General features: G+C 29.0%; 5 protein-coding genes, 1 long non-coding RNA gene and 2 pseudogenes across 6 annotated transcripts; 7 read left to right on the forward strand and 1 right to left on the reverse strand.

The window, feature by feature from the left end:
• Window positions 1-413: 413 nt before the first annotated feature.
• On the forward strand, window positions 414-2,387 carry LOC149062095 (E3 SUMO-protein ligase KIAA1586-like). The gene has a single exon (XM_089215205.1). The coding sequence runs from the start codon at window positions 414-416 to the stop codon at window positions 2,385-2,387; it is 1,974 nt and encodes a 657-aa protein (XP_089071331.1).
• Window positions 2,388-18,100: 15,713 nt separating this feature from the next.
• Window positions 18,101-19,278, forward strand: LOC149062096 (uncharacterized). Its single transcript, XM_089215206.1, has 2 exons — window positions 18,101-18,231; window positions 18,727-19,278. Exon 2 carries the CDS (start codon window positions 18,790-18,792, stop codon window positions 19,276-19,278), a length of 489 nt encoding a protein of 162 aa, XP_089071332.1. The 5' UTR covers window positions 18,101-18,231; window positions 18,727-18,789.
• A 2,960-nt stretch (window positions 19,279-22,238) lies between these two features.
• On the forward strand, window positions 22,239-22,850 carry LOC149062097 (uncharacterized). Its single transcript, XM_089215207.1, has one exon. The coding sequence runs from the start codon at window positions 22,239-22,241 to the stop codon at window positions 22,848-22,850; it is 612 nt and encodes a 203-aa protein (XP_089071333.1).
• A 19,600-nt stretch (window positions 22,851-42,450) lies between these two features.
• LOC107167376 (E3 SUMO-protein ligase ZBED1-like) lies at window positions 42,451-43,785 on the forward strand. Its single transcript, XM_015516398.2, has 4 exons — window positions 42,451-42,545; window positions 42,616-42,964; window positions 43,044-43,369; window positions 43,446-43,785. The coding sequence occupies exons 1-4, from the start codon at window positions 42,451-42,453 to the stop codon at window positions 43,783-43,785; spliced, it is 1,110 nt and encodes a 369-aa protein (XP_015371884.2).
• Window positions 43,786-50,112: 6,327 nt separating this feature from the next.
• On the forward strand, window positions 50,113-51,095 carry LOC149062098 (uncharacterized; annotated as a pseudogene).
• A 357-nt stretch (window positions 51,096-51,452) lies between these two features.
• On the forward strand, window positions 51,453-54,887 carry LOC107167374 (uncharacterized). Its single transcript, XM_089215208.1, is given in 7 exon segments — window positions 51,453-51,493; window positions 52,346-52,626; window positions 52,703-52,860; window positions 52,958-53,113; window positions 53,115-54,156; window positions 54,237-54,374; window positions 54,607-54,887. Coding segments are annotated over 7 exon segments (2,097 nt in total).
• A 6,608-nt stretch (window positions 54,888-61,495) lies between these two features.
• Window positions 61,496-63,296, reverse strand: LOC149062099 (uncharacterized; annotated as a pseudogene).
• Window positions 63,297-69,402: 6,106 nt separating this feature from the next.
• Window positions 69,403-70,209, forward strand: LOC149062100 (uncharacterized). Its single transcript, XR_016189954.1, has 3 exons — window positions 69,403-69,626; window positions 69,705-69,920; window positions 70,021-70,209. It is a non-coding gene; the product is annotated as an uncharacterized LOC149062100 (long non-coding RNA).
• The last annotated feature ends 1,880 nt before the right edge of the window (window positions 70,210-72,089 follow it).

Here is a 72,089-nt window from a genome sequence, read left to right on the forward strand (position 1 = left end):
TTTCCTTGTTTTCCCAATGAATCCCCGGATTTCCTTAAAAAAATTTTCCAATGCACTTAACCTAAATAAATACAATTTATACACTACAGTAATACTGTATTACAGTGTACAATGTGAATTACAGAGTGTACATGCGTAATGAGTACAGCCTGCAGCTGCACTACTGCATTGCGTCACTGTCACTTTAATATTATTATTATCACAGAATAATGAATGAATAGAATAATAGTTATCAATTTTGTTATCAAACATCAAACATCAAGCAACTCGGACTCAGAAAGTTATAACTAGTCACACTCGCAGACCGCAGTTTTCTTTTTTTCAAATCTTGACTTGACATAAAAGTCAAATCAAAATAGAAATATTTAGAATAAACATTTTAATTTCATTTAAATATTGTGTATAATACTATAATGTCGTCAAGTGATGAATCTCCTGGAACACGTTATAAGAAACACTGGCCAAAGAAAAAACATTACACACAACGGTACCGGAAAAGTTGGGAGCAAAATAAAGAATTTTCGGCATGGCTTACAAGTGGCAAAAAAGGTAATTTGTATTTCCATTGTAAGGTGTGTGGTGATGAATACCTTGGTGGTATTTCTGCTGTGCGAAAACATTCAGGGTCAGAAAAACATAAAAAAAATTCACAGGCAGTTTCCAATATTCCACCGGTCGATAAAATAATTGCGCATCATAATTCACTTGAATTTAGAAAGAAAGAAGCTGAAATTCGACTAGCTATGTTCATAACTGAACACAATATTTCACTACGGACATCTGACCACCTTGTTCAAATGTTTAAATCTATATCTCCAGAATCGGAAGTAGTAAAAACCATGACATGTAACCGTACAAAAGCGACCGCTTTAGTTAGTCAAGTAATTGGAAAAGATGCATTTGAAAACCTAATTTTTAGAATGAAGAATCAATACTTTTCCATACTTATTGACGAATCCACTGATAAAAGTTCTATTAAGCATTTAGCGTTAGTTGTTCGCATTATTGATTTACACAAATTTGTTGTAAAAGATGAATTTTGTTATTTAAAAGAGATGGCTCATGCAACTGCTAATGATATTTATAGCGAAATTATCAATTTCTTTAATAATAACTCCATTCCCTATAAAGATAATTTGATTGGTTTCGCTTCTGATGGCGCTTCAACGATGTTTGGTGTCAGACATTCTGTAAAAACATTATTAGATAATGAAATTCCACACATTTTTGTCATGAAATGTATGTGCCACTCATTGGCACTATGTGCCTCATATGCTGCAGAAAAACTACCTAATTATGTTGAAGATTTTATAAGAGAAGTATACACATACATGCATCAAAGTATTAAGAGGCAATCCGAATTTAAAAATTTTCAATCTTTTGTAGAAAGTAAGCCACATAAATTACTACAACCAAGCCAAACACGTTGGCTGTCTCTTCATTCGTGTGTAAAAAGAGTTCTTGAACAGTTAAATGCTTTGAAACTATATTTTCAAGGTGAATTACTAATTGACCAAAAAGCCAATAATATATTTGAAAAAATATCAAATCCATGTACTGACCTGTACTTACAGTTTTTAGACTTTGTTTTACCTATATTAACCACCTTAAACATTCTATTTCAGTCACAAAGTCCTCAGATACATCTCGCTTATGATAGAATGGCAGCTTCATATAAATCCATCTTGGAATGCTACTTAAAACCTGAATATATTCAAAATGTAGATATTTCGTTAGTACAGTACAGAAATCCATCACATTTTTTAACACACAATGAAATATATTTAGGAGGATCGTGTACTTTGGCATTATCTGATGGTAACAAGTTTCCAACATCGGCAAAAAATGAATTCATTACCAACTGTTTGCATTTCTATGTTGAATGCACTTCACAAATTTACAAAAGATTCCCATTCAATTCTGCACATATGCAATTATTGAAGACACTCTCTTTTATTGAACCAAAGAACATAAAAACCATTGTAAGCATTACTTTAGCGGCAAAACATTTTCCTAAATTAAATATAAATATGAACGACATAGATAGAGAATGGAGACTTCTTAGAAATTCTAATATTGATTTCACTTTGGATTTAATGGACTTTTGGAAAATCATCAAGACTGAAAAATATGGTAATGATAAAGAAAAGTATCCACTTATGAACAGATTGGTTGGATACGTTTTAACATTACCGCATAGTAGCGCGTGTGTTGAAAGAGTATTCAGCACAATAAATATTAATAAAACTAAGCTCCGAAATAAACTTTCTACTGATACTATTACTGGTATATTGCATTCAAAAAATGTATTAAACAACCAACAGAAATCTTGCTTCAACTTTGATATATCTTCCGATATGATTGGCAAGCATACCAATAATATGTAATATGTATAATATATGTACCTACCTAAAATGTATTAGATAGTTAAATATTTATTTTATTTTAACTACTGTTTAATATAATATTTCAGTTATGTTTTGTTATCAATTTTAAATGTATACCTACTTATTTGTTGTTAAGTTATTTTGATGATTACTTATATTATAATAATTTTCAGTTTTATGTATTTTTTATAAAAGGTTTATAAATTTATTTTTTCTCAAAGACTGACTAAAAATAGTTATCTTATTTTAACTACTGTTTAATATAATATTTCAGTTATGTTTTGTTATCAATTTTAAATGTATACCTACTTATTTGTTGTTAAGTTATTTTGATGATTACTTATATTATAATAATTTTCAGTTTTATGTATTCTTTATAAAAGGTTTATAAATTTATTTTTTCTCAAAGACTGACTAAAAATAGTTATTTTATTTAAACTACCTCCTATACAGTTTTAATATAATTTACTGTAATGATGATATTATTAAAGAATTATAAAGCTCATTAAGGATGTGTTATGTTCAATAAAATAATTATTAATTATTTAATAAATAATTATTAATTAACAATTTTTTTCTGTAATTTTCCAGTATATGAAAAATCCTTGAAAAATAGTTAAAATCGCCAGTTTCCTTAAAATTTCCTTGTAGTGGTCTAAAATCCCCGGAAAGAGGAAAATTCCCTAAATCTGGCAACGCTGACGATCTATCGACTATTCACTATTCAATACTCACACTACTCACAGAAAACTAAATATAATATTATAATAGACAGGGCACTCTCGGCAAATACTTTGTTGACACAAAAGCGCTCCTGGTGGATGTCTAGCCCAACTAATAACAATATAATATGGCGCCTTTTTCTAATTGTTCACGTTATACCTTTAATTCAATATTATTGTTGCTACTATTTTTATTTTTTTTATAATATTCTTTACTCCTTCTATTGTTATTTGCGTACCTAATAACCAATTGCTAATTTCATCTTCATAATGAAATAAATTTATTTAGTATAAATATCAAATGTATTAATAATGGAAAATTATGATTTATTCATAACAAAAAAAATAAAACAAAAACAATTTTGCAGTATATTATAACATAATATATATATATATATATATTATATTTTGTATAAAAATTATATATATATATATATATATATATATATATATATATATATATATATATATATATATAATATAAAATACTAATATATATATATATAATTAATATATGTACAATTACAAAAATGAACATAATAATATATTGTAATTAGGTACAACATATTATAGGGTAAATTAATTGTTATTTTTAAATTTATCTTAAAGAAAAAATTAGGCAATAAGTACTTTAACAAGTGCTTGATTTGATTTAATAATTATGTATAATCAGATATTGAGTTTATTACAGTTTTGTAAAATGTTATTTTTTTTCATTTTAAAATGCTTGAAATAGTTTTCTGCTAGACAAAGAATTGTACCTTCTTCAGAGTAAAGCATTTTTAATTTCTCACCTTTCAGTACTCTATTTACATTCACCGTAAAAGCGAAAATTAATATATTGAATGCAGCACTTATAAATAAGCTTTTGGTGTCATGATGTAAACATATATTGTTAATTTTAATTTCAGTATTAATTTTATTAAAAAAAAATAATTTAATATTTGGTTCTTTAAATATTATGTTAATGACAGAGTTAAATTTACTTAAAATGTGTGCATATATGTTGGTTGAAATTATTGAAGGTGTTTGTAAAAAAGAGTTGTTGTATTGTCGAGTTTTTAAAATTTGATCATTTTTGACATTTGTTGACTTTAAAACTTCTAAACAAAATTTTCAATTAGATGTTAATTTTGTTACTTTATTTACAATTTCACCAGAAACATAAGCTTGGCATGATAGAGCTAATTTAGATTTTTGAGGAATTATAGGATTTTGAGTAATAGAAGAAAAGTTTATTTGTGGAATAATTTGGATTGGATTAATAGATTTTTTATTTAAAGTTAATGATTGCTTGAGGATAGTTAAATTTTCACGATTATTTTTTTGAGAGTTTGCACCTACAGATTGAGAAGAAATGAAATTATTGATAATAAGTGATTTAAATGAATTTTGAAAATGGAAGCAAGTTGGGTTTATATTTCGTAAGCCATGACTGTGGACATGGCAGAAAAAAATTTCAGCTTTTATAAATCTCCTCTGGTGTCATGGTTAGTAATTTTGGATTACCTGACCTTTCAATCCACTTTACAAATCTTGGTACCTATATCTTTTTTCGGAAAACAGTGTTTTAAAATATTGTTTCTACTTTTGCAGTTAAAGACAACACATATTGGTGATGGCATTACAAGCAATTTTGAACACAACGGCTGAATAGTGAATAAAACACAAAAAAAGTAAAACGTTAAAAACGAAAAGCGTTTCGACTTTTGACAGACTTAGAGACTTGGAGAGTAGAGACTATAGAAAAACAAGTAGTAGTACAGTAGGACTGGAGATTGGATGAGCAGGACTTAGACTTTTGAGTTTTGATACTAATGACATATGAGTACATAACACGCAGGAATTAACAATTGCAAATGTAGGTAATCAACTTTTAATTTTATTAATTTTCTATGAATGTAATTTTCAATTAAGTACATAACCTTAAAAACTTTTAGGAATGCCAACATGAGTACTCTCAATGTTCGTACATTGGCATTACTTTTGTCTACCTAGACGTCAACAATGTATGAATACGAGTTAGCAGCCCATGCGACTACTAATACACACTAGTACACAGTACACTACACCTTAAAGTGCTGCCAAGTTGGTTTTTTAAGACTAGATCTAGTTTTTTTGAGTTGTCACTTGTCGGGTAAAAATTGTATACATATAGTTGCTAGTGGGTTTTATAGTATTTTTACAAATTAAATCTGGTTATAATGGTTTTTTGTGTTTTTTTCGGTTTGTTTGAGCTATTGGTATTGGTCATTGAGACATGAAAATATTTTGCAAATTTTTTTTAAAATTAAATTAAAAACTATCATTTTATGATAAGGCTGCTGCTAGCTGCTGAAGTTGAAATTATAAGATGATATCGGAGTATAAAGTTTTTATCACGAGGCTGGTAGAAGCCATACCTCCACATACTAACCTCCGTACTGCCGTATTCCGTAATCTATTCTTTATAGTCTATACACAGGACACAAGTACACAACACACTTTTAGTATTTACTATTTACTGTAATATAGTCAACGTAAAATGGGTAAACCTCAATATAAACAAAAATTTCGACAAGAATGGTTGAAAGAAAAAATATTTTGTGACTGGCTCCAAGTAGTAGAGGGTGATCCAGAAAAGGCATATTGTAAGATATGTCGCAGTGAAATTCGTGCTAGAAAAGCTGATTTGTTAAACTATAGCAATACTGCAAAGCATTTAACATCAATTAAAGCGGTACGTATCCATCCTCAAGGGGGTATTAAGTTTAAACCAGTTAATTTAAACTCGCAACATGCACAGGCTGCAATGACATTATTTGTTACCACTCACAGTGCTATTCTTGCTATTGACCATCTCGGCGAATTATGCAACCATCATTTTCCTGAAAAATATTTTAAATTGCATAGAACTAAATGTTCAGCAATTATAACAAACGTTCTAGCACCATTCTTTATTACAGTACTGAAAAATGATATAGGCTTTTCAAAATATAGCTTACTCATTGACGAGTCAACCGATATATCAGTATCGAAATATTTGGGTATTGCTATTATTTATTTCAGTAAGCTATTAAATAAAATTGTAACTACGTTTTTGAGTCTTGAAGAACTTACTGAATAACTATAGCAATAGTTGATGCTGTCAAGAATTCATTAAAAAAATTTGATTTGAAATTGAATAATTTAATTGGAATCGGCTCAGATAATGATAGTGTCATGGTTGGCGTTAATAGTAGAGTACATGCTATTTAAAAAAAAGATAATCCACATTTGATTTTGATAAGATGTGTATGCCACTCGTAACAGTTAGCAACTTCACACGCTTGTTCTGAAACTATTCCTCGGCATTTAGATTATTTAATTTCAGAAACTTATAATTGGTTCTCCAAATCTACATTACGTCAACAAGCCTATAAAGATATATACAAATGTTTGAATGAAAATCATGTTCCATTAAAAATAGTTCAAGCCTGTAATACGCGGTGGCTGTCTATAGAAAGTGCTGTAGTCAGGATAGTTGATCAATGGTATGAACTCAAAGTTCATTTCCAAGTCAGCCGAACAAAAGATAAATGTTATTCAGCAGAAATGCTTTATTCTTTGTACAATGATGAACATAATTTGGCATACTTATTATTTCTTAGACCACTTGCTAGACCACCTCAGTAATTTTGAAGTTTAAAAATCATAAAATTTTTTCTGTTTATAACAAAGGATCAAAAATATAACACTAAGTTTTCCATAAGTTTTCCTTCAAATAGCTATAGAGAAAACTCGAAGCATCATTATAGGAAAAATTTTAAGTGCGTTTGAATTTTAAATTTTTACGAAATACCGTAACGATAACGATTTATCCTCAAATGATTTTAAACATTTGTTATTATTCAAAAAGTATAAGTCATAGATACTTGAAAAATTTTACCAGTTATTTAGATTGGCATTTTCTTTACACGATTTAATTTTCAAAATATTTTGACTTTTTTGAGGTATTTATAGACAACTGAAATTTTCAATTTTTCTGAAAATTTTTTTTTGAAGTGTCGATAAAATTTTTATGGCCCTATCAAAATACTTGAAAATTTAATACAAAGTTCCTCCTAAGTTATTCTTATAGTGATTAAAAAATTATAAAAATACATAGGCACGATTTTTTTTTATTAGCATTTGAAATTCAAATATTGACTTAATAGGTACGTAAAAATTACGGCAATTTTCAAATTATCTTAGATCGAAATTCATAAAAGTTTTTCTTTTTAATTCTAAGATTTGAAAATTTAATACAAGGCTCATAATATATTTTTACAATAGCAGTTGAAAAATAAAAGAAATGTATTGTCACATTTTTTTTTTTACAAGTATTTACAGTTCAAATTTGACTAAATACGTAAAATTCACGAAAATTCGCAAATTATTATAAACTAGAAATTCATAAAAAAATTTCTTTTTAAATCTAAGATTTGAAAATTTAATACAAGATTCCTTACAAATTTGTCAATCTTTATCACAAAAAAAATGTCCACCGGAAATTCAAATTAAATTTTTATTAGCATTTGAATTTCAAATATTGACAGAAATTCGTCTAAACCATGAATATTTGCAAATTATTTTGTAGTTCAAAATTCATAATATTGTTTGTATTTATATCTAAGGTTATAAAATTTAACACCAAGTATTCCAACAGTTTTGCTTCAAATAGCTATAGAGAAAATTTGAAGCGTCATTATAGGAAAAATGTTTTGAGCGTTTAAGTTTTAAATTTTTATGAAATCGTGTAATGATAACGATTTATCCTCAAACCAGGTATTCGTATATATAAGGTATTATGAATTATGATAACTACATGATAACTACACTAATTGATTAACCACGCCTTATGCAAAATGCGACTTAATTGAAAAATAATATATTTGTTTCAAAATAGAATATATGACAATATTTAAATATAATACCTATATCCTAGACTGACAAATCATCTCCGTTCAGAATCGTTTTTCGTATTTCGCATTCAAATTTAATCCCATCCATTACAGTAACCTACTGTACAGCAGAGCGACATCCACGACTTACCCGATTTTTTATTTTATTATTATGAATTCAAAATGTAATATTGAAATAAGATTTTATTTTTATTTTTAATACAAGATTTAATGTATAATTTGCAACACAATTTTTAACTAAATTCTTATGTTTAGTATGTATAACTTACTATATTACTTATGTATTGATTTTTTTTTTAAACATGTATATAAACATGATTTTTATTATTTTGTCATCATTAAACATTTCTTTATTTGTGTGTTTTATTCAATATTATATATAACAAAACTTTTTCAAAGATAATAAAATAATAGCTTGTATAACTTCTAATTTTTTTTTTTTATTATTATTATGAATACAAAATGTAATATTGAAATATGATATTATTTTTATTTTTGATACAAGATGTATTGTATAATTTGTAACACAATTTTTAATTAAATTCTCATGTTTATAATGTATGATTTACAATATTACTTATGTACTGTTTTTTTTTATTTATTTAAATGGGTATTATATATAATATAATATTAATATTATATAATTTTAATTGAGATAATATTTTATTGATGGTATTTAAATATACATATATAACATATATCAAGTCTTTTTTTATAAACTATTCTATAATTATATTTAACATTAAATTATTATACCATTGATATCAATCTGTGGCAATACTTCAATTTTATTATTATCTCTTCAAATATTGTCTAAATATTTTAAAATTACATTGAAAAAATATTTACTACAATATTTTGAAAATAAATGGGTTAAATGTTTTGAAAACATCGGTACTTCTGCAAAATATATTTTGAAAATGTTTTGGGAATATCTTAATATTTTCCTCAAATGTTTTGAGTATATTTATAATAGTATATTTTGAGTATATAAATATTCAGTTCTATATATTTTGAAAATATCTTAAATATATTAATTTGTTGTGTGGATAGTGTCTATAACTCAAAATAAACAGAAAACTCACATTTCTTCAGGTAGTTCAAAGAATTAGAAAAATTGTTGTACAATATTTTTTTATATAATTTAAATTACAGTTAGATTTATTATAGTTCTAATTAAATACTTGGGTATATGTCAGTATATTATCGTATGGCTGATGCGATTATCATTTATTATATCACTAAACTGTATTTATACAATTTAGACAGTTTAGTAGATTATTATATTATAGTACATAATCAACTGGTAAATTCCAACAATTAAAGTTAAACGTGTTCTATTTACCTATAGCTAGGTATAGTAACTTATTATAACGGATAAGAAAAGTACCAATAACTATATAAACTGTATTAAAAATATTCTGATAATCTGATAATATTATAAAATCGGTAATTTATAAAGTTTGTCAATTTTGTATGTGTTTATTTCTCTGTAGTCTGTAGACCTAACCGGTGTTTGGTACAACGAAATCGCCTATATTTTGCTTCTCCTGATTTAAAATTTTAACTACTATTGACATAAAATGGATTTTTTTTTATATGTTTTTTAACAATTTTGTGAAATGATTATTAACTAATAACTTATTATTTTATACAAAATTAAACTTTTTTTAAAAATAAAAAACAATCAGACCTTTGATTTTAGGAAATGACAAACTTTATTCATAAATAAACATAAAATTGCACTTGATATAAAATAAAACAACTGACTTAAATGTTTAAGTTAATTAAACTTAATTGATTCAAATTTTTTTATACATATTATTAAAACAGATAAACTTTTTTAAAAATAAAAATCAATCAGACTTCTAACTATAGGAAATGACTTAAGTATTGTTCATAAATAAACATAAAATTGCACTTGATATAAAACAACTGATTTAAATTTAAGTTAATATAAACTCAAGTGATTTAAATTGTTTTATACATAATATTAAAATAGATAAACTTTAAAAAAAAAAAATCAATTAGACTTCTAATTCTATGAGGTAAGAATAACATAATATAAATTTTAACACAAAATAAAACAACTGTCATAAATTTAAGTTATTATTCCCAATACATTAAAAAATGTTCAATATAATATAATATGAAAACACCTAAAAATAATTAAAAATTAAAATATTCAGTCTTATTAATAACAAGTCAGAAAAACTGTTGTTTTAAATTTATTCTTCAATTTAGACTTTAAGTTCCTATTTTCAATCTTTATATTAATAATATAAGTACACAATATTTATACTAGGTAGGTACTTAGGAAAATAAATAATAATACAAAATTTGAAACATACAAGAATGAGAAAAATATTATATTTTAGCTGCTTTGGTTTTGAAAGTATTCAATGAGGTAACGTATCATAAAAGGAATGAGTGTCTAAAGGCATAAATTGCTTCAATTTTTGTAAATCATTCTATTTAGATATGGTTAAAGGCAAAAGGCTTTTATACAATTTTTGAAACTTAAATATTTCTCCTTCAATAGTGTTACTTGTCATAATACTAGCCAAACTTGAGACTTATTTTGCATAATGATTATGACTCACAACCATTTATTGTAGCTGTATATAGTGGTAATTCTAAACCACAGAATATAGATTATTTTTTAGAAGATTATGTCAAAGAAGCAAAACATTTGATAAAAAATGGAGTAACTATTGGTCAAATGACATTTAAAGTAGAAATTGTTGGATTCTCGTGTGACACGTTTGCCAGATCGTTGAATAAAAATGTAAAGGACAAAGAGGGTTTTATGCCTGTGAGCGCTGTGAGACCAGAGGAAAGACAATTAACAAGAAAAGAGTATATCCTAGTATGGCGTCTAAGCTACGCACAAAAAGTACTTTTATAATGAAAAACCAAAAAGAGCATCATTTAGGAGCAGGTAGATCATCATTGTTAGATATACCAGACTTTGATCCTGTTAAATCAATGTTCTTGGATTCTATGAATTTATTATACCTAATTATGAAATGGATAATGTTTCAAAAATAAATGTATCACCTAACCAATGATAAATTATTCAAGAACATACTTAGATTATGTGTGTAACACAGCTTATTAATATAGGTACATTGGATCCCATAACGTACCATACTACCATTAATTGTAAGCAATGTTCAACTTCTAACATACAATCATTACAAAGCACTATATTATGATATCCACCCAACCCAATCTACGGGCAACGATAATCGTCACTCGGCAGGGGATGAGGAGGAATCAGTAGGGGAGGAAGTGTCCCTTATTGTCCGGGGTGCCAAGTTCTTTAGTTTATTAGGGGGGGTGGTGGCAATTTTATATTGAAAATAAATATTATGGCGTATCCAATAACAGAAAAAAAAAATGTTTTTATTTATATTTCAGTTTTCAATACATGTATTGGAAAAACTATTTTGATAATTATTATTTAATAATTTTATATTATTAAATATTATTATATATCTATATATATAAAAATGGAGACAAAAAATTCGAAATTGCATCAGTTGAGAACGGCTGGGCCGATTTGGCTCAAATTTTTTTTAAATGATAGAGAATGTCGGGGAGCTGGTTTATAGCATAAATTATGGACCTAACTCCTGTGAGTTAGAGATTTAGAGACAAAAACTGAGTTACACCAGTGGCGCCCTCTAGCAGATAAAAATATAAATCTATATATATATAAAAATGGAGACAAAAATGTATAACAATTCATCAATTGAGAACGGCTGAACCGATTTCGCTCACTCTTTTTTTGTTTGGGTCGTAATTGCCAGGATAAGGTTCTTACGGATTAAAAATTTGAGAAAGTTATCGGGCTAGAGAAATATGATGAGGGTGTGATGAAATTAAAGTGGCGCCATCTGCCCAGTAAAAAATAAAATAAATAATATTAATATGTTTTGGTAGTCAAGGCAACCATTTAAACAAACAAGTACTCTCGAGAGCAGCTGGACTTATTTTTAGGATGGCAATTTTTGTTTATTTATAAATGGTTGCTTTAGTGACGGTTATTATTGTTCTGTGTTATTAGTAAATAACTTACACAATAATATATACAATCTGTACAATTATGTACAATTAGCATATTTGATAAGGGCTACATATAATAAATGAGTACATGAGTAAGAAGCCACCCACTAATGGCACTTGACTGGAGGTTGTATAAAACTAGCTATGTTTATATATACTGATTTTTTTTTTTTTTTATATTAGTTCCCTAGCAAGTCACGGCACCAGCTCCTTTTTAATCGACGCTTGGGGTTGCCAGGTAATGTTAGGGTGGATAGGTTTTTAATGAGTGGGTTTTGGTGTGTTTGCAGCCGGGCATGAAAGATTTTGTAGAAACGTCTAGCTTCTTCTGTCACGGTTTTAATTGACAGGTCATTATGTATAGTGTAATTCGAAACAAAGGGTGGAGAATTAGTAATATTCCGAAGAGCAATATTCTGAAATTGTTAAATTTTGTTAGTATTGGACGTTTTTGCTGTACTCCATAGTTGAAGACCATATGTCCATAGAGGTTTGAGTAATGTTTTATACATAAGATCTTTTATTTTTAAACTGGAGTGTTTGTTATTTGTGAGTAGCGTTCGTAGACTGCGAAGACGGGCGTTTATGCCAAGTCTTTTTATACAGATATGGCTATTCCAAGTGAGGCGCTTATCCAAGTTAAGTCCAAGATATCTAACTAAGTCAGATGTGGGGATAAGTCCTATATACATTCTTAAACAGCTGGACCGATTGTGACAAAATTTGGTACAGAATTTTATTAGACATATGGGCAGAAGTTATGGTAAGTTAGAAAGTGTTATGCCTAAATATCATTGAATTGAATATTTAAATTGTCAACATTATATTGAAAAAACGAAGAAAATTACATAATGATATAAGGAATTGAATATCGTTGTAAGATTATAATATATTTTAACCACTATCTATCATTATGTATAAAAATATACTAATAGCATCATCACATGAAATGAATTTAACACACAATATGAACTATGGACCATAAAAGAGATAGAATTTTTAACGGGCTACGAAGTGCACGGGTTCAGCTAGTCTCTATATATAGATTGGACTTTTTGAATTTACGATAACGATGAGCGTTGCACAGCCACGGCTGTGCCCATATTATATAAACAAATGCAGTGATTCTCGGTATTTGATATTATTTACCAAATTAAAACAAAAACATTTTAAACTTATACAATATAATATTATTTATTTATTTATTTATATAAAAATCAACGGGCCAAAGCCCTTTAACAAAGAAAGAAAAACAATAAAATATAAGAATTGACACAATATGAAAACTGATAGACATGTGATAATACAAAAAACAATTTTACAATACGATAAGAAATACAAAGATAACATTAAGTATATAAAACAAAACAAAGAAATAATAATTAGGCACTATGTTTTAAAAATAACAAAGTTTTAGATTTAAATACTTGACGAGACAATAAAAAAAATACAAGACTGTGGAGATTCTATTGGCATTAAAAATAGCTCTTGAGAAAAAAGAATTTTTTCCACTATTTGTTTTAAAATTAGGTATATGGAACAAATCATAATTTCGCGTACATCTATTAGGTATTCTAAATCCAATTAAACTTAAAATAGCAGGGCAGTTTACATTATTATTTAAAATATTATAAACAAACATTATATCTATAAGATCACGTCTAATGTTGAGAGGGTTAATACCTATACTATAGGTCCTATAGCGTCTTGAACCAGCAGAAACGAGTCTCTGGAAATCGTACAATGCGTAATAAAGTCAACTCTTTTCAGAAATTTATACTGTATATTAATAAGCTCATTTGAATAAGTTGAAAAGTTATTAGACCAAATTAAAGAGCCAAATTCTAGGTTTGATCTAACTAAAGAAGTATACAAATTTTTTAAACAAATAGGATTTCTAAAGTCTTTAGTATTCCTAGTAATAAAACCCAACATTTTATACGCTTTATTTATGATAGTTTTATGATTTATTTTGAACGACAGATCACATTCAAAACAAATACCTAAATCTGTAATAGAAGAACATCTTTTAAGAGGATGGTTATCAATAAGAAAATTATGGAAAACAGGACTTTTAGTACGTGAAAAGGTTATAATTTTACATTTATCATAATTTAAGGATAAATAGTTTTTTTTACTCCATAATAAAAGCTTATTTAAATTATATTGCAACAAATTTTGGTCAACAACATCTTTGACTTTACAGTAAATTTTTACATCATCAGCAACATCAAAATATTCACCGAACTATCTAGAATAAGAGGAAGATCATTAATAAAAATAAGAAAAAGAAGTGGTCCCAAATGAGATCCTTGAGGAACTCCCGAGGTAACTAAGTATTCATTGGAATAGTGAAAAGAAATTTTAACTACTTGAGTTCTATTACAAAGATAGGAACATAACCAATTTAGAAAGTTTCCATCGAACCCAAAATGTTTTAACTTTAAAAATAGTAAAGAATGATTAACCTTATCAAACGCTTTTTCAAAATCAGTATATATTGAATCCACCTGATAACCTTGATCCAGACTGTTAATAAGAAAATTTTGATAAACTAATAAATTAGTATTAATAGAGTGCTTAGGTAAAAAACCATGCTGAGACAAACTAATACTATTAGATAGTAAATTAGAAATTTTTTTAGAGATAATAGCTTCAAAAACTTTCAGTATAATTGATAATTTAGAAATTGGTCTAATTTCTGACATCATTTTTGTTACCTGATTTGAGAATATACAAGATATACAAGATTTTTTCCAGTATTCGGGAAATATACCATTAGATAAGGATAAATTAAATAAATAACATAAAGGCTTAGCAATAATATGACAACACATTTTTTAAAATAATGATGGAATACCGTCAGGCCCTGGACTGGCGTTTTTACTAAGAGAACCAAGAAAATCTATAATTTCGTTTTCCGATATAATACAATTGTTGCAAAAAAAATGTTGAGTGTGAATATCGGGCATATCAAATGAATCGATATCAATAACCTTATTAGTATCATATACTGAAGAGAAATAACTGGCGAATACATTAGTAATATCATTCATGTTATCTGCAGTAATATTATCATAAAAGACCGAGAGTGGAATATTATTACGATTAGATCTTAAAGAATTGATATACTTCCAAAACGATTTCAAATTAATATTAATGTTGTTTTCAATTTTAAAAATATAGTTAGAATGAACTTTCGTAGATAAAACTTTACATTTTTTACGCAAATCTGAAAAAGCCATATAATCAGTCTGAGAATTAGAAATTCTAAATTTTTTATGAGCAAGCTTTTTTAAGTTAATTAAATTTCTAAGAGATGCGTTCGACCAAGTTATGGAATGCCGGTGTTCAAGGTTTAATTTTACTTTAGGAACAAAAATTTCAATAGAATGGTTTAAGATATCATAAAATTTCGAAATGGATTTTTCTAAATCAAGGTTTAAGATATTATAGTTTAAATCAATATTGGATAAAAATGCAATTAAATCATTAAAATTAGTATTATTAAAATCATGAATGATAGGAAAGAAAGACTCAGAGACCACATTCGAAACTAAAATAGGATATATAAAATCAAGTGGTGGATGGTAAGAATCAATAAGAGGTGTAAGTGAACAACCCACCCATTCGTATATTATCAATATTTTTATTAGTTAATACTAAGTCTAAAATGTAATTACGGAAATTACATACATTGTTAACCTGTTTTAGACCTAAATAACATAAATAAGATTGTATAAACACATTAGCAACCGGATCATTATACAAAGTATAATCCGACCACGGGAAGCCAGATAAATTAAAATCACCGATAATTAGAACATTTAAAATAGAGTAATTATGAATAATATTTTCAACTATCTCACAGTGCTTCGTATACATATCCTTATGTGAAGATGGAGGTATATACACACAACCTAATAGTATATTAATTTTATTGTATTTTAATAGCACAAAAATGTGTTGAATGCCAGGAACACAATCAACATTAATTAGGTAATGAGCAATCATAATTATTCTTAACTGCCAATAAAACACCACCGCCTCTACTGCTTAACATATTGACTCTATCGTCTCTAAACACATTATAATCGCAAAGTCCTAATTCCATATTACTAATAGTATCATTAAGCCAAGTTTCAGATAAGTATAATAAATCACAACACAGATTACTAACCGAATCACGAAAAAAAGGAAGTTTAGTTCTAACACCTCTAACATTTTGGTACATTACATGGAGTTTAAAAAATCCTGGGGCTTAGATGTTGAACCTTCCAAATTTTTTACAATTCGTGGAACTCCTTTAATAAATTTGATTATTAATCCGGTTTCGCCATTGGATGAACGGGCAGCCAACTCATCACGCAGTTTCTTCATGGAATCTCTTTGAAGCAGAGTACGATCCGAACTAATGTTTAATCGAGAAGGAGGAACATGAAGAGAGAGTTTTCGTTTATTTCTTAAAATATCGAACGCATTTGATAAGGTCGAAAATACAGCTTTAATTGGGCGCAATTTGCCACTTTGATAACGACCCAAGCGTATAACTTTCAACGGAACAATTTCAGAATCAACACCAATAGACCTAATAGTATTATTAATTTGATTAATATCATGAGCAATACATCTGATTGATTAGAGTCACATTCTTCAATATTATAAAAAATGAGATTAGTTGCTCGACTATTACGATCATTAATTTCATTAATAAGAAACTCATTATCAAATGAATTGTTAGAATTAAATGAGTGAGAATTTTTCAAGCCTTCAACTTCAACAAGCAATTTTTTTATCAATAATTTTAACTGTGGCAAGTCTGTAAGACCATTTTCACAACCAGCGCAGAAATATTTTAAAGTCCTGTTTTTCAAAGATACGCATTTGATTTCCGATGCAGTAAGTCTTGCACATTTATTATGAACCAGAGTAGCACATCCGTCACATTTTATGGGTAAATCCAATTCAGCAAATCGCGTATCACAAACTATACACTTGGTATCAGCAGACATCTTAATAATTTTAATTGAAAATTATCACTGATAACTGTAAACACGTAATTAAAAATTAAAAATTAATCACACAGAACTCGTGAAACCAAAAACACACGCCTAACCGCTACGAGTGTCAACTGATAACTGATTATGTTATCGCTTTGATGCTTAACAAGTGCAGTTAAATATTACGGTATAGCCGAATCGCGTGCATCCTACATGTTTAGATCTGTAGGTGAATTGGTGACAGATATACGTGTATTTATTATTTTAATAAACAATACACGGTCAAATTAATTTAAGTTTTCCCCATTTACGGTTCTATTTACAATTACGGAAGTTATGGATCGTAAAAAACTGGTAAACGGTCACTTTGTACGGTCCATTGTTCAAAATGTACAACGCGGACACTTTGTAACGGTCTGGTAAAAAGGTACATTGCAGAACGTGGACACTTAGTACGGTCGGGTAAGGTAAATTGCAGAACGCGGACACTTTGTACTATTATATACATAAAGTATATATGTATATTATAAATATAAGTTATATACCTAAGTTAGCAAGTAAATAATACTATATATTATATATGACAAATTTTACTAAAAATGTTATAAATACATTTTATATAATCTGGGGAATCTCATGGGTACATATTGATGATAGTTTATCATTATATATATTTCACAATCGCGATATCTACGTTAAATACTTATCATTTGCGTTTATCGTTGAAATGCATTTCACTAAGACACTGTCACTACCGAAATCTTCACGATGGCAACAACAAGTTCCAGTAAATTAAGACCAAAACTTTTGTCAATATTATACTTTACTTGTCATTTTGAGATATTTCCATATTATAGGTAGGGTAAAGGAAGGTATGTTCGTGATATATGTAATTTCGTGATATTTCTTTCGGCATTTGTAACGGACATACCTATTAGTCAAAAACATCGAAATTACGTCAAATGGTACCCTGGGTACTACTGTCGTTTGACAAAGAGTCGTTGGGTGCGTATGATACGTTGATTGTTTACTATCAGTTTGTACATTCTTTATCATTATTTTACGTGCGTTCTGCACATTTGTTTTGGAGTACTTGACCAACATTTTTATTTCCAGACTTGTGTTTAAGGTAAGTAAATAATTTTTATTAAATATTAAACTAGAAAACATGCTTGATTTAATGGTAAAACTTTTGTTTTTTTATTGACTTCCTTTAACTTATGATTGCTTATCGCAGATACACATTTTCTTAACGTTTTCACCTCAAATGAATTTACATTTTTAATCATGTTTCTTTTAATAAATATAATGACATTAAAAATTGTTTTAATCACGATATACCTATATAATTAAATGAAGATAATCTGTTTCTCTATACGAATCTGCAAATATTTTTGCAGTTAAGCCTATCACGAAATTACCTACTATCACGAAATTATGATAATCACGAAATTACATTACATTACAAAATTATTTTTTTAATTTATCTTAATCCTATTTTATTACATACATATACTTTATTAATTATTTAAAAATACTTTGTGGTATTTAGATCTTAAAGTATAATGTCAAAAATGAAATATATTTATTTACATTTCCAGCTCATACTAGTCATTTATTACAGCCACTAGATGTAGGAGTATACAAACCACTTAAGTCAAACTGGGCCACTAGCTTAAATGACTTTATGAGGGAAAATCCTGGAGATAAACCAAATCGGACAACTTTTCATACAATATTGAATCCAGCATTCATTAAAAGCTTTTCTAAAAAAAATATAGAAAATGCATTTAAAAAAAGTGGCATTTGCCCATTAAATAAAAATGCCATTCCTCCAGAAGCAATAGCTCCATCTCAATTGACAAACAGGGATATTCAAAGTAGAGAAATTCAACCACACAGTATTACTGCTATACAAACATTGTTAACTATTCCATCTGTAGAGCCAACCACACCTAACCCTAATAGGCCAAAAAGGGATTCAAGTGCAAAATGTCTGACTCCTCCTGATCAACCTATTCCATCAACTTCAAAGGAGTCTGTTCCTGTATGTTCTAAAAAAAGTACAAAAAATAAAAATGCATCAAAAGATGATGATTGGAAGTGCGGGGTTTGTAAACAAAGTTACAACAGTGATGTAAAAAAAAAAAATGGGTGCAGTGTTCCTATTGTTTAGTACCTTATCATGAGAGTTGTCAAACATATGAGGACATTGATGAAGTATTTATGTGTGATACATGTTGTCAACAAGAATGTGATTTAGAAAAATAAGTAAAACAAATAAATATGGTTAGGTTAGGTTAGGTATGGTTAGGTTATGTAGTTTTTAATGATTTTTTTTCATTTTTATATTTTATTTGTCATTATGACATATTTATATTGTACACATTTTTAATTTGCTTTAAAACTGATATCTAATATTATAATACAATTAAGATTTATAATAATATTATTGATTATTTGATTATTTTGATCATTATTAATATACGATGAAACAATTTACTTTTGATTTTTAATTTTTATATTTTAATAATTTACGTTATAATTTATAATATTATATATACTTACTACTGAGGTATATAACTTATATTTATAATATATATACTTTATGTATATAATAGTACAAAGTGTCCGCGTTCTGCAATGTACCTTTTTACCCGACCGTACAAAATGTCCGCGTTTCGCACTTTTAATGCTCGACCGTACAAAGTGACCTAGAACCTAAATAACTTAGTGAAGCTGGATACCGATTAAAAGCCAAAGAAAAGGCTAGAAAAACTGCTGATGTTGTTGTCAAGACTAAAAATATTAAACATTTTTTTTCTGTTTCAACTTCTAATTCTGGAGCTAGTGTTACTACTGATTCGAGTAAGTAATTAATTATAAACACTAATAAGTAATAACTAATAGTTATTTAAGTAATTACTGGGCCTTGACTCTTTTATTGTTGTTTAATGTTATTAAGCAAATACTTTTAATTCATATTGTATAAGCGAAATATAAAATTAATTATATTTTATTGTTATATTATATTTTTTTTACCTAACTACTTTATATATAAAAATACTAATACATAATATTTACATTTAAAGTTATAGGCATAAGATTTATTATAACAATTATTCTAAATCTAAATAAAAACATTTAGCATTTTTATTTAAAATAATATGATATTTTGGAACGTGAATATCCTATTAAATAATAGTATTCAAATACCTATTGTATTTAAAAGTAATAACAATTTAATACTATTTTACATAAATAAGTCTGTAAAAAATTATGAAAGTTGGGAACATACCTAATATTATAAATTACCTTCCTCGAGTATTCATAATACGAGTATAAATTTTTTCAGCTAAAAATGTTAGTTATGTTACTGAATGTAGACTGAATGTGACTGAAGATCAAGTGACACAGTCGATAACTGTTGATAAAGTGGATGTAGTTAATAATGTGATACCAATGCATAACCCAAGTATTTCATGTCATTTAATTTTTTTGTTACCAATTACAAATATTTATATTGATTTTGTTTATTTAGCAGTGCTTGAGAATTCTAATGATTCCAATGATGGAGAAAATATTTTGTTAGATGCAAACAATGATAATATTATATTGGTAAATGTTGATAAGTTTAAGGCACCCAGGTAAATTACATATTTCATATTTTAATTAAAACAATATTTATGAATTACTATAATAAAGTATGTTTATGAGGAAATCCTGTGTTTTAGTACAGATATTTAGTTTTAAAACAAATAATCAACAAATGAAATTATGTAGTAAAATAATTTAGAAAAATCAGAAACTTATATTAGGATTGAATTAATTAATTAATTAATTAATATTTAATTACATTTTTTGTTGCTGAGATATTTTCTAATTACAATTATTAACTAAGTTTTATGTTTTAATTTTTAATAGTAATGATCCTGCACTATAGAAAATTAATGATGTTACAAGAGACACAATATCTGCATGTGGAATATCACAAAATATTAAAGAATTAGATTTTTCAAATTCAAAAAGAATCTATAACAATGTTATTCGAGGGAAAAAATAAGTTCATTTTGGGTACTGTCCAGCCAATTTTTTTTATACAGTTCTTATCAATGGTGAAAAAATTCAAAGGTAACCTTTCGTACTCTCAAAGTACAGGTGCTATTTTTGGTATCCCTTGAAAATTATTTGGAGCAAATTCTAGTTAATCATTTAATATAATACTATATAATATATTTCTATGATTTTTATAATTTCTATAATTTTTTTTTTTAATATTTCAAATTGAGTAAAATTCCCTGTATTTAATGAAATAAGATTTAAATTCCCATTTTTCTCTTTTATAAATTTTGACGTAAAATTTCCCTGCGCATAGGGAATTTCCCTGTCATCTACCATCACTGATTAGATTCAACATTTTCTCTATGTTTTCTGCTACGTTGAATTGCTTCAGTTAAATATTTTTTTAAAACAGTATCGCGTTCTGCAGTAAATTTTAAAAGCTCCAAGAAGTTCCCATGATTAATATTTAGGTCTTCAAGATCGTAAAAGCCTTCATTAGTACCTCGATAGGATAAATTTTGTTTTCCAATAAATTTAATTTCAAACACTTGTTTGATAACATAGACTCTTTCCATAACTTGTTTTTTCTGATGTTCGTCATATCCCTACTTACTACAAATTTTAAGTTATTTTGGTTTATTGCTAATAAATATGCTTCGACAGCTAATTAGTGACCTTTACTATTTTCATGAGATTCAGTAGCAGAATATATATTTTTGAAATTAGTGCAAACACTGTTAAAATTACTAAGTACAGAGGATGTATTAAATGCTATGCATATAGTGCAATATACAGCCTTCACCTCATTTTCATTTGTATTGATTTATGCCTATTTAATAATATTTTTTTAATTACTTTAATATTGGTGACAATTCGTTCAAAAAATGAAATTGCTCTAAATCTTGAACATACTACATAAAAAATACTTCATCAAATACTGGCTTGAAAATCTGGTGTGGTCAATAAAGTCTAATCGGTCATAAGCAAAAAAGTATATAGTAACCAAATAGATTTACGAAAAAACAAATAAATTGTGTACAAAAAGAAGTAGCCTGCCATCACTCCAACTAAAAAATGAATAAGAAAAATTACCAATGCAATCCCTGTGACAAATCGTTCAACCCAAATGGCGATTTGAAAATTTATCGACGCATACACCCTGGTGAAAAACTGTACGAGTGCGATGTGTGTGACAAATCATTCAGCCAATATAGCAACTTGACAGTACATCGCCGTACACACACTGGCGAAAAACCGTATGTGTGCGATGTGTGTGACAAATCATTCAGCACATGTAGCATCTTGACAGTACATCGACGTACACACACTGGCAAAAAACCATATTTGTGCGATGTGTGTGACAAATCATTCAGCCAATATAGCAACTTGACAATACATCGCCGTACACACACTGGCGAAAAACCGTATGTGTGCGATGTGTGTGACAAATCATTCAGCACATGTAGCACCTTGACAGTACATCGACGTACACACACTGGCAAAAAACCATATTTGTGCGATGTGTGTGGCAAATCATTCAGCCAATGTAACAACTTGACAGTACATCGACTCACACACACTGGTGAAAAACCGTACGCGTGCGAGTTGTGTGTCAAATCGTTCAGCAGAAATAGCCAATTGATAATACATCGTCGCGCACACAGGATAAATCATATTAACAAATAATGTTTGCACTGATAATATATTGTATTTTTTATACTGTATAATGAATATATTATTTAACACGCTATTTATTCATCACTTGTTCTTAATTTGAATACGTAAAGATAATTCATACAAGTTATTCTTACAATATTTAACTTAACATATACACAATACATAATAATCTACATATACCAAGCATGGAAGTATGATAAGCTAGACTGTGATAATAATAACTAATCACCGTTGCAGAGGTTCAGTACATTAAACACTAAGTACGTCTCTCTTCAAACGAATGCACAGTTTCAGGAAAATAGTTTTATTACAAATTTAGATAAAATATATTATTTCTGTGTTCAACTATTTTAAAATTAGAAATAATACGAAAATAATAATATTGTTAGTGCTTTTCGGCATACGCGCTTGTTATAATAATATACATAGTACTCAGAACGGTTGCGTGTAGTGCACAACTACGCCACATTGTTATACTTTACACTTATTATGAATAAAAAAAAAAAAACATTCGTTCTCACATGTTTTATTCACCCAAATGATTTACCGAAATTCACTCTAATTACGGTATAAATTATTTTTAAATTAGCACAAATGAAACACCTACGTTAACCTAACTTAATGTTTAGGAACAGTACAGTATATGTCGTGTATAATACTATAGTGCATATACAGTCGTCATTCAGACGTCGTAGCGTACGGTTCTCTCAGTACTTTATCTTTCAACTAACGATATAATTAATTTTTGTTATCATAATTTATTTTAGTGTTAACTTTATTGAACATTTACGGAATAAGTACTTTTTGTAATCATAACATTTGATTATCTTTTCACAATGTTCACTTCAACCAATGAAACGCTTGATACCAATGACTCTCAAACAAATTTTGGATACGGTGAATGAACTTAAATCTACACAAAACAAAATCATTACTTCTATTAATTCATGCCGGGAATCTAACAAACCCAAGAAAAAAAGTATGTTATTATTGAGTCAAAATTAGATACCCTATCAAATCAACTAGCTGAAGTTATTTCTGAAAATAAAACCTTAAAAGCTAAAATTGAGCAGATCGAAGGCAACTTTAGAAACTGCGGCTTCCCCTGGATCTAGCGTTGAATCAGTTTACTCTAAACTTATGGACCGCCAATCTCGAGCTCGTAATATAATATTTTTTAATATACAAGAATTTAATTCTTTACCTGATCAGTTAACTGACACTCTTACTGTTGATGAAATACTCAAAAGCATTGATTTAAAAATTAATCCTGTGTCTGTCCGTCGCTTGGGCAAACAATCAAATAAACCACGTCCTCTGCTTACTACTTTACCAAATTCATCCGATGTTTTTGAAGTCTTAAAAGTAAAACGTAAATTACTTAGTTCTGCTAACTTCAAGGATATTCGCATTGCATCGGATCGGACAACTCAGCAACGGCAATATTTCACTAAAATTGTATCTCAACTTAAGCATGGAGTGATAACGGCAAAGATAATTTATTTATTAGATACATCATTACAATGTTCCCACTATCTCAAAAAACTTATAGCATCAACTACCTCAAAAAATCTATCTGTTTATTATCAAAATGTCCGCGGTCTAAACACCAAATTAGATGTATTTATACGTAACCTTGCACTTCTTAATTATGATTTAATTATATAAACTGAAACCTGGTTATCTCGTTCTGTTAATGACTCTGAACTTGGACTTTGTCCTCATTACACCGTTTTCCGATGTGATCGGTACGAAATTCATGGTCCCGACATTCGAGGAGGTTGTGTCTTAATTGCTATCAAAGTCCAATATCCATGTCATCGCTTAATTATACAACAAGATTTGGTCGAGCAACTATTTGTAAAAATACATATAAATCACATTTCTCTAATTGTCGGTTCCGTGTACTTCCCGCCGCGCTCTGATTTAAATTTATATAATAGCCATGTTAATGTTATCGATAACCTCATGAGTAAATATTATAATGATACATTTTTGGTGTTAGGTGATTACAATTTGACTAATGTTAATTGGGTCTCTAATAACCGCAAAATTATTCCCAGATTGTCAAATAATAATTTGTATGAATCAAATATTATATCTGCCTTATCTTATGTTAATTTAATGCAAAACAATTTAATACATAATTCTTTTGGATCATTACTAGATCTAGTTTTCTCAAATATTGTTAATGTTAATGTTTCCTCTGAAACTTCTCCTCTTGTCACTCTAGACTATAAATTTCATCCTGCATTAAAAATTACACTTCCACTTTCATCCACAAAAAACAATTTATATTACAATGAAATTATTCATGATTTTATCACTTGTGATTATAATGTTATCAGGTCTTGTATGGCCTCAACTGATTGGAGTTGCACATTTAAAGATTTACATATTAATGAAGCACTTGATATATTCTACTCCAAATTACACGATATAATTAATGTACAATGTCAAAAAAAACATATGTTCTCCACAAAGTATTTTTTATGGTTTTCCAAAACTCTAAAACAGTTAATTTTCTCAAAAACAATTGCCAATAAAATATATAAACAATCTCCAACTAATGTAAATTATAATATATTCTCTAATGCTCAATGTTAAGTTGTTAATAAGACCGATTATGGAAATTTTATACAGAGAACTCAAAGTTCAATAGCCTCTAATCCTAAAAGTTTCTGGAATTATATTAATAGCAAACGATCAAATTCTAATATTCCATCTGTTATCTCATATAATAATCAAAGTGTTACTGGTGGTGACAAAATCGCGGAAAGTTTCGCCAATTATTATTCTACTATTTACCAACAATTAAGTTTTATGCAAAAACCACCCGATGACATTAAATCGATGAAAGTCGATTTGAACACCTGCGTCATTACTTTAAGCGATACTTATGATGAGTTAATCAGCTTAAAATCCACTACTTGTCCTGGTCCTGATAGTATTCCGTATGTTTTCTTTACTAACTGTAAATGTGTTCTGTCTATCCCTTTATTATACTTATTTAATACATCACTTAAATCTGGTATTTTTCCGGATAAATGAAAAATTTCTTATATTAAACCGATTTCTAAAGGGGGAGATATTACTTCAGTCACTAATTATCGCCCAATTTCTATAATTTCGATTATCCCTAAATTGTTTGAAAGTATTATACACCAAAAAATCTTTCCGTTATTTAAAAATATTATCTCTGATGTTCAACATGGTTTCATGCCGGGTAAATCAACCACCACGAACTTACTAGTACTCCAAAATTACATCCTACAAGCTTTCAGAACTGGACTCTAAGTTGACGTTATTTATACTGATTTCTCCAAGGCGTTTGATAAAGTAGATCATTGTGCTCTTAGCTCAAAATTATTTAATCTAGGTATACGTAATCCTTTCCACTCGTGGTTAGTTTCATTCATAACTGGAAGGCAGCAATATGTAAAATGCATGAGTTTTAATTCTTCATTATTTAAAATTAACACTGGTGTTCCTCAGATATCACATTTAGTTCCACTTATATTTTATTTATTCATCAATGACATCGAATTTTTAAACTCTAATACGTTATTATATGCAGATGATATGAAAATTTACCGTATAATTACATCACCAGCTGATAATTTGCTGCTCCAGGATGACTTAACTCGTCTTAGCACCAGGTGCACTCAAAATAATTTATCCTTAAACATAAACAAATGTAAGATCATAACCTTCTCTAAAAACCGTACACCTACTCTATATAATTACTATATAAACAACATTAAATTATATCGAGTCTATCTATACAAGGACCTGGGAATTTATTTTGACCTATCTCTTTAATTTAATGATCATTATATGTTTATCCAAAATAAAGCCTCTTCGATGTTAGGTTTCATAAACCGCAGCTGTAAAGACTTCGTCAATCCTTTAGCGTTAAAATCCACTCTACTGTTCCTTCGTCAGATCATTACTCGATTATGGATCTATAGTATGGTCCCCGCAATCAATCGGTGCAACAAAAAGCATGGAATCAATTCAAAACCGTTTTCTACGTATCATTCAATTCAGACGTTGTATCGAACGTGCACTTCACTCATCATATCAACAATTATTGTCGTATTTAAAGCTAGAAACCCTTGTCAACAGAAGGAAAAGACTTGATCTATGTTTTATTTTTAAATTAACGAATGGGTATATTAACTGTCCAGAACTACTTTCTTTATTGAATTTTAATATTCCAAATCGTAGAACTAGGCAATTAAATAATTTTTATGTGCAACTCCAACGTTCAAACTATGGTCAAAATGCTCCTATGAATAGAGCTATGCAACTTGTTAATTATTTAAATGCTGATCTATTTTCCTGCGTTTCCTTAAATGATTTTAATTTTTACATAAATAATATTTTAGCTGTATAAATGTTATAATCTATGTCAATATCTCATTAAGTCGATTTCCAATGTTATACAACTTTACTCTGTATTCTAAATTCTTAACCATTTTTGTTTTCAGTGAATTATTGTCAACCATAAGTGTCTCATCACATACATTACTTAAACCTGTCTATTTACCTAATGCATACTATCTGTATAGCTGTCATATTATAATTTTTAAGATTAGTGTTCATGTGATTAATAAATATTATTATTATTATTATTATTATTATTACATATTTTATAATAATAGACGTATGTCTATAATAAATGTAACTGGGTTCGCCCGTTTAAATTATACAAATAAAAATAAATGAAATAAAATATAATAGATAACATATCGTTGAACGTTATACGGCAATTATGCAAACTTCCAAAAAAGTTATACTTCATAAAATGTTATGTACATCATTAATATACTTATTAGTGTTTGGTATGAATGTATATTTACAATAGTAACGTTGATTCTGCTCTAAATGAACTAAATGATACCATATTATACAGATCTACCCTAATAGCCGCTAAATATAAAATTATATTGGGTGATATTAATATTGATTTGCTTAAACCCTCAAAAATTAAAGAAGACTATTCGCTTATGATGGCACAGTTTGGTTTTTTACCGTTAATCAAAAACATCACCAGACCTACCTCGAAAACATGTATAGACCACATATTTTTAAAAACAAAATCCTATAACAATCTGCTACCAATAGTTGTGCATACAAACATAACAGATCACTACCCAACGACTCTTAGTATAGGTAACGTATCAGATAACCGTAATAACAGTCCGAACCCCTTGAAAGTCTTAAAAATTGATGACTGTAAGCTAACTAATCTGGTTCAAAATCATAATTGGTCAGAAATATTCGACTTTAATGATGTCAATTTAGCCTTAAAGTACTTGGTTGAAACTATAAATAAACTAAAAAAAAACTCCACAACAGAAATAACTATTTCATCTAAAACCAAAAAATTAAAGCCATGGGCCACAACTGCGATTATTAATTCCATCAGACAAAGAGATCGCTTACATATACAAGTTAAAAAATTTCCTCAAAATCTGAAATTAAAAAGCTACTACATACGATTTAGGAACAAATTAACCAATGTAATAAAAGACGCTAAGATAACGTACTATAAAACTGAAATACTGAATTCCGGAAATAATATAAAACTTAAATGGAAAATAATCAAAGATATAATTGCAAAAAATAAAAAACAAAATCATTTTGTAGACCTAATAAAATTAATTAATGATACAACAGATATAAAAAAACAAAATAGTATATTAGCAAATCGATTTAACAATTATTTTGCTAACGTGGCATCAGATTTAGTTGCACAAATACAAAAGCGTAAAATTGAAAACACCCCCCTTAATACTCCATCTGAATTAAATAATACAGAAATTAAAAATAAGCCTTCCTTAAATAAATTTGAAACTATAACAACAGAAGAAATATTAAAAGCAATCTCGAAATTAAAAAATGGGTCATCTCCTGGAATTGATAAAATTACAACTGATTTATTAAAAAAACATAGTACAATATTCTGTATACCTTTATGTCACATTTTTAACCTAAGTATTTCTCAGAACCTAATACCAGATAACTTTAAAGTAGCCATAATCACACCAATACACAAAAAAGGTCCAACAACATCATATAGTAACTTCCGGCCAATCTCAGTAATTTCAAATATAGCAAAAATATTCGAAAAAATAATAAAAAAGAGGTTACTAGACTTTTTAGAATCAAATAATCTATTCTTTAAGCACCAATTTGGGTTCAGACCAGGTAAGGGAACTGACCAAGCTAGGTTAGGTTATAGTATATGCTACGCTGATGATACTGCACTAATTTGCATAGCTAATACATGGAACGAAGTTTTTAATAATATTGAGACAGACCTCAAAACCATTGATAACTGGTTAGGTGTTAATAACCTATTTTTAAACTTTGATAAATCGGCTATTATACTACATTCTTTCACCAAACCCACTTTACCGAGCATCAATTCAATTAAAATCCACGATAATACATGTCAGATTCATGACCAATGCCACTGCAAATCAATCAATATAGTAAAAAATTTTAAATATCTAGGCATTGAAATGTGCTCGGATATGAGGTGGGTAAATCAAATTACATCTGTTTGTAATAAGTTGAAAAAATTAGTTTATATAATAAAACAACTTCGTGATATTCTACCACCTAAAGACATTAGAATATTTTACTTAGCTCTTGTTGAATCGCAAATCACATATGGTTTAATAGGTTGGGGTGGTGCCTATGACAATATTCTCTCCCTACTTCAAACCTGTCAAAACACAATTATCAAAGTTGCAATTAAAAAAGACCGTAGATATCCAACCGAAAAAATATTTAAAGAGTTTAATGTATTAAATATTAAAAACCTGTACTTTAAAATAAGCATTTTGTATATAAAAAAACACAATATACTGTCCCCTTTGAACCATGGTGTCAATACTAGGTACGCACTACATAAATACTCCCAAATTTGGCCAAAAAAAACCGGCCGTCGAATGGTATTTGATTTCATAGGGACCAAGATTCTCAATTCAATGCCAAATTATTTAGCGAACTTGCCATTGCCATTGTTTAAGAAACATATCATACACTGGTTAATGTATGAATGTGACGTCACTAAATATGATTAAAAATATGTATAGTATTTATAATATTAGTATTATTTTCGTCGTGAATTATTTTGTACCAATCTACCTATAACATACTTTATCTGTTTTTGTTTTTGTTTTTACTTCTATTGTACAATTAGGTTATTAATTTCAAACACAAATATTGTAGATGTCTGTCAATTATAATTTTTATGCAAATATGTAATGTATAGTAGATAACCCTGGGCCTCCACACGAGTATGTCTCAGTGAGGCCCAGTAATCTCATAGATTTAAATTTAAATAAAAAATAAATAAAAAAATAAAATAAAATATTTAGTAATAAATTTAGTAGCACCCAAAATAAATTTGCATCCCCTCTCAGAAAAAAGAAGTCAGACAAATATCAACTAAGAAGCCAATTAAATTATTAAAATACAAAATAAATGTGTTTTATAATTTTCCAGCTTCCCCCTAAGTTAAAATTTGTAGCTGTTAGTAGTAACGATACTCATAGCTGTATATAGGTTTAATAATGTGTTAAATCTATAATTATTATTAATTCACAAAAATAAAAAAATGATATATGTTTAATTTCTGTGCATACTTGTAACCATTGTAATGTCAAAATATAATAATTCAACTATACCTATTAAAAACATAAAATTTATTGAAAACTAAAAAAAATTTAATGTACCTAGGTGTGTTATTTATATGAAATTATCAAACAATTGTTTATAAATATTTAACAAACACTCTAATTTCTTACATTATACTTACTACTCACGACTCACCTATTCTTTATGCATCATCAGGTAAACTTTACCACCTCATTGTCTGTATGACATTAAACGTTCTGGAAACAGGAGACTTAAATCTATCATGACCTCACGATAGTCCTTAAATCTAGACTCTAGTGAATTTATAATCATATCTAATACTTTATAATATACATCCCGTCTAAAATTGTCTAAACTTGATGGAGAAATCTCATCACCTGATAACTCCCCAGCCATAACTTTTTTTTTCTGATTCTTTATTCTTTGAAGTCTTGTTCTAATAATTTATTATCAAATGCAAATTGTTTGGCTTCATTTAATATTTTTCAAATGCATCATTGTCAAGTCTTCTAAACGTTTTTTTGCAATATCAACCAATTTTATAGCTTGTTTAAAATCAATTGATTTTGACTGGAGATAATTTGACACTTGAGTAGTTATTGAAAATATTTGTCTTATAAAAACCATGGTAGATACGAAGTTAAAAGAAGAAATTCTCAAAATTAAACTCTTGGCAGTTGAAGAAGTATCCCCGTCAGAATCATTTGCAGAAGCGATAGATTTTAGTATACATACGCGAATGGTTAAATAATAATAAACTATTTTTGCATATCAATGGCCTAGTCGTCTAGAGCACTTGGCAGTTGACACTGCAATAGGTACTGCACGTATGCAAATAATAACGCACGTTTCCAAGTATAAAATAAAACATACCAATAAATTTAACATCAGTTAATAATCGATTATTCAATATATTATTATATTTTTTCAAATACTAACTTTTTATATCATGTGCACTACGCCATCAATTACCTATAAAATAGATTATCTGTAATAAGTTGAACAGCGATGGTAAGTAAAATTTACCTAACGAAATTATTCTGGTAAATTCCCGGTATTATAAAAGTTACAGAAAATATCATACTTAAATATTTTATGTCCTATTATATCCGTTAGGTACATGCTGATTGAAACATTTAATTACCTATATTAACATGTTTATTATTATTAAGTCATAACACTTGGATGACAATATCATTAAAAAATGTGTTAACGTGTTTAATACTTTCATCATGACACTTATATAGTAAGTTATTATTACCACGTATTTTTATGGATTTAAATAAGCAGTACTAAATAAATTTAAAATGCTTAGGACTATATTCTTAATTATTATTAGTATGGTGTAATAATTAACATTTCAAAACGGTTGAGAACCATATTTTAAAATATGTCACATTTATATTTTTTTTTAAATTAATTTTCAACTAGACGCCTGAAAATAAAAGCATTATTTTAAATTGTCATTATTTAATTATTGTCTTTTTGAAAGTTCTAATATTAAATTTTAACGTAACTATTAGTTGATTATCGTGTAAAAAGTTCATCAGCTATGACCTAAATTGCGAGTGATTAATGATCAATCATTGAATAATTCATATTTTTACTAGGTAGTGTCCATCCACCAGCTGATACTCAATTATGGATCTACTCCGACACAATGGAATATTTGATTCTTGTATAACACAGAATGTGATAATTATATGGAAACAGAATTATAGTTATAGTATTAGAGATGAAAGAAAATATTAATTAATATAGCTTGTACCTACCTATTGAATGTGATATTTTGTAAAATATATAGTATAGCTTATCAAATTTAGTGCAAACAAATTAAGCATTTTATAGTAATGATGAATGAATATTAATCATTTATCTGTCTATATGTTGAAACCAACCACCGTGTCTAGAAAAATATTAATTTATAATGCTCTAATATTTTTAACTCATTGGACGTAGATAGTTGATTAGGCAAACATACCGTAATAATGCGTGACTATATATGTCGTAATCACGTGACCTCCCCCTAAAAATGTAGATCATTATATACTTATATTATATTCTTTCCAATCATACTATATTATACATACAACACATAGGTAAATGTGTAAGACAGTCTATTTAAATATACTAGATTAATGATAAGTCACACAGTATTTTTAAGTTGTTTGTAGAAGTGATACAATTTCGGAATCAAGGAAACCAATTCAACCCTTTATTCTCATTGTAGGTTCTGATAATTGCAGACGTAGCCAAGGGGTTTTTGGGTGACCCTCCCTTCCCAATAAATGTATAATTTATATACGAAAACTGTAAAAAACTTGGTTTAATTTATACTTAACCCTCTCCCCATTTAATAACCCTCACCACGGCAATTGAGTACACATATTTTTATCTGAAAAAATTAATGTATTACTAAACTATTTTATAATAATAATAGGTGCAGGCACATTTTTTAATCGAAGTCGCGAATACTAAAATTATATACCACCCACATATAGGTGCTAAATTATTTAACTAATTATTATTTAACTAATTATTATTTTTCTTATATTTCAATTTTTTCTATACTTTTCTATTAAAATATCGAAAACATATTGTTATACGCATTCTACTAACCAATACACTCGAACAGAAGATCCATAGATACTTGCGCCGCCACCGTCGTCATCAGATACCATATGAATTTATAACACGCCGGTGAGATGGCAGTAAACTCCAAATAATAATAATACACACTAGTTAATAATAATAAAAAATAGTGGTAATAATATTGAATAAAGATTAGGTATTGTAATAAAAGCATAGGCGACTCATAACTTCGTGAAAGCCACGGCAAAGAATGCGAGTATAATATTATGCCACAACTGTGTATAATAATCAACCGACGACTTGCATAATATTTATAAAAGTTATAACCATCATGGTAGCAGTATTAGTGGTAGTAACTAATGACAATACAATATAATATGATATTACGACATACCTCATAAACTATGACTATAACGCTTGCGACGCGGGTTGAACTGTCACGGCCAAGAAAGAGAAGTGGAAGATGCTGATCATAATATATTAATATTATAATAATGAGGTACAAATAATGAAATCGTAGTAGGTACAGGTTTTTCTCGCTCTGCACAGGAGATATGAATGATTTGTCATTATTTTTAAAGCCATAAAAAAAAAGTATTGATTATTAGCAGGGCTAGGATTTGTTTACAATAAAAAATTGTAAAATATGCATTTTATTTACCAAAATATGCAAAAATATGCATTTTAATTTCCATCTTAGATTTTATATTGACCGACATACTTTTATTAATTGTGTTTATCTTTCTCCGTCAAACTATTCAATTTTTAATCGCATACCTATTGTAATACCATATTACCTATATAGGTTTGTATTAATAAAAATAAAATTTTTGTTTGACAAAAAAACCAAGTTTTATACTTTAAGCAGCAGAGCTAGAATTAAATATGAAATATTAATATTAAATTATAAATATTAATTACGAAATATACTATAAAACATGCATTTTTCGTATTCTTATAATCGAAATATGCAATAATATTCATTTTATTCAATATATGCATTAACATGCATTTTATCCAAAATATGCAAAAACATGCAAAATAAAAACACCACCATTTATCTCATCATGAGGTGATTCGTGGACATTACTGATAAAATCAATAATCAGAAGTCGGAAAAAAACATGCTGTTGCTTACAAATCCTAGCCCTGATTATTAGGTAGGTATACTGTTATTGTACGGAGACAAAAAAAAAAAAAAAAAGCCGGTAAACGAAACACAGAAAAAAAGAAAATATTTAACAATAGAATGAAACGAAAACAACAGTATGAAATATATATATATATATATGTGCCGCGTATGTATCGTATTTTTGATATGTGCCTACGAATGTGAGTACCCAATAAGGCAACAACACGGGATCTAATAAATTCTACTGACACAGCTAAAATATTAAAAGATGCACTGATTGATTTCCCAAAAACTACATTGGAAAAATTTAAAGATTTTGATGATCAACTCAATAACGATATTGATTTAATATAAATGTATTAGTTAGTTAGTAATTACATTTTCTAATCAACTTAACTGGTCAAATAATCAATATAAATAATTTAGATTTTTCCAGTTAATTTTAAAAACAAATCTATAGGTAAATTAAAATCGTATTTATACATAAATATTTATAACTGTAAGAAAGCTAATTAATTAAATCATTAGACTGATGGTCATTGAAATGTGTAATATGGAATTGAGTAGAATGAAATGGACGAATACACTACAAAATATTGAGTTATTATTCTACTAAACTATGTGCGACCGTGATGATGATGGTGATTAAAAAAAAATATCATTTTTTTTTAACTTGGTTATAAGTTACTATCTTTTTTGATTTAAACTTTCGAAATGTTGACTTAACTAACTAAAGTTAAATTGTCGACATTTATTACTCACCATATTATATAGAATACAAATAGTAACATAACAGATGTACATGTCTGTAATCTCACTAAATGTCCGGATGAAGGAAAAATGTTTTTTTTTTTTGGGGGGGGGGGGCAGACAATGGCCTATTATGGTTATGGGCCTGGTCAGAATTGTCCTAGTAACTGATAGTTAAAAACCGGATTTAATTGATATTGCAACTTTTTTTGCATTTAAGATAAATCAAATTTGATCAAATAATATGTACGAGTACACGATTTATATTAATTGCAGCCTTTCTATTTAATTTTATGTTGCAATTTTTGGAATTTTGTATATTTTACGTTATTAAATGTACAAATCAATATTTCTTAAATAATTTTATAATACAAAAATAATAAAATTATTGGGGATTTTCATTATTGGTTAGATTATTCAATCTAAGAAGTATAAAGGTGTAATATAATATACGTGGCGATAATAATGTATTAAAATGTGGTTTGGCATTTTTTAAGTTACATTTATCCGACCTAACCACAGAACTCACAAATTTAGAAGAATCAAACAGCCAATTACTCAATAATTTAAATATATTTAGTCAAATTGAAAATATATTAATAAAATAATAAATATTCCCAGTCCTCGTGGAAAAATAATAAAAGATAAATTTACTTATGTATTAGACAAAAATGATGGATTTAAAATAATTAAAACTTATCTGAGGTGATAGCAGGTAATTTAAATGTTAATTTAGATACAAACATAACACCATATTTTTTGAATTGTTTTAAATATGCACCAATAACCAGTGTGGATGTTGAAAGATCATTTTCTTTATATAAATATATCTTAAGTAACCGACGATAAAATTTTAAGGAACACAATATTTAGAAATATACATAATTATAAATTTCAATTCAGAAAAATAATATATTTTAATTATTAAATACTTTTAAAAACTTTTTTATTTTATAATTTTTAAATGTCTATCATGTTTGTAAAAAAAAAATTATAATTTTACATTTTGTAATATTTTAAGAATACATTTTATAATATGATTTGTACTTTTTTTGAAGCAATTAGATGATTTTATTATGCAATTATTGTATTATTTCATTGCAATTTTGAATTTTGACATATTTTTAGTGCAACTAAATCCGGTCTTTACTGATAGTATTATTATAGTAACAAATGTAATTACTATTTGTAGTTAGTCAGTAAGTACTTAAATGTAGGTATACTTGGCTAGTACTGGTAAAGCATTATTATCCCAGAAATATGACAGTACTGGTGCCAGCACAGGATGTTAGTAGTAATCAGTAGTGTTGCACTGTTGCGTCTGTTGTGAATTTCCGATTGAGATATGTAATACTATCGGCTTTAAAAATTACAACAGATAGTTTTAGTTAGATTTAGTTAGGTTTCCTTGTAAATAAGGGCATGGAGACATGAACGATTTTTAAAGCCATCTAGTATTATAGGGTATAGTGTTTGTGTACGGAGCCCAAACGAAATGGAAAAAAAAATCAAAACATTAATATTAAAATGAAACAAAAATAACATTATGAAATATATATGTGCTTCGTATGTGCCTCTGAATGCTTTTGGATCCCAAGCGAGATAAAAAATACCTAATAAGTTTTACTCACGAAACGAAAACTCAGAATTATCAGAATTTTTACTTTACAATTTTTATATTATTTTCAACAATAATAATAGTTATTAAATATGTTTTCTTTTTCACAGTTCGATTTTATTCATGCGGTGTCCGGTGTAAAATACAAAGAGTAGCATTATCAACATTTCTCGGATGACATGCATGCAAAAACCGTAGGGAATAAAAAAAAATACTACAAAATGTAAAATGTTATACACGCATTGTTTCAAGTTTTCGAAGGACGTTTTTTCGACCATCTTAACCGTTTATTTATGATTTATTCGTATGGACTATATTTAAGGTACCTACCATGATATGTTGTTTGAATAAAATTGTATCAAAATAGATTGATTTCATCTATAAAACATGGTAAAAAGTATTACCTATACGTTAAAAATATAACGTACAAGTAATATTTAAAGATTTTTCACAGAAACCAATAACATTACATTTTAACTTCCCCACGCCGTTACGAAAAATGTGTTTTTAAGAATTTCAGAATAAATCTTGGTTTAAACCTCATAAGTTCCTACATACTTACCTATATAATAATAATTATATTATTTAACTCATTAATTAATATTATTATTATTAGCTGCGGGTCAATACCGAAGTATCTTCAAACGCCAATGATGAGTTCGTAATACCTAAAATATTTTTAAAAAATAACTTTAGTTTTAGTGAAATAGTTCAAATTTTTATTAATAACAGCAATATAAAATCAACTTTAAACGAATATACATTGTTTTTGACATTTCTCAGTTGCTATGAGAACTGCCTTTTGAGGAAACATATTTTTATTTGAAAAAAAAAACAAATATATTTCAAGGTTTTCTTAACTTGATTTCTTATCAGGCTACCAGAAATCATTAAGTTTCTAATTCCAGTGTCTCATCAGAATTTTATTATAATGGCCACATAACAACATCTTAAGTAGATATACAAACAGTGGATTAAAAATGTATAAATAAAATGTTTATCACACAAAAATGTAATTTTGTTGTTCGCACGTGATTATTGAGCATTGGCATTTTAATAACCGAGTGCACTGGTACCTATGGCGTAGCGTTACGAAATCACTTACGACGGAGAATACGACGACGCCGTAGCCTCTTATACATTACTGTTGTAGGCAGTTGCTTTACCAATTTATTTCCAAAGAAATTGTTTCCAACACACGTTAGGCCCCTTGAGGTTGGCACGACAATATTATTCATTGTTTATTACGTCAATGGTAGGTACGCGTGTCGTGTTAAGTGTAAACAAACAAAATATTTAAATTTGAGCTACAACTACGTTCGAAAATATATGTTACCCTATTACTGTCGTGTGACTGTCAGTACAACAGTGTCAGCCAAAACTAAAAGCCAACAATGATAAAGTCAAACAATGCAAAGACGAGAAATCAGTCATACACCCACTAAAGTAAAAAAGTAACAATAAATATAAGCTTATTACTATTTTTCTAACTTTATGAAAAAATCAAAAATGTTATTTTTATTCGACGTATTTATTTAAAAAAAAATAAAACAATAAACACAGTATTCCTACAGATGTCGAATCACGAATATACGAATCACTATAATTTTTTGTATATTGATTCGGTAGGTAATATTTTAATTGAAAATATGACCTGTGGGTAATACTATTATATAAAAAATAGTTTTATAATTATTGCTATTATTATTATAGTTTTACACGATTGCGTGTAACTATAAGGTGAACTATTAAATTTTTATTCCATTGTCAAACATATTTTTAAATAAGAAATTTTATACTTTAATGTTTTAAAAAGTATTAACACGATAATAATTAATAGGTATGATAATTATTGAAATAATAATTTTGAGAATATGCATTTCAAATATAAATCTTAGCAAGTGGGTACCGCTTTGCTGTACATGACATGTCGAGTAGGTCACTCTAACGGATGTGTTAAATTTAATTTCTATGATATAAAATCATCATGGACGAAAAATAATTTTGAGCATAGACATTTGGTCAGCTTTTAATAATATTTATAAATTACAAAATTTCGTCATTTTCCGTTAAAATATGAAGACATTAGACATATAAAATTTTCGTGATATAAAAAAAAACCATAGGTACCTACTACTGTAAAATATATTTGGACTGCTGTTAAAATAACCTATTAAGAATTTTTTCCTAATTTTATTCGAATTTTAAGCATTATGACTGAGTTAAAAAAAAACTTTAAAAAAATATGTTAACATAAACATTTGGTGAAAATGTCAAGTACCTATAGTTATTTACAAAAATTAAAGTCTAAAAAAATATATAAATTATAGTTCACTATAATATACTGTATAATAATCATGATTGTTTTTTTTTTGTCAATGTTATAAATACAGTGTATTTAGATTCAAGAGACATATCTCTTATGACATCTCGAGCTGTATCTAATTATTTTATGTGGGCCTACAATTATTTTTTCATCCCGCTCTCAGTTTAACAGTGAAAATTTCACCAAGTGGCACTCTCGAAACGGCACTGTCCAATTACAGAATTGGGTAGTCCAGTCGGTTGTCAACGACGGATGTCTTATTAACCTTTAGCCCGACGTCCCACGCCTTCCTAGTTCCTTTGCTTGTAGAGATCATTTGCAATCTGAACACCATAAAAGGTCTCAAGTTCGGCACCGCCCACCCGTGTGTCATTTCGTCTACTTCGAAGTCCGGCGCCGAAGTAGTAATAGTATTGAAAGTACAGGCGGGCTGGGGTGTAGGGAGGTCTGGCGAGCGCGTATTATACCGCTTTATTGTTTGTGTCGTGTATAATGAGTGTGCGCGGCGGCGATATTTATCTGCTCTATCGCCGCCGCTGTATAAAAATGTGTGGAAACCGGCTCGGTGGCGGCACTATACGACGACGAGATGTAGCAAGTGTGTGCGCGATCCCGCGAGTGCGTGTCACCACCAAGTGGACCACACACGACGATCGCCCGGTACGACGCAACACACTGTACACGTGAACTCTCGTACGTAATATATTACTAGCGAGCGTGTGCGAGAAATAGATTTTCAGTCCTCCTCACTCCGCGCCGCCGCGTCTTTGCGGTAGTCGTTTATGCGTTACGACGACCGCGACTGTTGCAGTGCGTCTGGGCACACACAACACAATAATGATGATAATAATATAATATTATTGTTATTATTAATTTTTTTTTTTTGTCTCGTTGCGACTTGGTCGAGCACGACTTCAAAGAACTATTTTCCCCTGTCACCAACCTTGTACCGAAGAGTTCAGCGAATAGCGTTTCGGATTTTGGCATTTGTTCGTTGCAAGCGATCAACCAGTGGCATAGCAAAGGGAAAGAGTTAAAGAAACGGGGGTCACCTACTAGATTTTTTCAAAATATGACAATGTACCTTATAAAATCAATGTTAATCGCTTTTATAAACCATCTCAGAGAAGAATGAAATGTTTACACTTAAGTAAATAATCATTATTTATTATGCCTATTATATTATAACTCATCAAGATATTATTAATTGGTTGTAATAAATTAATTTTGCAAAAAAATGTGTCCAAATTGTATTTATTTCAGTAGAATATATTTATAATTGTATACCTGGTCATATAATAGGTATAATTTATCACAATAATTCAAAATTAATTTTTATAAGAACCCACCCATATTAAATTCTGAGCAAAGCGATGAATATGTTGATTTTACAAAGCGTGTTTTATTTTTGTTTCTAACATCAACTTTTGTAACAGTAAAAATGCTCCAATTTTTTACTTCAGCGGCTTTTTTGATAGGAAAATGAATCTAATTAATATGTTAAGAGATCAAAAGTAATAAAATCCCAATAATTTATAAAAGTCGGGAAGAACAAAACAAAAATGGTTTTTAATAAAATTTATTTTGTTTTTTTTTTTTTTTTTGGTGTAACTAAAAAATGAATATATTTAATAAATAAATAAATTCATTAAAAAATAATAAAATTAATTTAGTATTTAAAGTTTTGGCCAAATTACCTTTTTTTCCATAAATGATAAACTTTTCAAAATATTTTGACTCTTTTTGTCCATAAATAATTTTTCGTCTTGCCAAATACTTTTTTTTGAAAAAACTGGACAAGTGGAGCTACCGTCCGTTCTACTGTACAGTAGTAGTTAATAGGGGTTACTGTGATGAATGTGATAAATTAAATTCAATGGGTAGGTATATGAAAAATGATTCAAAGAGAAGACGTCTCTCAGCATATATTATTATTTATTACAGTAATTGTACTATTACTTAGTAATGTAGTAGGTTGAATTACAAGTTATAGCTGAAAACATTGCATTAGATGAAAATCATTATGTACTTTTATGTATTTAAAATTTTAAGTACCTACCCGTAAATAATATCTTTAAATAAAAAAAAAAATGTTCTTAAGAAAGTTTTTATCAAAAGACTTGACATAAGATAAATACGATTTTAGTTTTAATATATTGGTATTTTTGTGCATCAAAGTTAGATTAAACTACTTTTGAACAATTATTTTTCCGATGCTTTTAAATTAAAAAATCATACGATTCCACAAAATATTTTTATTAACTAAAAATGACGACTCCACGTTATCATAATTTGATAGGCGCGTACTTAAAATGTATGTGAAAATGTCATTCTGGTTTGTCCGTTGTCCCTCCAACTTATTCTTCCAGCTAATTTAAGGATTTAAGTGCTTGAGAGTTTTAGATTATATTATATTATTGGATACAGTATACACTCAAATAGATTTGAGAAAAACAAATTTTTTTTTTATTAAAAACTTTTTAAACTTGCTGTAGATTAGGTATTTATTTTATAAATTTATTTATTTTACTGCCCTGTACCCATCTATATTCTATAATCTATAATATAACGAATGGATCTTCGCAGGAAAAATACCAAAGGAATCCAACATGGCGTCAAATCGGTTATCACATTTATCAGTACACAATTCTAGTTTTCCTAAAAAAATGTAAAAATAAATATTTTTAATATTACAATAGTACAATGTCTTCGACTTCAAACATGTGGAGTTACTTTGTGAAAGTTGATAAGCCTCATAAGGTTGGTTGTTGTAAGTTATGTAATGTTGTCGTAAGAACTTTTGGCAATACAACCAACTTGAAGCAGCACCTAAAGCGCAAGCACCCCTCATTAAATACTTTAAAAAATGCTAAATGTTCTAAATCAAACAACATTGTTTACTCTTCAGTTGAAGACGATGAAGCTGATTCTCTATTTGTTCAGTCCGTGGTAAGTATTATGATTTAACTACTGAAATACGAGTATGTCAATATTTCAATTACATGGACATTTCATATGTTTAAAATATATGATATTTCAGTCTGGTGCTCAAACCACCTTGGATACAGTGGTTTCTCAGTCTCGGCCAGAATCTTCATGTTCCCTACATTCTGATTATATCAAAAACGATCAATACATTGTCTGTGGTATCAAATTTAACTTCTGCAAACAGATCGTCAACGAGCACGAGTTCAAAATTAATACAACCAACAATCTATCAATCAATTAGTGAATTTAGATCATATGAAAGAAAGAGGCAATATTTAAGTATTCAGGGATTTAACAAAACATTTATATTTTATTTTATTTTATAATTGCATGATCTATAATAGGTAGCAATATTAAAAACTAAACAATATAATATAATATATATGTCTGTATGCCTAAATTAACTAGTTTTTAATAAACATGTATGTTAACTTTATTTTTAAATCTTAATAATTTTTTTTTAGGTGGAGGTACAAAAAATGTAACCATCACAAACGCATTGATTTATATGTAGGTAAAACACAACATGCCGCTTTCTTCCACTGAAAAAGATGGTTTAAACTACTTCATCGAACAAGCTCTGCCATTGTATAAAGCACCATCAAGAAAGACAATAACTAGGTAAACTTATTAGTTCCAAGTACGATGTATTATCGGGTCAAATAAAAAATAAATTATCTTTGGTGAAAAGTATCACATTTACTACAGATATATGGGCTGATAATATCAATGCCAAAATTTATCTTGGTATTACAGCTCATTTTCTAAGTTTGTGCAAATTAAAGTTAGAAAGTGTGGTACTTTATGAGCGTCATACATCTGAAAATATTGCCAAGTGGCTGGACAGTGCTCTTCAAGAATGGGGTATTGAAAAACGTCAAATTTTTTTGGTCGTAACTAACAATGGTTCTAATATTAAAAACACCGTGAGCGTGTGTTTTGGTAAGGCTAAACATTTGCCATGCTTCGCACATACAATAAATCTTGTAGTACAAAACGCATTGGACAACACTGCCAATACTGCTACTTTAATAAATAAGGTAAAACATTTAGTTACATTTTTCAAGCAATTTGTATCTGCATCTGACGAGATGCTTAAAGTCTGCATTTAAATTAAAGCAATCAGTTTCAACCAGGTGGAATTCTGTGTATTATATGTTAGACAGGTTTATTAATTGTTCTGACCATGTAGCATCCATTATCGTGAAGTTCCCTAAAGGTCCTACCATGATAACTGGTTGTGAGTTGTTTATTGCCCAAGAAATCATGCATCTTCTAAAACCTTTCGAAGCTGCTACTAGAGAAATATGTGCCCACAAATATATAACAGGTAGTCAAATTATCCCATTGATGCATTGCTTGATAAAAAAAATTGAATCAATAGAAGTGAATGGTGTTGTGGCTTCGGCTTTAAAATCGAATTTAAGAAACAATTTACAAACCAGGTTTGGTAGAGTACGTAGAAATTCTTTCCATAGCCACAATTCTGGATCCCCGTTTTAAAACCTTACATTCGAATAGTGCAGTGGCTTCTTCAAAAGTCATCAATACAATTAAAACCAAAATTTTAGAACTTAGCACAGACTCCAGTGAAACCAGTTCACTTAATGAAAGTTTTTCTGAAGATGACCCTGGCAGTTTATGGGCAGTACATAAACAGTTAGTGTCAAAAAAAGCCTTAACAGAACCAAGCTTGAATGTCAACGAAATGCCTACAGATCTCAAGCATTACTTAAACCAACCGACAGTGTTATTAACTGATAATGTTTTAAGTTTATGGGATATTCATGGACCCATATATCCTCATTTAAAAAAAGTTGTAAATCCTTATTTAGGAATGGTAGCTACTTCTGTACCTTAGGAGCGTCTTTTTTCTAAAGCAGGTCAAGTTATGACTGATAATAGTAACAGGTTAACAGGTGATAACTTTAATAAACTCCTTTTACTTGGATCATTGTTAGTAAATGATTGGCAATTAGAATAATACATTTTCAATAAAATCAGTTTTGTATCTTTATTGTATTTCTTATTTTTTCAAATATTTAAATTTAATATAATGTGTTAATTGTATCAGTTTTGTTAAAAAATAAATTTATAAAAACATCAGTGTTCAATTATTTGTGAATTATTGAATTAATTGTGTTTAAATTTTAATAAACATTACTACACAGTGTACATTATTTGACATCAATAAACGTGTGTAGCATATTATGTCATATGGTATACTTGACCTAGTAAAATAATTTTATTAATAAGTGTTTAATTACCAAATAATAAAGTATTTGAAAATACATGACAAGTATTTGTATTTCTAAATGGATGTTTTAAGTGGACAAAATACATTATATATTATGTTAAGTAAAAACAATTTAAGTTTGGTAATTTATTCAATAAAATTTTAAAAAATTAAGGCGTATCATCCTCCCCTATGTGACCAACTGGACAAACTGTCTATAGACACTGTCATTGAAGTGGCGAGTTTCCGTTGCTTTGATGTAGGCCCTCCCTGTAGGACTACAACACTCACAGTGTTTACTCTCTCCGAATTCGGGACTAAGGTAGGTAGTACTCGCACTGATATTAATGAGTATGGAAAACCTTTATTTATGAACCAATGTGAACCTGGGTGTCACAAGGGCAAGCTAAAACAATTAACAGTAAAAGCGCCATCTAGTGTTTTAAAAAATCTTAATTTTAAAAATCGATTTTCCAAAAAATCGATTTTTTTCATTTCGATTCACCGACATGAATCGCCCATCACTAAGATGGGACATCGTATTATCTCAATAACTAACATACCTACGCAAATGGGATTTGCAGATAATAAAACACAGTCTGGTGGTGAATATAACAACTAATGAAAACAGGACTAAATAATAAGATAATACTAGTAACAATATTAATATAATAAATTATTATGATAGGTAATTTGTAGACAAAATTTAAAACAAATTAAAAAAAATATAATATTAGGTATTAACTTTTTTGTGAGTTTGTGACGAAAATTCAGTATATGAATCAACCCTGTTTTTATATGGAGTTAACCAGTTATTTCACGCGGCATTTCTGATACTTTTGATAATTGAATAACTAATGATTTAATTGTACTTGTTACACCTATCCTGAAAAATAAGAGACTCAATAAGCAAGTTTTTAAGAATAAATACATAAATAAAATATAATATAAATTATAGATAAATAATAATTTCAATGAGAAATGATTTAATAGATTTGACAATATTACAATGGGATAGGCAGATTATTAAATATTATTTCTCTTATACCTACCTATATATAATTAAATAATCACTTAATTCAATTCATTAGCAGATAATTTGAATAATTGATAAATAGGTACTTACGTTTTCTGTTTGAAGATCATCACATAATATTACTTGGTTAGAGTTTAAAACTTGTTCACCCTCGATTAAATTTCCAGAACTTATTGTACATTTTGCGTACGCAAAAATAGCGGAACATTTCTACTTAACCGGGCACCCTTTTTTTTGCAATTTTTTGGGTGGACTTAGTAATTTTTTGGCTGAAAAAAACGTTGGTGAAATCAGAATTTGGGGCACGAAGTTAGTTTCGTACTTATAACTAATTGAAGTTTTAACATAATATAATAGCCCTTAAATACCTATAATGCCGGATCAGAGTGGTGTTCAATGATGGCGCAATGGTAACAACGCATTTACATTAGACTAGTACCCTAGGGGGTTCGATACCCACCCGACACACCCGAAATATTTTTTGCACTTTTTTTTTAAAAAAAGAAGATTTTACAATTGTAATGATATTTGTTATTAACATATTTTCTTTTTTTAAAACAGAGCTAACAGTTAAATAACAAAATTATCAAGTATAGTGGCTCCCTTCGCCTACCGGCTCCGGTCGCCAAACTCGAGGTCCTCCGCACCTCGAGTTAAGGCCGATTTACACTTATCAAAGTAGCCACGTCCGTGAACCACGAATTAGTGGCACGGATTCTACTTTGATAATATAAACACACCACACGTACGTGTGACAAGCTCGTACAAGTCGTGTTGTTCGATCCGTGCCGGCACGGACATGTATCAAAATTCTCGTACGTGGGGAGAACATTTTATTTTTATATTTTTAATATGTCTAGTTTTCATTCAGTGAAATGTTCATTCATGTTTGGTTCTTTACAATATTAAATTTATTATAATAAATACAATTTATTATAATTTATATTAAATTTATTTAATACAATAATATTTTTTGTATACATTTTTTTCAACTTAATTTTTTACTCGTACATAATATTATAATGGCAGAAAAAAAATGGTCTGAGGACAAAACAATGAAATTTATTCATTTGTACGAAAGCCATGAAGTTCTTTGGAATACAAGTATATCTGAATATAAAAACAAACATGCTAGACGACAAATAGCGCTTGAAAAAATATGCAATGAAATGGCCATAGAGAATTTTGGTGTAAACGAAGCAAAGGCAAAAATTAATAATATAAGTTCTGCTTATTGCCAAGAGGTGAAAAAAGTGTCTGCATGTTTTATTCAGGTATCTAATCTATATTAGATAAGTAATAATTTTCATTTTATACATCATACTTTTCATTATTTTTAGGAACCGGAACCGATTCTATTTATAAACCTTCAGTACCTACCTTGGTTTAATTTAATGGATTCTTTTTTTAAATCACATGTAATCCAACGGCCATCACAAACAAATTTGGTAAATTTAATTTATAGAATTATTGTTATAATAGTAGTTAAAAATATTAAAAATACATAGTCACATTTTTTTTAATAAGCATATTTTATATAATAGAAGATAGAAAATGTAATATAAATAATTATTCGACAAATAATTATGAAATTAACATTAACTATGTTTATTAATACATTTCGATTTTCTAAATTCGCAATGAATATTACACATCGAAAATATTTTCTTGCCATGGTACTGCACCTTCTTCGTTGAAATATTTACATAAAAGCTCTCGTTTTTCAATCGCACTTCTCGAATAATTTTGCCCAAATCTTAATGGTGGAGCTTCAACTAAACCTGTAGGTTGTATTTGAGAATGCCAAGAACCCATTCGAACTGTTGTACTTCCCGCCAATTCTTCATCATATGATCCCGGAGGCATATATGTTGACCCCGATGTGATACGCAACCAATTATGTAGAGCACATATTGCTTTAACAATTTCTTCGACTTTACTTGGTTGAAGTTGTATTGGTTTCAAATAAATTTGAAATCTATGTGCCAATATCCCAAAAGCATTTTCGACTATACGACGCGCTCTTGATAGTCTATAGTTAAATATGTAATGTTCTTTTGACAATTTTCTCCTGGAATATGGTTTCATCATATATTTCGTTAACGGGAAGGCATCATCGGCAACAAAATAACCATTTTCTGGTAAATTTAAAAAATCATTTTCAATAGCTAACTTTAATGAAGAGTTTCGAAATATTCCTCCATCGGAACATCTTCCATTTGCACCAACATCTAAGTAGCGAAAGCAATAATCATGATCAACAACAGCTAATAATACTATGCTAAATGATCCTTTATAATTAAAAAATTCAGATCCACTATTAGCTGGTGCTTTTATTACTATATGCTTTCCGTCTATTGCTCCATAACAATCAGGACAGTTCCATCTTAAACCAAAATTTTTTCCTATTTCATTCCATTCTTCAACACTTGATGGACACTGAAATATCAAACATTTATTGTAAAATTACTTAATAATTTATCAATATTATTATAATTTTATGTTTGTAGATATCTAATGTAATCTCTTGCACTCAAAGTAGTAGCATTGAGAATGAAAATGAAAAATGTGATAACGAAAATTCAGAGACTACAGAAAAAACATCATCACAAAACCAAGTTAGTTTCGAAAACTGTACTGAAACCATTCAAACTATTAATCCATCTTTAACCAAACCAATGTCAACTACTAACTCAATCCCGATAAATTTAAATAAAAAAAGAAAATTAACTCCACGAAATTTGTTTAACATTGATACCACAGTAGATAGATTGGAAAAAATTGCAGCAATTGCATCTGCGCCAAAAGTTGAAAATCCGTTTGAAATTTTTGGTAAAAGTGTTGCTGTTCAACTTAATCAACTTCCTAAAAGGCAAGCACTTGCATCGCAATTGAAAATACAAACTATCTTAACAGAGGAATTGTTGAAGTACGAAGAAAGCCGTGAATCAAATAATAAACAAACTCAAATTCATCATGATACATACACTCCTCAATCTCGTCAATCAAACTACGAAGAAGGCCAATACCATTTACTATCTAATTCATCCTCATCCATTGATTTAAATATTCCATCAGTAAGTTCAAATTATACGTATAATGAATCTTCTGAGTATAATATTGAAGGCACAGAAGAACCCGTACCGCAAACATTTGAACAGCTATTTAGTTCCATAAGTCAATAAAAGTTATGTCAGCGTATTTATCATTTTGTTTTTCTATATTTAATTGTTTTTTATGTATATTATATATTTCATAAGTACTGATATAATTATTTAAAGTGAAAATAAATTTATTATAATAAAATTACCTTTATGAAAATTTCCAAAACATTATAGATTTCTGTACAAACATCAGGTACAAACAAACTTATGGTACATTTGGGCACTCGAAAAAAGTACTGTAGTGACGAATACGACTCTCCAGTAGCGAGAAATCTTAATGTGATTTCCAGCTTTGTCTTAGCTGGTATTGCTTCTCGAAAAAAATGTGTCCAGTTTTTGAATACGGGTTTCCAATTTTTTTAGTAAAATATTAAAATGACCATTACTCATCCTCATATAGTTCATGAAACCTGGTCTGTCTTCCACTCGGAGCTCCGTTAATAACGTATTTGATCCACCTAAAATATTTCGCCTGGCAACCCAATCTCGCACCCATATTTTTCTTTTCTTTTTACGATTAGAAATAATTTGGTTTGCACACTCTTGAGCTAAAACTCCGCAGACTGATAACACTACGTCTGCCAGTTCTGGTTCCATTTTGGCTACTGATAAATTATTTATTTTATATTTTACTTGGACAGAAAAAATTTGACAGTGTAAACACTGTCGTCAGTGCTCGAATCAAAGTTACACTGATCCGTGTTCACGGACGTGGCTACTTTGATAAGTTTTTGATAAGTGTAAACCAGGCTTTAGATGGAGGCTCGGCCCCCAAACCCCCGGGGCTAAAATAGCTAACCTAACCAGGTGAGGGGGTTGGCGACCCCTACGGGGTCGCGGGGGGGAGAGCATCCCTGCCCTTCGGGCAGATGGGTAACCTAACTTAACCGCCCTTATTCCTTAACTTAACCTAACCGGTCACCAGATTCAACCGCCTGTTAAAGTAAAATATTAAGTAGTATTATATAGTGGCTACCTCCGCATGACATTAAAGTATATAGTAGATATTCCGCGCATACGTAAAATCGCGAAGTTTGAAAGAATAAAACTTCTCGTTGAAATACATATGTTTTAATTATTAAAAAAATCGCTTGCGTGCTAAACTGCAATTATACCAAAAAAAAAAAAAAAAATGCATTTCGCATGAACCGGAAGTCGCTCGGACATTTAAATCAAAAATATCCCTCGATTTGCAGTGAAATACCACCTCAAGTAGATTACACGATTAAATAAAATTGTGAACAATGTATAATATATATTATATATGCCAATTATTTTTATCCTAACGACATTTATTAAGATAATAATATGGCAAAAAATATTTTGAGCAAAAACAACTTCGATAAGATTACAAAAAGTATTAAACGGTTAAAGCCTAAACAATATTGTACTTAGTATATGTACTACTGACCACAGTGTTTCTTTATAAATTTTACAAATTTAATAATTTTCTATAATTATAATAATGGGCATCCCGCATATTAATTTGTACGATTTAAAAGAATTATCTTTATGCGACGACGGATTAGCATTGATAGAAATGCTGCAAAAATTAGGAGCTTTGCACACGGGACCGAAATGCGTAAGAAGGCATAAGATGAATTTGACACGTGATGAAGCTTCCTTTGATAAATACAAATGGAAATGCAGAGAAAAAATAAAGTCTGTAACTATAGGTAAATATTACCATCTTACATTACTATAATATTATTAACATTAAACTAAACTTAAAATATAAATTAAACAAATAGTATGTCGTTGAGGAAAAATACATTTTTTGCCAAATCGCACCTGTCGTTGTTGGACATTTGTGGTTTTGTAAATTTGTGGGTAATGAATTGCTCATTCCCAGTACTCCAACAACAAATTAGACTGGCAAACCAAACTATTGTGGTCTGGGCATCCTTCTGTCGTAAAGTGGTGTATGATTCTATGATTGTAAGAAAGTCGTGATTGGTGGTCATGGACACATCGATGAGTCTAAATTTGGTAGACGAAAGCATCATCGAGGGCACCGTGTTGAGGGACAATGGGTGTTCGGTGGATATGAACGGGAAACGGGAAATTGTTTTATGGTTCCTGTTGAAAATCGTACCGCCGATACTCTGTTGAAAATCATCAAAGATTGGGTGAAACCTGGAACCACGATTATATCAGATTGTTGGAAGGTATTTCTAGTAAACTTGTAAAGACGTATAAACTTTTAAGTACCTAATTTTAGGCATACAACACTTTGAACAACGAGGGATATGTCCATCTGACGGTTAATCATAGCCTTCACTTCAAAGATCCGGAGTCAGGTGTTCATTCAAATACGATTGAAAGTAGCTGGAGGCACGCGAAATCTTCAATATCGCAATATTGCAGAAAAAAAGAATTTTACGCGGGGTACCTGGCCAAGTACATGTTTTTAAAAAAATGCCGGTCCTTCAAATTAGATGCCACAACTGAGTTTTTTAAGCAGGCTGGAATTTTATATAGTGATGCACGTGACTTAGTTGAACATGACGACGGCGACAATAACGTCAGTGGCGGCCACGACGACAGTAGTAACGACGATAAAGGTGGCGGAATCGACGACGAACTCAACGACAACGACAGTGACGATGATGATGCACCGGGATATTTATTTTTTTTAACAAATTAAATACAATATGGCAATAAAAAATATTAAATAGTAATTAACAAAATATAAAAATTAAGAAATAATGGAAACTGACATAACCGCACAATAATTAATATCTAATCACAGTTAGTAATCACAAAGGTGAGTAGTGAGTTTAATGTTTAATCAGTGTAAACAGAATCAGCAACTCACAATTTACATGCCTCGGTAACTAGTGTTACCACACTAGTCCCGTGATAATAAACCACCTAACCACACTGTTATAACTAATGATTAGGTACTATTGATACAATGGAAAAAAGTGCAAAATTTTTTTCCTTGACAATCAGGTTAAAACTCGGGTCATTCACCACGACGAAGTCATCAAAATACCACTGGGTCACGATGGCTCGTTCGATTTCGGTGAATTTTCTAAGTTATTTAAAACATAATACACTTAACTTTGAAGCGTTATAACTTCGAAACTATGTCCAAGCCCCAAATTCTGACTTCGTCATCGTTTTCAGCGTACTTAACTACATAGGTTTCAAAAAAAAAAATTGCAAAAAAGGGTGCCCGGTAAAGTAGAAATATACCAAAATAACAATAAACACAATTTTATTTCGAGTTTATGTCAAAACACCGAGAGTTATCGCTTAGAAAACCAGAAGCTACATCGGCAGCACGTGCAATGGGTTTTAATAAGCGCTGTGTCTAGAGCACCGGGCGCCCGGACATATTATAGAGTACCGGGCGTCTGGCTACACTGTAGAGCACCGGGTCACACTGTATATTACCTACCTGTTGAGTATCATGCTGAAAAGCATTGAGCGCGTAATTTGAATATCCAATAATAGGTTTTTATTAAGAAAACTTTAATGGTTTATTTGGCCTTTACTTACCTTTATATCCATCCATTGTATAACCCTATGATAAGAATAAAGCTGAACTCTCCTATAAAAGTTAATTGCACTAACCTTGTACAAGTTATTAAAGTTAAAGTTTTGTTTTTAAAGTAAAATTACATAAATATATAATTATGAAGCTCCAAGATAGTTATAAATCGTATGAAGAATTCGAAAGAAGTTTTAGAATCTACAAAGACACACATTTTGTAGATTATTTTATTAAAGACTGTAAGACATTGGCCTCCATTAATACAAAATTCCCAAATGGTAGAATGGTTACTGCATCAAGTGATTTGAAATATTATTATATAAAATTTTGTTGTGTACATGGAGGAAGCTACAAAAAAAAAAAAATACACTTGAACAACGTTCCACATCGTAAGTACATTTATTTTATTATTTAGTTATTAGCTATTATTTACTTGTTATTAAGTTGTAAAAGTCAAGATTTAAAATATTAAAATGTTTGAAGTACATTGCGCCAAGGCTGTGAAGCTGGCATTTATTTGAAAGCATCAGATGATGGAAAATCTTTGGTCATAACAAAAATGACCGAGGACCACAACCACGAGGTTTCCAGGGTATTATACAGTTATCTCCCTAATCAAAGAAAGATCACACCTGAAAATAAGGCTATTGTATTGGAGTTGATGGACCTTAAGGCAAATAAAAAAATGATACAACATAAAATAATGAACGAAACTGGGAAAATTGTTACTTTGAAAGACTTATCAAATATTCATACTACAGGCAGTATGAAAAAATTATAATTTAATTTAGTGGTTTACTTCAGAATTTAATATTTCTATAACTATTTTATTTTTTAAAGGAAAAAATTATTCAAATAACAATTTAGTGGAGGTTGTGAATAAATTAAAAACTAAATTTAATTGTATTGTTGAAATATCAACAGATGAGGCAAATAACCTAAATGGTATTTTTATACAGGACAGATTCATGACTGAATCGTTTGAAGCATTTCCAGAAGTAATATTTTAATATTTTATTAAAATTCAAAATTTTAAAACACTACAAAATTATATAATATCCAGTATATACTAATAATTTCCCAATGTTTCTAAAGGTAGTTTTTGCAGATGCTACATACAAATTGCTTGTTTTAAGACTGCCAGTATACGTATTAATGACGGAGGATGGAGATGGACAGAGCGAAATAGCAGCAATCGGCTTATTAGTTAATGAGGAAGAAGTTACCCTACGCTGGTTTTTTGAAACTTTAAAAAAAAAAAAACCCAATTTCGGCTAAAACTCGAGTATATATAACGGACAAGGATATGAAAGAGAGAAATGTTATTAAGCAAATCTTTCCTAATGTTGCACTAACAATATGTTTATTCCATACACTAAAAACATTTAATCGGGAAATTACCAGTGATAAGCGAAATATCACTCCCAATGAAAGGGACACGATAAAAGAAGTAATTCAAAACATTGTTTATTGTAAGTCAGAAATGGAGTATGACAATTTATACCAATACTTGAAAACTGTAGCACCTGAGTCAGTCATGGAATATTATAATAAAAACTGGCATGGAATAAGGGATGAATGGGTTATAGGCATGACTTATATGACAGGAAATTTAATGAACAAAACAAATAACAGATTAGAGAGTTTCAACGGGAAACTCAAATCTGTTATTTGTTGTTTTTCCACTTTGGAAAATTTTGTAGAAAAATTATTCATTGTTCTTAAAAGCATTAGATTAGAACGCGATAAAAATGCTGTGAAGTTAGTTCAGAAACACCCTATTCAAATGACTCAAACTCCTGAATTAGATAATTATTACAATTTGTTAACACCTTATGCATACAATTTAAAAAAAAAACAGTTTGAATATGACGATGAAAGTATTACTCTTAAAAATACAACTGAGAATACCTGCAGTTGTATTTTTTATAACTCTATGAGACTTCCGTGTTGTCTTTTTTTTAAAGTAAGAAAACAATCACTGACACCTTTATTTGATGCTGATTTGTGTGAAAAAAGATGGACAAGAAATTATTATTATAAAACTCAAAGGGTTTTTAAAAATGTTGAGGTTGTTGTTTCTGATAGTGATACTACAGTAACTACATTATATAGAAAAAAGAAAAAAGTCCCGACAACTCACGAAAAGTTCAGAAAAGCAACATTAATAAGTGCAAAGATTGCTGAATTAATTTCCCAAGCTTCAAATGTTCATTTCTATAGAAAAATTGAACAGCTTGAATATGTATATAATAATTGGTTGAAAGGGCATGAAGTATCTATTAAAGTGTTAAGTAATTATGAAATTTTTTTTGATATATGTTACAGATATTTTTGAAAAAATTTAATATGTAAAATTACTGTATACATGTAGATAATGACTTTACTGATGATGTTGAAAATGAAGATTTAGAAAATCATAACAGACAGGATAACTACCCAGACAATGATATTGTGGATGTAAACGATAAAACTATGGATGCTGGATTCTCAGAAAATGTTAACAATCAGGGTAATTAACCTATAAACAGTAAACGAAACTGATATTTTTTAAAAATGTAAAATGTTTAGGTATTAAGTCAAGTGTAGCCAGACGCCCGGTACTCTATAATATATCCGGGCGCCCGGTACTCTATAATATGTCCGGGCGCCCGGTGCTCTAGACACAGCGTTTAATAAGCCTGTTGTTATGCAATTTTTCAAACTCCTGGATGAGCTTATGGACAGATATAAATTCACTTCAGATCAGATATACAATTGTGATGAGACTGGTATTTCTTCAGTCCCTAAAAGCAAAGCTAAAATAATAGCCACCAAAGCCTGGAAACAAGTTGGTTCGATAACATCTGCTGAACGTGGTGAAACTGTGGCAGTCGACATGAATTCTGTTGGAAGATGTATGCCACTATTGCTAATTTTTCCCAGACAGTGGCATAATATGGAATTCATGAGAAATGCTCCTCCAGGTTCTTGTGTAGAATTTCACCCTAGTGGCTGGATGCAGAAATCCATATTTGAACGTTAATTACAACATTTCATTACCTTTTCCAATTCATTAAAAGAATCTCCAATATTATAATTACTAGGTTGGTACCTACCTACCTATTATATTTTTAATTATTTTACTATTTAATTGTAATAGGTACCTAAATAAATATTATATTTATTTTATTCACAGATGGACACTCCACTGATACCAAAAACATAGAACTCATAAATTTGGCACGTGATAAAGGAGTCTTTCTCTTATGTTTTCCTCCACACTGTACACACAGACCACAACCACTGGATGTGGGTTTAATGAAACCTCTTAGTGACTTAGTGTTTACTACGATAAGGAGATAACCAACTGTTATTCTATATTATGGCATAACATATTCGAGAGGCACTAACATAACAGATATTACATATTAGACAAAAAATTATTGTAAAAGTAGCATACTCCATATCACTAAAATACCCATTAGAGCAAAGGTGGCTATCCCACGGCACACGTGCCAAAAGTGGCACGTTTGTCCAATTTTAATGTTAAGGGAAAAATTAAAACTGAGAAAAATTATACTATTCTTTTTCAATTTTGCTTGTAAACATTTAAAATACATAAATTATAAATATTTTAAAAGTTATGATATTCCTAAATGTAAAATTGAAAAAGTTACTATATTATATTGTTATATGTATTATGTTCTATTAAGAATTAACAAACTTTGGGCACGTAAAAAATTGTTAAATCCTTGATTGAAAACACATGGCAATAAATCCAAAAAAAGTTCACCTTGCATCAGAAAAATTATTCAACCATTCTAATATATTATCTGTTTATAAATTATACATTAGGCAAATTTCATTTCAATCCATAAAAAACCATACACTCTAAGCTACAGAAATAATAGATAGAATAACAGGGAAATACATTAAACCGTCATATACTATATTGACTAATCCTAGAAACTCTTCCAATTACATGGGGAAAACTATTTTCAACAACTTAAATAATGAAGTAAATACCTTGTCTAAAAAAAGTTTGTGTGAAAGTCAATCCAATAATAGCAATGATATAGTAAAAAAAATCAAATAAAAGAGTGAATAAATAATAATTAGAGATCTTGATGAGAATGTGTGTATCAATAACATTGTTATGAACGCATTAGCTATTAGTATATAGAATTAGCCTTTTGTATTAGAATATAAGAGTATATTATTGTAGTCTACGGGCAACGCCTAATGTGTAGGCGACTCCCGGAATATTGTAACTACACGGCACCCGCTTGGGAACCGTAGAGTCAGTCGTTCTAGCTCTTTTAAACCTGTACGTCGTTCCGACGAATAATAATAAATTAAACAGTGAATTTAATAATGCGACTCACAATAAAATTATATTAGTACCATATAAATCTTTATAATTGTTCTTGTTGTTCTCTCACCTAAAATTGAACCCTCACACTACCGAAAAAAACAACGTTCAAACGGAACAACCCGTACGAGCACAACAACATCATAAAATATCCTTACGTCTAAACATAACATCGTATAATATGTACTATATGTAGTGCTGATGTTAATTTTTGTTTCTATTTTCATGTTATGTTTATTTAATTATATCATATTTTTATTTGTATAAATATTTTACTTTATACGCATTGTAATATCGTTAAACTCCGTATACCAGATACGAGCTTATACCTCAGTATAGTTGGTATTCGTATCAGCTATTATTATTAATGTATTTTATTGTAATTATTTTGGCTGAATAAATAAATAAATGATGATAAAATGCAGGATATACCAACATAGAATATAGCGTTCATTTATCGGTTTACAAAAATGTATTTCCAAAATGTGATTAAACAAAATGAAGAATAAGTATAATTCATTACGTTCAATAACGTACGTCTTAAGTGATACAATTTCCCATTATTTAACCGTCATAAATGCAGTCATAAGCTTCAATTGTAGTAATATATTCTATGAACAAACAATGGTGTGTTTGTCGTCATTTTATAATTGTTATTATATTTTTGCTGCAAACAAAGTATTGCAACGGTGACTGTATAAATTATTCAGCCGGACATCATTAATGAAATAAATGAAAAAAAAAAAATTGAGTAGAGCGGAACATCTGCGAGTTAATTGTAAATTATATGAATACAAACGAAATTACGAAATGATAAATCCATAGAACTAAAAATGTTAATAGGATGTACACTAGCGCAGCGAGTGACTATAAACGCAAACAAAAATATAATGTACATGTACCGTAGCGCTCTGGGGAGGAACTCACGTACTATTTATTTGTGACTAATGTATTCCATCTCCACGCAGCATAGGAAATGGGAAGCAATCATCCTCGTAAATCTCTCGAGCTTTTAAATAAAATTTTAATTCTTCTTAAATTCTCATCTGAAGACTTAGTACATAATATTACAGTATTACACAGATATATGAGCCATGTTTATTAAGTTATCTGGAATGTTCGATTTTTCTTCTAATTAATCACTACAAATTATATGTATAATCGCTGCGGCTAGAGACACTAAGTATCTAAGACCGAACACTAAGTATCTAATGTTGTTGCAAATACTACCATGTACAAGACCAAACGCATACATATTATGAACAGTATGACGTTTGTCCGGATATTGATATGCAGTACTAATTATTTATTCAATATAACCGGTATAAGGAAAAGTACGATTTCTTTGGTCATATAAAATCGATGCTACACATAACAAGGATGTACGTGTAAATACCTTTTCCTATCATCAGTGCACCTATGTAAAAAGAACTCTAATGAAAGGCTCATCATTCTAATCTAATTCTTGTATCTAAAAGTGTACACTTTCAAATATATTTAATTATTAAAACTATTCTTGATTGATACATACTTATATTTAAAAACTTATACTATAATCAGTTCGAATTAGAGTTATTTTTTCGACTTCAAAACTTATCAAAGGTGTCTCTCCTCTGGACTCTAGTTCACAAAAATGTGTTTAATTTATATTTCCAGACGTGATATGCGCATTAGGGTGTTCCTTAGCTATAAATGATGAAAAAAAGCAACATTTTTATGGTCTCACCCCCTAAAAACGTGTGTATGCTTATGAAAATTAATTATGAAAAATGTTGAGGCAATCAAACAAGGTTAACCCGTGCCGAATTATACCTAAAGTTTGAATTAATTCAATTTTTAAATATTTATGAAATATTTTTATATTTTTTTAAATATTTTGCAACCCATTTAGTAAAACGAAATCATTTATATAATAAGTTTTAAATAAACCAAAATTGTCTATAAATTATTTCTTAACAAGTTTTTAATATCTTCTACTGTTCATGAGATTTATTGACTTAAATGTATAGAAACACTGTATTCTCAAAATTTTTACTGTTACAACTATATAAACATTAAACATATTTTTTTAATGGTAAATATTCATCTGAGTTAATGTATTATGAAATATTTTTATTTATTGAAGTATTTAATTAATGATTTAAATTAATATGATTTTTTTAATGTTTCCTTTTTACAATTTTGATACATTTTTCTGGGTTCTTGAACACATTGTATTACATATTGTTTTTGCTTTTCGTTGACTGTAAACGCTTCATTAAAGTCTGCTATTAATTTCACGCCTCTCTCAGCTGTATCATTCACTATTTTTAGAGATTGTATTAATTCTTTGCCAAACTGATATGCTTATCCCACAATTTTGGATCGTATTGTAAAAAACTTGTATCAATACCAAATCTGGTGAATAGTTTTAAGCTATGTATTTTCTGAAATAAATTTATCAATATTCATTTCTGTAAAATATAAAAATAAGTAAAAAAAATAAATTGTATTAGTTTGTATTATTATTTAGTTTTTATTAATGTCATTATTTTAAATAATGTACTCACCATTAAATCTTTCATCAATCTGATATGGTTGAAGTGTAAGTCGTTTAGTCGTGTTAATGGGTGATTTTTTCTTAAAAAAGCTTTTACCATTAAATGTTTTGTTTCAAAAGGTATAAAATATAAATAATATATAAAAAAGCATAAAATTTATATTTTTATATAAAATATAAAAACGATAGAGCAGCTGCTTCTTCGGTTAAATACCACAAGTGATTACAGTAAAACCTCCACTAACGGAAACCTCCCAATATACGTTTTTTGGGGAACGGGGACATTTTCACTACTTTTCAATAGGAGAGCCTCCGAATAGCGAACTCTCCGAATAACGGACATTATTTTATTAATGTATTTTTAAAATAATGGTAAATCCCTAATCATTATTTGAAAATAATACGTATTCACATTCGTATGTAATCTCGCAATAATGTAATTACGGTAAAAAAAACTCGTTATGGGATGATAAGATTACGACATATTCGGTTATTTGTGAAGCGGTTATGTGTTATGGCGAAAGTATGTCAGCTAGTGACGGTTTTCGACGCGATGACTACGTTAAAACGAAAACGGTTGTCGCTTCATGAAAAATTTGACATTTTAGATTACCGTAAAAACATCGGAAACGTAGGAATTCGTGCACTCACAGAAAAGTTTCAAGTTGGAAAAACACAGATCATGGATATTGTGTATTTGTGTCTAACACAGGAAAAAATTATAAAACGTGGGTTGAAAATGGAAATGAAGAACGAAAATTAACGAAATTAAGGAAATGTGAAGGCAGTGTGATTGATAAAGAACTCTGGATTAGCAAAACTCGGGAAAAAAATTTGCCAATTTCCGGACCAACAATACAAGAAAAGGCTAAACAACTTGCTGAAGTTCATGGATTAAATGACTTTAAAGCTTCAAACGGGTGGCTTGAAAAATGTCGAAGAAGGCATAACATTTCGTTTAAATCTATCTGTGGGGAAGCTTAAGCCGTTGATAGATAGTTGTTGATGACTGGAAGAAAAAATTGCCAAACATAATCGATAAATATGAAAGGCGAGACATCTTTAATGCCGACGAGACTGGGCTTTTTTTTAGAGTTCTACCCAATAAAACTATGGCATTTAAAAATGAAACGTGCAGTGGTGGAAATGTTTCAAAAGAGCGGTTGATTGTGCTATTGTGCTGTAATATGATAGGTGAATTTGAGTGTCCTCTCGTCATATGTAAGGCAAAATGATTGCGAGCTTTCAAAATTTAGACGTAAATAAATTACCCATTGACTGGTGTTGGAATAAAAAGGCCTGGATGGCGACACAGATTATGATAGACTGGCTAATGAAATTCGATAAACAAATGATTAAAAGTCAAAGAAAAGTACTACTTTTTGTCGAGAATGCAACTGTTCATCCCCATCTTAAAATGCAAAATGTCTAGCTAGTCTTTTTCACCCAAATATGACGTCTCACTGCCAACCTTTGGACTAGGTGTATATAACAATAGAAAAGTTAAGAGACTCAAGTTCGCTTATTACTTCATAAGTATGGATATTGATTGGAATACCCTTTAAAACGACCTTAAAGATGCGTTCTTCGGGGAGGCTGAAGGTGTGGAACTCGGTTTTGTACTCAATCAAGGTGGTCTGGACCATTCAGAAGTGGGAGGAGTCAGCTTTTTGAATAGTTATTATTCCATTCGAAGAGGATTTGGTAGTAATTGATGAGGGTGTTAGATTCGGAATTTTGTAGATAGTGGGCGCAATCTTGCGCCAGAAACTGGAGCTTAAGATAATGGGTAGAGGTCAGATTTTAGTTGGTGTGGACGGAGGTTGAACAAGTTACGGAATGGTTGTAGTTTTGGTTGGTGCCGATGTTGGTGGGGTTACATAGTGCTCGGTATAGTAGAAATAGTAGTAGAGCTTGAGTCAAGGTTAGATTGAAAAGGAATCAGAAGATTCTAAAATCTAAGAGTCGGAGGATTTCGGTGGCGGAGATGATGGAGGTGATGAGCATTGGTGAGAGACTTTCGTTGCTTGTGATGGATGGTAAGCGTAGCTACCATCTTTTCGCTTACGTGGTCAATTACCGCCCATAGCTAGTGATGGTAGTGAAAAACCTGTCGCTCTGAAAAGAGGGTGGGGGTGTTTGGGAGAACAGGAAGGTACTGTGGTGGCAGTGTTGGGAAAATCGTAATCTGATTAATGATTAAAGATTACGATTACAATTTGTGGTCGTTAATTATAATATAAATTATAAATTAATGTAATCAATATTATGATTACAAATTTTTTTAATTTGTAATCATGACTAAATTTTCATAATTAATGATATTTCAATGACTATTTGGACTGAATAACAGGTATATTTTAAGATAAAAATTTTAAAAAAATACGGCTAGCCTAGATAATCGATCATTGTAGTGCACTTCATGTATTATACTTATTTATTACCTATATTAAATAGGATATTGTAAAAAAATAAAATAAAATAAATAAGGAGTAAATTTAACAATGATAAATGCAATTTTCAAATATTATAGAAAAAAATAACAATTAACAATACAAAAGCATATTTTTTCAGGAAAAAATTATTTTTTAATAATTAACTAAATGTAAACAAAAATGAAACAATGAAAATGTGTTATAATAATTAATAATAACAATTATAAATAATGTAAAAATCATTACATTTTTATACTATATTTGCTTTTAATACGACACGTTTTTCAAATAATTGATCGGATAAATTATGACTTCTTGGTTGATTTATCATTGTTGCAAATGAAAAAAGTCTTTCCACAGGTGCTTACGACGAAAAAGGAGTATTATATCGAATAAAAACTTGTTTAATATTAGGATACTTTTCGAGATTATTTAGATTGTTTTCTTCATCAGACAAGAAATGTAGAACTTCTAATTCTGATTTTGTCGTACCAGTTGATGCCGATGAAGAAGATCCGAAGTCAAAAAAGTCGTTCGTTGTTTGATTTGTGTTTGGTGATTTTTCTGAATGAAGTGGTGTGTTTTGTGCACTAATCACGTCATCTACTGTTTTTTTGAATAAGTGAACGAGTTTATCGTGATTTTCTAATTGTACGCATGTAAACCAACGTTTTTTAAAACGCGGATATAAGAATGCTGCTATTGAAGCATTAACAAATTCAAGAGAAAAAAAATTTTAATAATTTTCAAATCTTTTATCAATACTTTTTAATAATGCATCAATTATAGGTTTGCAGTATAACCAGATACGTACAGATTTAGCTAAAATTTCAATTTTTTTTCTTGATGCCAGAAGACATGGTAATACTACACCATAATAAGTATTTGTTTCACTTGCATTATATCCAATGCTTCATCCATTGGCGCTGTGCATAATAAATGCTCTTCAATATAATCAAAATCTTGTTTCCGCAAACATTTTATTTTATTTATATCTAAAGCATTATTTAAATTTGAAATATTTTTTTTTTTTTTATTTAATATCTGTCGAAGTGCATCGTATAACTGTTCCACCGCGTTTCTCCAAACCTACTTAATGTATTTCCTAATATGTTTTGTATAATTTCGGCCGATTATGGCCGTCCAGCTAAATTCCAAAGAATATTACATTTATTAATTACTGAAACGTGTACTAATGATAATTCATCAGAATTATTTATAAATTTATTTATATCTATAGTTATACATAAATTAAGAGTATGTGCGAAACATCTAAAATGCATTGGCAATATGTTTTTATATCTGTCCCATGTACGTCATATTGAAATTGATTACTTTCGTTTGATTCTAAATTAAATTTTGAGGTATCAATATTATCAACCGAGTTTTCCTCTTCGATAAAAATTATATTTGTTCTCTTTACTCCAAACATTTTGAATGCTGTAACAAAATTACTCCCATTATCAGTAACTGTTGTGATAATTTTAGAAGGATTTAAGTTGAACTCCAAATGTATTTCATTAAGTAGATCAGAAATTTTATCGTAAGTATGACTTCCTTTGAAACGACGACAAGCTAAAGCTTTTGATACCCGATTTAAATTAGTTGATGAAATCCAATGACCCGTTACCCCTAGAAAACTCCTCTTTTTCCCAGACCAAATATCTACTGTAGTACAAACAAATTGTACATCTTTTAGGTTTTATTTTATTTTATTTTATTTATTTTATTTTCATTCATTTCAATTTTATTTTTTTCATAATAAGTATCAACTTTTTGACAAAGAGATCGTCGGCTTAAAATATGAAGTCCGGAATTATATATATTTAAAGTATCAAATATTTTTATAAAATACGGGTCTACTACGCATCTCAAAGGAACCATTGAATGTAAAAAAAATTCATAATTTCACTTTCGAAGTTTTCTCGTGTTATTTTTTATTTTTAATTGCTTAACAAAAGTTTTAATTTTTTTATTTGGTGGTCCAATTAATCTCAAATGACCTAACCTGACGGTATTTAGATAAACCGTCGCTTTCGCGGCGACTTACCTGTGGGTGCTGTTGCACTGATAGAGAAACAGTGAGAACTGCTGATTTGTAGGCATTGTGTCGTTGAACGGCGAACAGATGAACATTTACCGATCTATGAGCGCTGTTGCCCTGTTAGATTAGCAGTAAGAACTGCTGATTTTTGTTGGTGCTATTGCCTGTTGAGAAATTAGCTGTAAAAACGGCTATTTGTTTGGCGCTATTGCCTGTTGAGGTAGTCGCGTTCTTGTTGAGAGCTGAGTTAACGATGATTGATGATAGGAAACTAGGTTCTGCTACTTTGAACGCTGGGTGGTGAATAATATGTATACTGATAATAATAATGTTGCACAGAAATTCTGTGACAAAACATTAATGCAACTGAAAATATATTAAGGCAGTATCCAAACCAGATATACAAAAAGAATCCACAACAATTTTTTATAACCAAAGTAAAGTCACAACTGTATAAAAGCTGTAAAATATTTACAAACTTAGACTGTGGAAATGATGTATGGTTTGAAAACGACCATAAAACAATCGGGTGAACAAAATTATTCTTAAATATTTGGATATAAGAATGTACCATGAATTCAATCTAAGAAATATTGATCATATAAAAACTCGTTCAAAGTTAAGTTGACTAAACAAATACACTTCAGCCATGATTAATAAGGTACCTACGGGCTAGGTATGATTATAAATATTTAACTATTTTTAAAAGTAAAAAGCACATTGTTACATTATAATTTTTATTATGCATGTAATTAATATTTACATTATTATACTTACTAGTTAGGTACTATTAATCTAAAATTTACCAATAATAAAAACTTAAATAAACATTTATAATTCAAATGTGATTGACGATTATTAATTATTTTAACTGTTATCAAATCATAATGGAAACAAGCAACCTCAATTTATTATCTATGAACCAAGTGCTGAAGTGCTTCACTGATAAGACATTATGTCCTATCCATAGAGTAATATTAGTAATATTACTCTATGGTCCTATCCATGTATTTATTATTTATGGTCATACCATAGAGTAATATAGAGGGGCCGTTCCCTATAATGCCTGTATAACAAAATTGAAGTCAGAACTTAGACTCTTTTTTTCAGTACTACCATTTTACATATATTAAAATATTGTAAAATGTCAGTATATATGATTTGCTGGTTTCACTGTATTTTATCAAAAAAAGTGATGTGACGGCTTATGCCAGTTACAAAATGCTCATTCAATTTTCTGAATTGTTTTTTTTATTGACTTACCGACTTATACTAACTCTGTACGGCATTAATTATTTTAATTTTAAGTCATAAGTACAATTTATTTGACTGCGAACACGACAACACGTGTAGTTAGTGTTTCATACTTATATACAGGTTATCGAAATTAATACTTTTAGTTTTGATATCAGTGCATAACAATGCCGAGTTGTTTTGTGTGTAGTAGGTCGAGAAACTCTACATCAAAATTACAGAATATTACATTTCATAAGTAAGTACAATTCAATTATATTAATTAGTGGAATTTTCCTGTTTTACAGGTCACCCTTTAATGTATGTAGTTAAGCATGCTGAAAACCATGGTGATGTCAGAATTCGGAGTTCGGACTTAATTTTTATGTTATAGCTCATTGAAATTTATAATATTTTCATTATATTTATGTATAATTTAAATTAGCTATACAGAATCAAATAACTTTTAGTAGGTACCTTCGTATTTTAATATTAACAGAGCGTTTTTTTTTTCAGATTTCCTACTATTCAGATTGTTAGAGAAAAATGGTGTAACTTTATCCATGAAAATGGTTTAAAAGTTAGCAATATTAATCAACATAGCTTAATATGTTCAAGTCACTTTGAATCACCTTTATTTATCACACATAAAAATTCTAGAAGACTACCAAAAACTGCAGTTCCGAATATAATGATAACTAGAATGACGAACGTTAGTTATTCACTATTTTAACAACTATTTTTAACAAGTAAACTATATAATTTGTTTATTTGTATTTTAGGCTAAAGAAATATTTCCTGAAATTAGTCATGCTTTAGAGAAAAACACTTTAGCTGATCCTTTTGATGTAAATAGAATCATTGTGAAGGTAATAAACTAGATAAACAGTAATATTTTATAAGTGAAATAACAAATGTATAATAATTATTTAAGCTCTCTATAAGTTTAATTATTAGAATTGATTTTTTTAGTTTTAAAAATGTATTTTTTTAAACATTTTAGTTGCCTGCCAGTGAAATCAATAATGAAAAAATTGTGATACCAGATAATGAAGTATCACAATTAGATATATCCATGCAGTCTGATGTTAGTTGCGCTGACCAAAATTGTTCAAAAAATGTACTTGATGAATCATCTAAAATTCAGGTAATTGTGTTGTTTTTAATTATGCTGCTGTTTAATGTAATTAGCTATTTATTAAAACAAAATTTTCCCACTATGTAGGATATTGCTAATAATATTTGCTGCGAAGGTGTATCACCATTAGATGATTCTATGCAGTTGAATATTAGTTCTTTGGAAACTTTTAAAGTTCAAGTAATTTTCTTATAAAATCTATCAAAATATTAGTTTTTAATGTCTGATTTATTATATATAGGGAAATGTAAATTCTTCATATTTGGTTGCTGCTTGTAGTGTTGATGTTGATGATACACCAAGACGTAAATTTTTGAAACAGGGAATTCATAAATTGTCAGATCAATTAGTAGTCAAAAATAAGAAATTGAAGATATTGCAACAAAATTTAAGACGCAAAGAAAAAAAAATAGCTTCTCTGAAAACTATCATACAACAGCTTATGAAGCAGAATCTTATAACTGAAGATTCCTATGATATTTTATTAGACTCTTTCGGTAAGCATAAGGATTTAATTACGAATTGGTCCAATAAAAACACTAATAAAAAAGTACCAAAAAAGTACAGTCCCGCTGTACGCCAATTTGCTTTATCCTTAAACTTTCTATCGCCCAAAGCTTATAATTATGTCAGAAAACAATTCAACACTATTTTGCCACATTTACGCACATTGTCAAAATGGTATTCTCATGTAGACGCTAAACCTGGATTTACAAATGAAGCTTTTAAAATGCTTGCTTTGAAAGTAAAATTTTCTAGTGATCCAGTAGTTTGTAGTTTAATACTTGATGAAATGGCCATTCGTCAACAAATGGAATTTGATGGAACTAATTATTATGGTGGAATCGATCTAGGAACTGGTATGGATACTAATAATTTAGAAAAAGCTAAAGAATGTTTAGTTTTTATGGTAGTGTCAATCAATGGAAATTGGAAACTACCTATTGGGTACTTCTTAGTATCTAGTTTGAATGGTTCTCAAAAGGCCGAACTTACTAAACATGCTTTGAACCTTCTAAGGGATACTGGGGTTAATGTAGTTAGTTTAACTTTTGATGGATGTTCGTCAAATGTAACCATGGCACGGCTTCTTGGATGCAATTTTAACATTAACACCTTAAATACAATATGTGAAGATCTAGCTGTATTTTTTGACCCCGCACATATGGTGAAACTAATACGTAATACTTTTGGAGAAAAAAAAACTTTTCTTGACGGCGATGGTAATATAATAGATTTTAATTTTATTCATCAACTTTGTATACTCCAGGAAACTGAAGGATGTCACCTTGCAAACAAGCTAAGAAAAAATCACATATTCTTTTTTAAGCAGAAAATGAAAGTCAAATTAGCTACACAACTTCTAAGTCAGTCTGTCGCAGATGCTTTAAAGTTTTGTAAATATACTTTAAATCTTAAAGATTTTTCAGAAGTCGACGGGACGGTGAAGTTTATTGAAATTTTTAATGCCGGATTTGACATACTGAACTCCAGATCTATCAGATGTTTTGGCAATAAAAAAGCTTTGTGTGAGGACAATTACCAAGATATTTTTAATTTCACTAAATTGATTACCAATTATATTAAAGGTCTTAAAGTGAAAGATAAAGATAAATTTGTTTCTATATTAGACTCTAATAGAAAAACAGGATTTCTAGGATTTATTGTGTGTCTACAATCTGTGTTACACTTGCATTCGAGTTTAATTAAATCTGGTAAGTTGGAACATATCAAATTGTATAAAATGAGCCAGGACCACTTGGAATTATTTTTTGGTACAGTAAGATCATTAGGAGGTTACAATAATAATCCTACCTCTCGACAATTTCAATCGGCCTACAAAAAGTTGGATGTCCATACACATGACATTGGGAATTTCAATACAGGAAATTGTATTCCTCTTGATAACATTGAAATATTACATTATTCTAGTTCAGATCCGGTTAAAGTGATAAATAATTCTGCATTTAATCAAAATATTGATTTAGTCTCCACTGAAGAAAATATCAAAGAGGTTAATGCATTCATAAATGATCATGATTATTTATGCAATCAAAATAATTATAATTTTTCTAATTTCACAAAAGAAATTATTATTTATATAGCAGGATTTGTTGTCCACAAATTATCTTCAATCATTCAGTGTCAGACGTGTCTTCAATCTTTATGTTCCAGTAATAAAGAACTATTTTGTAATTCTCTTATTGCTATCAAGAATAGGGGCGGAGATAAAGGTGGTTTAAACTATCCAAGCGATGATGTTATTATTATATGTCTGCAAATAGAAAAAATTCTTAAATCATTTAGTTATCAAAATAAACCTGCCAATACATTATTTCTACAGTGTCAAGTTCTCCAGCATTTCTATAATTCTAATATATTTAATTCCTTAAAATCTCATAGTCTGGAAAGTACCAGTCCTTTATCTAATCATGTAATTTTATTAATCAAGTCTATTTCATGTACATATATTAAACTTAAGATCAATTATAATTTAAAGATACAGAACGAAAACCCATCACTGCGAATGTGGTATAACAAACTGACCCTCTTTAGAGGTCAATAGCAAGTAATTTATCGTATTAACTATTATGTATATGTGTATATTTATTGTAATAAACATGTTATATTATAATTTAAGGTTGTATTTATTTTTTAGAGATCTTGAAATGAAACTATTCATTATACCTCAAATAATATATGTAATACGTAATAATTTTAGGTAATTCAATAATGTATAATATTCAACTCGTAATACAAGTTGTAATAAAATTATAGCACAGAATTAAATTTTTTTTCCATTTATTCTGTGATTATAGTATGTAGAAGGATTAAAAAACCTAAAATTAAAAAGTACGTACCTAAAATTTGATGATTTGATCGTTCGCGTAGTATTAAATTCTCATAAATACTATGATGAAATAAAAGAAATAATTATTTTTATTTTTAGTTTGTAAATAATATGGTTCTCAAATCTCAAATATACAAGTTGATACCTTAAATATTAAATTTATATTACAAATTGCAATGATAAATAAGCAAAATGTTTATTGATTGCAAATTTTATATTATCTGAATTTCGTATGTTGGTACCTATAAATCAAACATGATACAATATTTTATTTGTATAAAATGGTAGTTCTGAAAAAGGAGTCCGAGTTTTGGCTTCAATTTATGATTACAACGGCCCCTCTATATTACTCTATGGGTCATACCAGTCATACTATGACCAAAGATAACATGAAAATGTTATCTGTCCCATGACCATGGTTTAACCCATAGACCTATTAACAGATGGACTGCGCTTTCCCTACCAACGACGTATTGATAATTGTCGCCAATATAGTGTTGGGGCAATCAGGGAGGAATTTACACTATTGGTTGATTAGTCCATGATATATGCAAGGTGGATATATAGAGGTGTAAACACTCCCTATCTTGTTCCATTAGGATAGTGGGCCGCAAAAAGTACACCACTTGTAACCGCCACTAGGAGCGCTGACTGCCCTCAGAAGGCTCAAATTCATTAAAGTTTGTATGGCATGTTATACAATTTAGCATTTTATTCTAATTACTAATTAGTATATTTAGTAAATACATGGGCTATGGACTCAGGATCTAATAATTTATATTTTTAATTTTTAATAGTGTAATTTAATATGCATAATATGTGTATATGGTGCTTTTATTCATATATTTTAAATTGTAATACCTTTTGTATTGAAAAATATTTACAAATATAAAATAGATAAGTAGTAGTTTTTATAATTGTATTTATATTAATTTTGATATTTTTTTTTACTTTTTTATAGTGTTTTTCTTGTGTGATATTTGAACATTGTGCCTTTTACATGCAAATATCATCCTGGTGTTCAAATAGAAATTTATAATATATTTTGACAATTCATTTTGATGTTCCAGACACCCAACTTTGGAAGGGACTCCAGTAATGTTTACTTCATCCATAACTATAGAACATTGATCATACATAAAATTTAAATATAGAACATGAATTAAATCAGTAGGTACACTAAAAAATGCTAACCATGTTCCAAAATATGTCTACTAATACTTTTGTTGTTAATGAAATTTATAATAGCAGTCTCCAAGCAGTATATTATATTCATTAGACATTCTGATGGACTGAGTAAATGTCCTCTATTTCTCATATTTATAAACTCTTGAACTTCTACTTCAAGTTTAGTATGATCATCTGATGTTGAAATTAAAGAATTAAAACAATCATTGCAAGTTTTTGCTAATGAATGTTTTTTGGCATTTCAAGCAACATAACCAACAAAGTAGGTTAGAGCAGGTTTGTCCATATAAGATGTAATTTGATCTTCACAGTATAAATGATCATTAAAAATTTCAAAATCACCATTGTCTAATATTTCATCCAATTTTTTTTCTAGGTTTAAGTTATGCTGCTTATCTTCATTTGATGAATGTTGAATATTGACAAGAGAATTCAACATTTCTCCACTACTCACATTGCTTCCTATCGGTGGTTTTATTAGTGAATAGCACAACATAATAACCGATAAACTTGGATGAATTGTTTTGGATCTGGATTCTGATTTGAACCACATGCTTGACGTAAACAGCCAAATAAATGCTAATGAAAAATGCATTATAATAGTATATATTAGTATTTTATATTTTATTAGTACTCATTTAAACAAAATAAAAGTTGAAAATTAATACTTCTAATTTATCTTGATTAATTCGCTTAGTCATGAAGTAAGAATAATCGTTTACATTTGTACATAAATATTCAACCAATTGTAATGTGCTATTTAATGACACTATCAATCCTTTTTCTGTTTGACTAGTAAATCGAAAATTTTGGTATGGAATATCTGATTTCCACTTATTTAAATAGTCAATAAAATTTACAATAATCTATGAAAAACAGAGTATAACAAAATTATAAATAGATAATTAGGTAGGTACTATGACACAACTTTTTTAACAAAATTTATTGTTTCATAATAATTAATAATTAAAATAAAAAAAAATACCCAATGCTAAATATAAATAAAGTACAAATAACAATAATGCAATTTTTACTTTATTGCTGTATGAGTTTTTGTCTGCTTGCAAGCCATATTTTTTAGTGTTTGAATTCATAATATCAACTAAATCATTTATTTTCCGAATAAAACTAATAGTTGGACCACAATCTCTAAATTTCTCATATCCTCGGTTTATAAGTTCTTGCATACAGTCGGCTACTGATTTACTAAAGAACTATAAAATATGATATAATTAGGAAATATGTCATATATATTTAAGTATTATTTCATCTTACAACCATAGCCATTTTTATATTCATTTTTTGAAAATGCTGTGGATACAAATGATCCCTAGTTAATTTGTAACATAATTTTATGTGATTTAAATCATCATGCTCGACTAAGTATTTCCAATGTTCAAATTTAACAATTCCGTCAGGACACTATCATTATAATTTATAAGTAATAGATTAACAAAAGTATTTGATTTAATATTCTGTGTAGGTATCTGGTATGTTTATTGTTTATATTAAATAAAGACACTTAAATACCTCAAACGTATTGTTTTTTATCACTCTGGTCCACATGGTTTTTTATTAAATGAGGGAAGTCTGACATGAACCAAAGTTTTCTTGAAGGTTCTACAGGATGCTCACAATTGAAATTTGTATTGGTTACACCAAATGCATTCCACATAGCTCTATTCCATGGACCACCATCTCTGTTACTATATTATGTACTTGAAATCCAGAATTTTCAAGTAACAACGTAGCTTCAATAATAAGTTTTTGTAAAACATTGTTTGGAGCTGCACCTTTACTCAAGAAAGCACCAATGGCCTGTATCCATGGTCCTCTAAATGGTTGATACATGAAGACGAGAGCATGATCAGCCATTTCATTTACTTGATGCTCTGGAGTAAATTGACCCAAGTCAACTAAGCCGTCTATATTTAACACGTTTGTGGTCACTTCACATTTTAATATTATTCAAGTACCTACCTTAGAGAATCACTTTTATATTACTGCTATAGCAGTAATATTTTAGTACTGCCATAGCAGTAATGACCTATCACGTATAAATTTTTTACGCCATAGGTCATTACTGCTAGAGCAGTAATAATTTATTTAGCATTACAAAAATACTAATATTGAAATTATAACAAAACCTATTTTATAACTTATCAAAATATATTTTTATTATTAATAATTAGTTGTTTACAATATATGCAACTACTTTTTGAAAAGATTTTATACATTTTATGAGAAAAAATACATTATAATATATATTATATAATATTATCCTTGTGCCATTCTTCAAAACATTTACCAGGGCATAAAGGTTTACCACAACTTTTGCATTGGAATGATGTTTGTTTCCTTATTTTCGTCTTATAGCACTGCTTACAGTTTTTAAAGTATGTTTCTCTTTTAAAATTTGGTGGAGGAGGTATTTTTTCTGAGTAA

This window comes from Diuraphis noxia, unplaced genomic scaffold (assembly GCF_037042655.1).
Source record: "Diuraphis noxia isolate RWA-SAM2 unplaced genomic scaffold, SU_Dnox_SAM2 contig0001, whole genome shotgun sequence".
NCBI classification, from domain to species: Eukaryota; Metazoa; Arthropoda; class Insecta; order Hemiptera; family Aphididae; genus Diuraphis; species Diuraphis noxia.

What these genes read in the sequence shown, in the direction of transcription:
- LOC149062097 (XM_089215207.1), top strand. Translation starts at nt 22,239, where the DNA reads ATGAATAAGAAAAATTACCAATGCAATCCCTGTGACAAATCGTTCAAC.
- LOC149062095 (XM_089215205.1), top strand. Translation starts at nt 414, where the DNA reads ATGTCGTCAAGTGATGAATCTCCTGGAACACGTTATAAGAAACACTGG.
- LOC149062096 (XM_089215206.1), top strand. Translation starts at nt 18,790, where the DNA reads ATGAGGGAAAATCCTGGAGATAAACCAAATCGGACAACTTTTCATACA.
- LOC107167376 (XM_015516398.2), top strand. Translation starts at nt 42,451, where the DNA reads ATGCCGCTTTCTTCCACTGAAAAAGATGGTTTAAACTACTTCATCGAA. An exon ending in CTGCTACTTTAATAAATAAG is followed by an intron (nt 42,965 to 43,043) that starts GTAAAACATTTA and finishes TTTAAATTAAAG; the next exon opens with CAATCAGTTTCAACCAGGTG. An exon ending in AGAAACAATTTACAAACCAG is followed by an intron (nt 43,370 to 43,445) that starts GTTTGGTAGAGT and finishes ACATTCGAATAG; the next exon opens with TGCAGTGGCTTCTTCAAAAG.